General features: G+C 38.2%; 4 protein-coding genes across 4 annotated transcripts; all 4 read right to left on the reverse strand.

Annotated features, from left to right (window-relative positions):
* Positions 1-23,352: 23,352 nt before the first annotated feature.
* On the reverse strand, positions 23,353-26,192 carry LOC117425959 (osteoclast stimulatory transmembrane protein-like). The gene is made up of 3 exons (XM_034905512.2): positions 26,088-26,192; positions 24,634-25,639; positions 23,353-24,127 (listed from the first exon to the last, which is right to left on the reverse strand). The coding sequence occupies exons 1-3, from the start codon at positions 26,108-26,110 to the stop codon at positions 23,774-23,776; spliced, it is 1,383 nt and encodes a 460-aa protein (XP_034761403.2). The 5' UTR covers positions 26,111-26,192; the 3' UTR covers positions 23,353-23,773.
* An 8,081-nt stretch (positions 26,193-34,273) lies between these two features.
* Positions 34,274-38,538, reverse strand: LOC131698612 (osteoclast stimulatory transmembrane protein-like). The gene is made up of 3 exons (XM_058991135.1): positions 38,400-38,538; positions 35,926-36,946; positions 34,274-34,624 (listed from the first exon to the last, which is right to left on the reverse strand). The coding sequence occupies exons 1-3, from the start codon at positions 38,441-38,443 to the stop codon at positions 34,289-34,291; spliced, it is 1,401 nt and encodes a 466-aa protein (XP_058847118.1). The 5' UTR covers positions 38,444-38,538; the 3' UTR covers positions 34,274-34,288.
* Positions 38,539-42,058: 3,520 nt separating this feature from the next.
* On the reverse strand, positions 42,059-58,944 carry LOC131698613 (Na(+)/dicarboxylate cotransporter 3-like). Its single transcript, XM_058991137.1, has 13 exons — positions 58,740-58,944; positions 55,834-56,099; positions 54,413-54,576; positions 52,853-52,916; positions 52,241-52,420; positions 51,242-51,367; positions 50,637-50,729; positions 50,169-50,273; positions 48,404-48,501; positions 46,326-46,438; positions 44,563-44,724; positions 43,016-43,153; positions 42,059-42,408 (listed from the first exon to the last, which is right to left on the reverse strand). Exons 1-13 carry the CDS (start codon positions 58,848-58,850, stop codon positions 42,220-42,222), a joined length of 1,809 nt encoding a protein of 602 aa, XP_058847120.1. The 5' UTR covers positions 58,851-58,944; the 3' UTR covers positions 42,059-42,219.
* A 9,754-nt stretch (positions 58,945-68,698) lies between these two features.
* Positions 68,699-71,421, reverse strand: LOC117963951 (CXADR-like membrane protein). The gene is made up of 4 exons (XM_058992165.1): positions 71,340-71,421; positions 70,085-70,426; positions 68,917-69,256; positions 68,699-68,711 (listed from the first exon to the last, which is right to left on the reverse strand). The coding sequence occupies exons 2-4, from the start codon at positions 70,353-70,355 to the stop codon at positions 68,699-68,701; spliced, it is 624 nt and encodes a 207-aa protein (XP_058848148.1). The 5' UTR covers positions 70,356-70,426; positions 71,340-71,421.
* Positions 71,422-72,089: the final 668 nt, after the last annotated feature.

Raw genomic sequence — 72,089 nt, forward strand, 5'->3', positions numbered from 1 at the left:
ATCAAATAAGTGGTGCTTAAAATCAGTACTACTTCATGCCCGTTGTACTGTACACTGAAAGGAAAAAAATTTAAAAAATCTGCCCATGCATGCACTAATGAACACTAATGCCAGCACTAAATCAAGTCTAATTTTGTTCAGTACTGTGTGGTCGTTCATGCTTTACAGGACAACACTTTGATGTACCAAACTTGTTTTTTTTTAAAGCTGGAAGTGATTTCAGAGAATTTGATATACCGCCAGTCTCACTGTAACACCGTTTTCATTTCAAACAGATAGTAGCTGTTTACCTCACTGTACTTTCTTATTGTATTTTAATTAGGTTTGTCACCCGCTGTCTTCCATATACAATTTAAATAGTCTTCACTTCACTGATCCGTGGAGAACCAAAGCTGATACTATCCTCTGAGACCCATCAGAAGAAAACAACCAGGAAAAACAATCATTTACTTGCCAGCTTTTTCTAATGCATATTCATAAAGTCATTTCTAGGCAAATACAGGGGCATACCTCATTACATAATGGTTGTTTATCAGCATTACATGGGTGGGTGCTTATGAAATGGTTGCCCATTAGGATCTTGATAAAAGTTTCTCTTTAAAGGTTTTCAAGGACTCTTTGAACCCATCATCAATGTGCTACTTCAGAATCTCCGAGAACATCCAGTACTCACTGTTAGAGTACTTATTTATAAGAACATAAGAACATAAGAAAGTTTACAAACAAAAGGAGGCCATTCGGCCCATCTTGCTCATTTGGTTGTTAGTAGCTTATTGATCCCAGAATCTCATCAAGCAGCTTTTTGAAGGATCCCAGGGTGTTAGCTTCAACAACATTACTGAGGAGTTGGTTCCAGACCCTCACAATTCTCTGTAAAAAAGTGCCTCCTATTTTCTGTTCTGAATGCCCCTTTATCTAATCTCCATTTGTGACCCTTGGTCCTTGTTTCTTTTTTCAGGTCGAAAAAGATCCTGGGTCGACATTGTCAATACCTTTTAGAATTTTGAATGCTTGAATCAGATCAGTCTTCTTTGTTCAAGACTGAATAGATTCAATTATTTTAACCTATCTGCATACGACATGCCGTTTAAACCCGGGATAATTCTGTCGAAAGGTTGATTGTGCAACAGCTTTTAGGGTCTACTTTTAATGTATTTTTTGCTTCTGACCAGCCGCTGACCAAAAGCAGCTGGGGCAGGGATATCTAAGCTAAGGAAAATCACAGCAAACGAACAGGGTGCAGATGCTTTCCTATTGTTGACTTTGGATACTAGTATCTCTGCCCCACTCAATCACAACGTGTTGTCAGCTCAGCTGTTCAGAACAGACATAAACTGTGGAAAATCCTGTTGTATAATTAGCAGGTTTCTTGATGAAGTATAATACAATCTTTGTAGCGTACAGAACATACACTGGCAATGTAGCAGGGAGGAGGCCGGACGTGAACTGGCAACCCTGTGCACCTCAAGCAAGAAACTTAAACACAATGCAAAAGAGCCGGACTCATCTGCTTTCATGCTTTTAGAGCTTTCAGGCTCATTTCATCTCACAAACTGGACAGAATCTGTGACTGCAGTGTATCACACAACACACTGCCCGTTACACCAACGCATATTAATTCTGTATGTGTACCGTATGCCAAAACTCTTACAAGCTTTACAAGATGAATCTGAAATGGTGGATTTCAAGTTTTTACAAGACAACCCTTTTCCAAATGTTTTGGATTTGATTGCACATTTAATAGGTATTCACAAATTCAATAAAAAAAGCTTCTCCCAGTGAAATCAAACTTCCAAAGCAATGTCTTATAATATGTTTTTCTTTTTCGTCTCTACTGAAGCAGAAAGCTGATATTAGGTTAACATTACCAGTTAACAGGCATTTTACACTGCAGGGGATAAAAGACATTGGACTAAAACCCAAGGAGTATGAATGGCATCAGATCACCCGTAGAACAGCTGTGCCCAGGGGCATCATTGAAAACAACATTAGATGGCTACTGCAAGAGTCGTGTTTTGGTGGGGGATTAGCAAATGGATTTCTTGGTAATGGACATCACAAAATTTGTATACCCTTTACCACTACTGTTTAATGTATATTTTTCTTTTTATTATCATTTTTGTATCAGCATCTAGCTTGCGCAGCCTGAGGTCCCCATTGCAGGCTTGTTTTCAGTGGTTCTGAAGAGTGAAAAACAGAGAATAATGGTCCTACACATCTAAGAAGAGATTTAGAGCTGACAAACAAAGATTACAAAATAACAAATTCAGGTAGATGAATAAACATGGACATCTGGATGCCCTACTGAGGGTGAAGCAAGAGTAAGGTCCTGAATTTGTGGATGTGGTCTTATGATCGCTATTGTCTATGAAAAACCAACATAAGTGAATGCCTTTTGGGATCCCAAATCACTGCAAAAAAATTAAATAAAACATGCATTAAAAAATGTTTGAATAATCAGATATTTCTCCCAGCACTACTTCTAAGTCAATAAAGTAATTGGATTGCCTCATGTGCAGTCTGTTGTGAAATTAAATATGGCAGTTGTGTTAATGTATACAGTAGCTACGTATTAACATATAAATCATTGTTTTATTGTTCAAATTGAATGTCTAAAAACGTACATTGTATGCTACTGAAAATGTGACTTCCATCTGTAACATGTAATTTGTGAAACACTGTGGCATAGCTTGGAGAATCCATCTTTGACTTTAAGTGGTGTGTTTTCTACAGTCGCCACCACTCGCTTTGCATCTGCGAATGGTTGAGTGGGACATGCCTTTTGGTAGTGTGGAATATACACACATATGTACACTGCACGATTAAACATGTAATTATCCATGTGTGTGTGTGTGTGTGTGCATAGATACAATTATATTATTGGCAGACATGGCAAAAGTCAGTTCCTTTCAATACTAATTTGGTTGTCAGATAGGCCAGCTTTATATGATACCTGAGGTTGTATAAGCATTGTGGACAGTCAGAGCATACATTGTACGTTACTCCAGACAAAACGGAATTACAAACACACAAGGAGCATGGACTCACCTGCTCTCAAAAGCTAAGCCAAGCTGGGCAACCATCAAGGCCAATAGTACAGTTAGTAGAGGGGCATGCTGCAGTAGATGTTGTCCTTCGGATGAGATGTTAAATTGAGGCCTTAAAGATCCCATTGACATCTTTTGAGGAATATCAGTGGTATCACGGACCATTTCCAAGAGATCTCAATGGATTTCTGGTCTAGCTGAATTCCACCCCTGCAGGTCATCGCCGGAAACTGTTGGGTTTACAAAGTGACTGATTTATGCAGGACTTAATCATAAGGTAGCACTGAACTGAGCATAATCCAAACCCAGCATCTCCATGGCAACCCAAAGAACAATGACTGGAAACAATACTGTACCTTTGTTTACAGGATTCCTTTTAGATTCTAATTGTTATGCAAAGATTTACTTGCTGTGTTCTGTAACAAGTGTAGTAGCTCGGAGTGGTACTTGTGCCAAAGTACATAGCAACCTGCCTAACCTAATCATGCAACTTGAGATGTAATAAAATAAAAGGTAAGTAAAAAATTAAATAAATAAAAAAGATCAAAGGACTATTTGTATTGTATTTTTTTGTTCATGGAGAGAGTCGGTTATAGACTTCCGTAACATCAAGTAATAAAGGACGAGATGAACGCTTTGAAAATATGACCCGCCATTTCTGCACAAAAACACAAATTATCAACTGTACCCTCTTTAATTTCAGTGATTTCATTTGGATCTCCTGCACCAATGAAGTGGCAATGCTGTTTTGAATCTTTCAGAGAACGCATAGCATGTAATCAAATTACTGCTGATAAATTTGGTAGTAGATTGATGATGCAGTGTCATCAAATCATTACTTCCATCTTCAATTATTATTGAGATTCCATCAGTGTTAAATCAATAAGTAACACATCATTACAATTATAGAGATAGCAACGTGTAGTTTGACAAACCAAGACAAATTCAGCTTATGCAGAAAAGTGGTTCATAGGAAACTGATTTAATGTACTGCATGCATGAAACATGGAAAACAAATTTTTCTGCTTGTATTTCTGCTTTTTAACACCAAAAGGCTGCATCGGAAGAAATATAAACTGCAAGGTATTAAACAGATGTACTATGCTGCCTACAATGTTCCAGCGAATGATACATGTGAATATAAAAACTTGTTTTCACATAAAAAATACATATCTTTGTGTTTCATCTCAAAACTAGCATTTTTAAAATGGGTCATTAGACATTAACATAGTCCCTGCTATCTTTACAAATGTTCATCTAACCTGCCTGAAGAAACCACCCTCTGCCCCTCCCACACACACAATTAGTCTCAAGAAAATGTGCATCTGTAATTTGGTGTCTCCATTTCACAATCCAAATCAAGTGCCATTTTATTAGCATTTACTCCTGCCTGCAACTGCTCTTCAGTGACAAAACAACAAAGACGATCTTTCCTTAGGAACTGTATCAAGGAACATCATTTTAAGATGCCAAGTACTGTAGTAGCTTCACTCCACTCTAAACAACAGACATAATACTCCCTCAGTGAATAAATGCTCTTACAGAAGTGCTGTGCTTTTCATGGGTTACTCTTTGAGTGCCAGAGCGTAATGATGTAAAAATGAAATGAAGATCTAGGTAACACAGCGATTTCCCTTAAAGAAGTTTACCATGGTTAATCTGCACAGTTATGTTGCTTTCCCTACAGTTATACAAGCCATTAACTATAGTTTATCATGGTTTGTCATGTTTAATATGCTTTACCATATCTTTCTGGGCTTCACAGTGCTTAGCTAAGATTGACCAGGCTTTTACTATTTTGTATTTCAATTTGCTATGCTTTTGGGTAAGATCATTTATTATGTCCCTTTGTGTACCTGGGGTATGAAAAACAACAAAAAATATAAACATAATTAATATTGTACTATACAGTTAGACAGTATGATGTATGCAGCAGGAACAGTGAACACTGAATGGTGGCGTGGCAGAAAATGCTTGAGAGAGAGAGAGAGAGAGAGAGAGAGAGAGAGAGAGAGAGAGAGAGAGAGAGAGAGAGAGAGAGAGAGAGAGAGAGAGGGAGGGAGAGAGAGTAACCAGCATCACAATATATTTCTTTGGTTTCAGTTCATTATTCAACACCAGCATTGTCTGGTCCATTTCACTCTCTCTTACTTGCGGTTCCAAACTCCAAATGCTGCGTTCCCACTCCTGTACAGACAGACAGACAGACAGACAGGCAGGCAGGTAGGCAGACAGACAGACAGGCAGACAGACAGACAGACAGACAGACAGACAGACAGGCAGGCAGGCAGGCAGGCAGGCAGGCAGACAGACAGGCAGGCAGACAGACAGACAGGCAGGCAGGCAGGCAGGCAGGCAGACAGACAGACAGACAGACACAAACTCCAGGATGAACATCTCTTTTGCAAGAGATGTGTGCTACAGACGTGCTCAAATTTGTTGGTACCCCTCCACAAAAAACGAAGAATGCACAATTTTCTCTGAAATAACTTGAAATTGACAAAAGTAATTGGCATCCACCATTGTTTATTCCATATTTAATAGAAATCAGACTTTGCTTTTGATTTTTTATTCAACATAATATTGTAAATAAGAAAACAAATGAAAATGGCATGGACAAAAATAATGGGACCGCTAACCTAATATTTTGTTGCACAACCTTTAGGGGCAATCACTGCAATCAAACGTTTTCTGTAGCTCTCAATGAGACTTCTGCACCTGTTAACAGGTAGTTTGGCCCACTCTTCCTGAGCAAACTGCTCCAGCTGTCTCAGGTTTGATGGGTGCCTTCTCCAGACTGCAAGTTTCAGCTCTTTCCATAGATGTTTGATAGGATTCAGATCAAGGCCACTTCAGAATGGTCCAATGTTTTGTTCTTATCCATTCTTGGGTGCTTGTAGCTGTGTGTTTTGGGTCATTATCCTGTTGGAGGACCCATGACCTGCGACTGAGACAGAGCTTTCTGACACTGGGTAGTACGTTTCGCTCCAGAATGCCTTGATAGTCTTGAGATTTCATTGTGCCCTGCACAGATTCAAGGCACCCTGTGCCAGGCGCAGCAAAGCAGCCCCAAAACATAACCGAGCCTCCTCCATGTTTCACTGTAGGTATGGTGTTCTTTTCTTTGAAAGCTTCATTTTTTCGTCTGTGAACATAGAGCTGATGTGACTTGCCAAAAAGCTCCAGTTTTGACTCATCTGTCCAAAGGACATTCTCCCAGAAGGAATGTGGCTTGTCAATATGCATTTTAGCAAATTCCAGTCTGGCTTTTTTATGTTTTTCTTTCAAAAGTGGAGTCCTCCTGGGTCTTCTTCCATGGAGCCCACTTTTGCTCAAAAAGCGACAGATGGTGCGATCAGAAACTGACGTACCTTCACCGTGGAGTTCAGCTTGTATCTCTTTGGCAGTTATCCTTGGTTCTTTTTCTACCATTCGCACTATCCTTCTGTTCAATCTGGGGTCGATTTTCCTCTTGCGGCCGCGCCCAGGGAGGTTGGCTACAGTTCCATGGACCTTAAACTTCTTAATAATATTTGCAACTGTTGTCACAGGAACATCAAGTTGCTTGGAGATGGTCTTGTAGCCTTTATCTTTACCATGCTTGTCTATTATTTTCTTTCTGATCTCTTCAGACAACTCTCTCCTTTGCTTTCTCTGGTCCATGTTCAGTGTGGTGCACACAATGATACCAAACAGCACAGTGACTACTTTTCTCCATTTAAATAGGCTGAATGACGGATAACAAGATTGGAGACATGTGTGATACTAATTAAAGAAACTAATTAGTTTGAAATATCACTATAATCCAATTATTTATTATCTTTTCTAAGGGGTACCAACAAATGTGTCCAGGCCATTTTAGAATATCTTTGTAGAATAAGCAATAATTCATCTCTTTTCACAGCTTCTTTGCTTTATTCTATGACATACCAAAGGCATGCAAGTATACATGATAAAATAGCTTTTTAATGTCATCACTTTTCAGGAGGAATGAAGCATTATTTCAATGAGCTGTAAGGGTACCAACAAATTTGAGCACGTCTGTATTTATATTCAAGTGCATAAATGTATCAATGATTCAATTAGTCGGTGCCCAATAAGACAAAACAAGGAAACCGAGTGGAGAAGCCAACATAACGCGATACAAATCAATTATAAAGTGGCAGACAACATAAAACGTGCACTGATCAAATCAATGAATAACATTATGAAAATAATAATAACATAACAAGTGTAAAATAAATGTAAACAGGGCATTCTTGACCCTGTTACAAACCTACGTTTTTTCTAGTGATCTCTAATCTGGCCAGACTCAAAGCTGACATCTCTTACCCGTTATTATTTATTGGTACAGAAGCACATACAGCTGTGTACATGTGTGCAAAGCAAGCATAGTGAAGTCACTCCAGTTATCTGGAATTAGTGATTTTATAAAATCGCTTAGCATGATGCAGGGGAGAAGTCCAGGTAATTTCCTTTTGAATTGATGATAGGGTTAGCTATCTCTAATTTAATCTGAAGGTTTTACACAGACCAAGCTAATTCACTTTTTTTTCCCCCCGCAAAAAGCACATTTGACATTGAGACCACAACATTCAGATAATTCAAGGAACTTTAATGAATTACTCTAAACAATGGCATCCAGGTAATCCCCCAATAAGGCTTGTCAAACAGATCTAAAACTATCTTTTGAATGTGTTGGAAAAGCAGAGAAGGCTGCATGTTTAAGATGCCAGAATAGCTTTGAGTTCAGTAACTGGTCAACAGGCACCTCTCATACAAATTAAACTAGTCGTAACCATCTGCTAGTATGTGCACCGTTTATTAAGATTTACGGCAGGCTGCGATGTTTCATGCAGATAATATGCTCTATTCATAGTTATCCAATAATCTCCCTGCTCTTTTATTTATTTATTTTTTGTTATTGTTAACTTTTATTCTTTTTATTTAGTGGAGAGTGTGGGTCGGTCTTTATCAAATTATTTATTTATTTATTTTTGTCCCTGCACCTCCACGTGGATGCTTCCGTTAAGACAATGATGTCTAATTAATTCATCTAAACAACCATTAACATAATTAAAATACACCAAAGCTGCTGATCTGATTGATATTAGCTTGTACTTAATGAATAGAGCATGAACATAAGAACATAAGACAGTTTACTATTATGGTCCCATTTGTTTCAGCCACTAGCTGCATGTACAGCTGGTTGTTACCAATTTGTGTAGGTGATTAATAATGCAAGAAAATCAATTACCTTAAAATCCACCAAAATGTGCACAGCACTCACAGCATCACTCAACACTGGTGAAAGGCATAAGCCAAAATATCCATTTCTAACATTACAGATACATTACATCAGCCCTGCTACAGATATCTTACAGTGAAATTCAGCAAGTCAAGCATGCTGTCCCTTTGTCTGAAGTAAAATGCTTCAGGAAACGTCCACGCTTCCAGTCGTCACATAACCCGAACCCTAACCTTGAATCCCACTTCTGTTGGGGCAGCGGCTCATGAGGTTCTTCCTATGCACATGTGTTCTTGCGCTTGTCAGTTTCAACAATAAGTCACTTCATGGGGGAATGTTATGTTTGCTGGTTGATTCTAGTAGTTTGTAAGGATGCCTGTGGATACACACAGATCTATTGCATTAATCTAGACAGGTTGAATTGTACACAGTAGGCAATTAGACATCTATTGTCATCCGTTTTTTGACTGAAGGTCAATATAAGACAATCATTTATAATGAACAGCGATGGCTGCCCTAGGGGGTGTTAATCTTTTAAAAAAAATAGTTTGGCAGCTCTAATTTGATTCAGGGGAAGGTATAAATGAAGCCTCTTTAACGGCTTTAAACACATTATACTGTGAGGCTCCAGAGGTGGGCAATCACAGCCCAGGAGAGTCATTCCGTTCCAGGTTTAACAGATTAAAAGGGAACAATCAGCTTTGGCCATGCTTATGTATGTATAACACCCCCCCGCCCCTCCCCTTTTTTTTAACATTTTTACCTAAAATGCTGAGGTAAAAAAAAAAATCAAACAAAACAAGCTGACACAAAAGGAAATGATCATCCCACAAGCACAGAACTAACGGGGTGGTTGCATTCTGTGTGTGTGCTGCAGCTTAACCCTGTGCTTTTATTGTAATTTGAGCAGCGCTTTGGGTTCCAAAGCTGATTAAAGTTCCAGAAGCACTGAAATTACATTTTATTTTTCTGGGAAACACCAGGGGAAAATAATCAATTGTTTTTCTTAATAGATACAAAAAAACAACAACACATAAAAGCCACAAAAAAAAATGCCCCCAAAAAACTAAAATATATAAAAACTATTTTAAAATGAATTCAGAAAGAAACACCACAATACCTAACTCACGTCTATATCTTTACATACTCAAAATAAATATTTGAGTTCTGTTCTTTATTAGTAATCCAGTCGGCCACAAGTCTAAAAAAAAAACCCACCTTAGTAGGCAAAATGTAGCAGGCCTCCAGAAATAGGTTCAATATGTTGGATAAAATGACTTGCCTTCAAATGTGTGAATATCAGAGGCAGTGTTCAGAGCATCTGCAGTATTTCTCAGTTAGTGCTGTGGCCCTGACCTTGTTCTGAATGATATATCAGTATGGCTTTAGGGTCACACAGAAAGAGGTCAGTGCTTTCAGTAATTGAAAAGGCTTGGGCAGTGACTGGGCTGATCTATAGTCAGCACTGTACCTTCTAGAAAAGCCTTGGTGTTAGTAGGTCGTTTCTTATCACTAGATTTTATTTTTTACTATCTTTTCTCTCCCAAGTAAATGGGAAACATGTTAGCTGTCTGTACCATATGTACATGTGTGTATAGATAAAATCATATAATCATTTTGCCTTTCATTTTCACCCTAAATGACATATTTCCATTAGCTAGCTATTTATTCAATTACTTTACTCAAAAGGTAAACCTAAAAGGTCAAATACCCACACAAAATAGTCAATAAACAATTTATACACACTCCCGTAAGTAATATGTTTCAATGGATGAAGTGGACCTTCAAGTAAGTACACTGTACAAGATACCTTATAGGTGTATAGTCTGCTAAATTGTTAAAGTACTAGCTTGTTAAAATAAATACATTTTTGTTATGTTTAATTCGTATCACATTTCCGCACTGCTTACAATGAATTATTATCTTTATATAATGATAATTTACAAAGGAATGTATTATTTTTATTCACATTACTTTTATCCGAGCCCCAACTTAAACATAATAATTACCAACTACAACTGTGTCATAATTGCAGATAATGCCCTTATTAATTACACTGTAATCGCTTGTCCAGTTATTATAAAGCATATGTCTCTAAATTATGTTAAAAGTAAATCTTTTCCCATTAAACTCAGTCATGAACGTTTATGGAAAGCAAGTGCATAATTACATTCAGTATGCATTTCAGCTAATTATAATAATAAAAAAATACGCAGTGTTATAAAAGCTCATTCGGAGTTGCACAATTATCTATGTTTCTTTTAATTATTTAGAGACATGTGAGATGTCTCTCTCCTCTGCAGGAATCTTCTTTCGCTATCAATCACTTTAACCAGCATATAGGTCAATAAATTAGTCTTTTGGTGCATTTGCCACTGCTTAAAGACACTGGGCTAGATTCTCAAAGCTATTTACTAATAAACAGCTTAGATACTATATTCAATTTAGGGTCCTGTGAGTAGTCTTAAGTAGTTTCATTTTGAATTGTTAATGACAATTTGGAGTAGACAGCTTTGAGAAACTGTCCCATTCATATCCTTGTTGAAGTTTGGGCTTGAAATACACTCTGAATCTTTGGGATCCACCTAATGTAACCCTTTCAAACTGATACATTTTGGTTCTAACCACAGCAAACCGCTCTAAGCTGTATGTACTGCATGGTCGCCTGGGACACAGCTTTCAAGCGGTATGTAAAGCAACGCAGTGAGAGGGAAAACAAAGTCGTGCCTAATGTACGTAAATCCCAATGTTACAGAATGAGTGTCTGCAAGCTGCGGGCAGATATCTTACAGGAGCAGCCCATTTCATTGTTTCTGGGAGATTGGGGAGCAGTATTCTAGCTGGTTTGCTGCAAACCTGTTACATTTTGCCATAGAAAGAAATAAAATCAATTGGAATACAACACAAAGGTAACTGATACTAGAAAAAAAAAAAAGCATGCTCGGAGATATGTCTCTTCTATTTAATGCCAAGCCTTATTAACTAAACCGGGTAATGAAATTTCACAGGGCAAGAAAGATTAGAAGTGTCTGGAAAAGGTAAAAGGGTAATTATTGCCATTTTACATGTCTAAATTGCACAGATAATGGTAATTAGGCTTCACTGGGATGAGAAGTGAACAGATTTGGTGCTTGCTGGTGTCTCTAAGAGGGTTCATTGTTTGCATAATGTTTTGGCATCCTTGCATTGGCTGCCTGTCTAGTCTAGGATTGATTTTAAAATTCTGCTGATTACCTATAAAGCTCTAAATGGATTTTCGCCATGTTATATAAAAGATTTAGTACACAGCTATATTCCTTCACTGAATTTGCAGTCAGTGGACTGGTCTTTTAATTATTCCAAAAACAAGGCTACATTCAACGGGTGACAGAGCATTCTGCAGTTCTGCACCAAGATTGTGGAAAGCTCTTTCTGGAGCGATCAAGGGCTCTGAGACTTTGGGTATTTTTAAATCACGTCTTAAAATATGCTTTTATACACTAGCATTTCCTAATTTACATATCTCTAACTTTTAGTATCTGCTATGTTTTTTTTGTTTGTTTTATTGAACTGTACAGTGCTTTGTGATAGCTGGACATGATAGGCGCTATAGAAAATAAAGATTATTATTATCTTGGGTTAGCTAAAACCATACATTTATTTACACAGCATGCAAATGTCAGAAGGTTCCTTTAAATTTTACTTATGCGGGGGACAGAACGATCTTTTGATGGTTTAGTTGACAAATCTTTTGGCTAATGCCTTTACTCTAAAATGTTTATCATATAGCTTTAGTGGTTTAATGATCGTCTATGGCATTTTGCAAAGATATTTTGAATGAATACCAGATAAATCAGTGGGTTAAACAACTCAAAGTGTTGAATCCATGTTCAATAATCTTGTTTTATATGCCTAAAAGTGTATACCTTATTGAAGTGTTTTTTGGGTTTTTTTTATCCACTAAACGGAAGTAACACGGATGCACCAGTTGAAATGTTTGAGTGTTTTCACTTACACTAATAAAAACCACAACATGCTACCTGTAAATATCCACCTGATGAAGCACACATACATACATCCTGTGGTGTACAAGGAGTTAATACTGAGTAACAAGCAAATCCATGGAGAAGATATCACAGAGCCTGGAGAAAATGCTGTCGGACAACCTCCCTGTTTACTTAGCAGACTTTATGTGTTGACTGAAGCATGAAATTCGTGGGCTGGTTAGATTGCCATTTATTCTTCACAAGGTCACAGTAAAAGTTTGTAGAGAGTAGGTTTTAATTAGCATCAAACTGTTAGGTTTACTTGAGACAAACTTATGGACGACTGGATTACTAATAAAGAATAGGACTCACAAATATGTGTTTTATTTCCCTGTAAAGGTTGTTGTTTGGTTGTTGACAATGCATTTTGAAAGTTTAATCCCATACTATCTCCAATGACCTGACTGAAATTAGAATGGTAGCCACAGTACTATACATCAGTATGCATCGTCTCTTGCAGCTTTCTGCATAAAAAACAATCCCAAGGGTTGAAATTGACCTTTGCTGGATGTTGATATGAAGCTCTTAGAATCGTGAAGAAAACTAAAATCGATACTGCTGGAAGGTCAATGGTTTGCAAACACGCGCTTTATCTTGTGTGGAATACAGTATAACATTTTAAATATGTGACCACTAACTGTTTGCAAATCCCCTACGTTTTATTCTCAATGGCATTTCCAGCTCCTGTGCAAAACTGTATCGCACTTTATTTTAAGCTGCACTTTTATTTAGTTGTTTTACCTGCTAAAGATCACTGACACGATAACACATTAACATTACATGTTGCCCAGTTTTGATTTTTAGGTAATAAGTAGTAACCAACTTAAAAACAAAATACAAAAGTATATAAATTTTATAAACTACTTTCTATTGACCAGCTGTAATAAAGTATAGAGTGCAGGCACCAGAATCATTTCTGTTGTGTTGGAGGAGTTTAAAATGGTTTAAAATGGGTGTTTGCTTTACATTTATTTACAGCTGTAGGATCTTCCTGTCAGTCTATGAGCTTGCTTTACTTTTGTGACAGACCCCCACCCCCACCCTCCCTCATTGTATAAGCATAGAAGGATTTAAGTGGACCAACCCTGGGCTGTCCAACTTTTTGTCTAAAAGAGTCTGATCACCAGGAAGTCCTTTAAAGAACCACACTGTAAAGACAAAACAAAAACACAAAAAAACACCAAACAATCACATGAAATGTATGTTCAATAAGTAAGTTTTATACACACTCCTCGTTTATTCTTACTTGCTTCTACCAAACATTCCGGAACCTCCAGCCTCCAACTCTAAATGAAGTTCAGTCCATTGAGCCATACATTGGACAGCCTTAACCGAAAGCCCTGTGTATTTCTTGGTTTGATTAATGCTGAACGACCTTTTGCAATAATGCAGAACAAACGACGGAGGTACTGTTAGAGAGGCTTGGTCCTTCTAGTCCATGGTCTTTTTGAAATGGTTTTTATCTTCAATTATTTTAACAAAGCATGGAACAGAAATTTAGAATAATACCGTGCCTTTCCATAAAGCGAGAAAGGAAATATCATTTATTATTATTATTATTATTATTATTATTATTATTATTATTATTATTGTTTTTCTTTAAAAAGAAAAACATATTTAACTTAAATGTTTTACTCTTACTATTAAGTGCCCTTAAAACCATTTAAATGTTAATGTCATGTTGAGCGAGGCCACTGCCTTATAATGGAGTCTATTTCTGTTTGTCCTTCAAATGCAGAGTTCTGAGTTAGTAAATTTCATTATAAGAGTTTGTAAAAGCTATAAAACAAATACAATATGAAACTGTAGGAGGTATTCCCGGTAAACTGATTAATTATTGTCAACCTGACTAATTAATAAGTAGAAATAAGTATAAACACACTATATTGGAATAATTGTGAAAGTGTTATAGCTCCAAGGAACGAGAGACCCAGGAGAGCACAGCAACTGTCAGGAAACAGAGATTGAGATTCCTGTGCTTTAATATTTCTGTAGTCAATAAACTGATATATTAATTGAACTTTACAGTACAATGCAATACAATAATTAAATAAATGAATAAGGTTAAAAAATATATATAGGAATGTAAAAGAGTCCATTAAACACACGCCAGCACCCCATTCCAAACACCTCCTTCCTTCAGCCCCTTCCCAACACCACTAACTGCACAGCCCAGCCTAGCAGGACTAAACTCTGCTAGTGCATGCTGGGAATGCTTCTAGGCCCATTTCCTCCTTTAGGCCTAAATGTTTATATTGTCTTTTTTATACTTTTCTGTGCTCAAATGCAGGTATGGCATGGAACTGCTGATGCAAACATTCAAGGGAGCTGAGGAATTTAAAAAAAAACATTTGAATTAAATCAACAGGGCAGGGTGACTTAAAGAACTTATTTAACATGTTATGCTCCATCCATGGCTGTTTGTTTGGTTGGAAGCAGTCAGTTTTCCGAAACAATCAGGATCACTTTCATTTGTTCACCCACAGTTAGAGCTAAAAGATCGATAATAGCAAGTATTTTGGGAAGTCATTGAAATGTGGAACAGTAGCTTCACTGTTACAATATAGTTCCTCATAAAATCCCCTGGATCAGCTTTGAGCACAAACAGATCTGTATTGCAATATGTTGCAAGCATCTTTGATTATGAAATCATTATTGGCTGTCACTTCTGTGATGTGTATTCATTTTTATTGGCATCTTGGGAAGTGAATAATCTGGATTACATAGTTGAGGAATATCATAACATTCACATTTAATTAAAATCTGCCAGAAAAATCGATAAGTGACTAATGCTGTATAACGCAGCAATTTTCAATCAGCAGATTCTGAGAGACAAAACTCCTGCAGAGTCCATAAACTCACTGTCATTTACCGTATAGTAAAGCCTAATAAATCAGAATTAAAGTATGGTAAAGCGAAGGCAAGCACAGGGATGAACAGTTAGCTCGCTAAAAACATAAAGCTAGAACAATCAACAGAATATTTAAAATCCACAGTGGACTTTTTATATGGCGCCATATAGAGGAGACAGAGAGGATCGTTCTAAAGTCAATAGGTAATGGAAGTCCTTAGATTATATTTTGAGCCACCATGTTTTGTATAAGTCAAAGAACAATACTGTAACTTAACCACCACCAGATGTACTTGAAAATAATAATAAAAAAGGACATCATGAATCAAGGAGGCTGCCGTAGTACTCACAGACCTGCTGTGTAGTGCCTCTCCCTGGGCACTTTTATTAGAGACACAAGTCCAGAAACAACAGTCAGAGCATAGACCTGATTCCCCACTCTTTCCTATGGTGGAGAGCTTGACCAGAGTTAATACAGACACACTCCCTTTAGCCTTAATGCATTAATTAGTCGCAGTTAGTTTATTACATTTTTGGAATCTCAAACCAGAGCTTTGTTTGTTATAAAGAGTGTTGTCCTCACTCTTAAACATGCTGTATTTTGTAGGAAATGCCTTGCTAAAGCCTTGGTGTACATTGAATCTGTTTTGAGGCATGTACTGGCTCATCTGCCTGTCCTAAACAAAATATGATTGTACAACTTCTTATGAAATACCGTATCCTTTTCTAAATACAGGGTATCTTCACAAAGTAGTGTTCCAACCCCCGTGCTTTTAATTAGCTAGTGTGCCTTCTGTACCATACGCTATAAAAACAAATACTTAGCTGTGTCTTTCCAGGCAATATGACAAGGTCAAAAAGTGTCATTGTACTTCAGGTGATGCATGCTGATGTTGCCTCTCTACTCCTTATGAGTGTTGCTGTGCATGGGCAGTGATCTTGTTGGTCAATCTCATTTTGTTTTTGATGTTCTGTAGAACCGATGCATCTGACAGCGACATCTCAACAGCTTACTTCGGTCCTATAACGTCTTTTGATGAAGAGCAAGTCATATTTTATTTCAGCTTTGTCAAGTTTATAGAAAGCAAACAGTGCAAGTTCATTCTCACAAGCTCGGATCTATACCAGTCAGTTTCAATCATTTCTTTTTGTTTTTCAGACAGATGGAGTGGGGTATTGGTTAACTTGCTGTGATAATTGGTGCAGTTGTGAATGGGAAATAAAGCCAGACTGGAATCTGACTGCTGCCTACGTTGTATTTGTTTGGGGAACTGACTGGGAGGAGAAGTTGGCTTCTGACTAGCTGTTTGCCTCACAGATTTAAAAAGGGGGCCTATTTGGGAAATTGTATCTACATAATCATTTGCATTTGGATAATCATTTGCAATTTTTCAGTACCATTAGGCTCAGTTTAAAATGGCCTCAAAGACACGTACATGTAAACTGTATAAATAAGCTGTTCAGATCCTTTTCAAGTGGAGGCTCATCTGCATTTTGCTTCGAATGGCAGTATTAAATGTTGTTATGATGCAAATAACTGCCCACCACCAGCAGAATTGTACTGTTTCTCATTACTTTTTCATATGTCTTAAAATGTTACACTGTTGGAAAATATGATCTGACCCAAAATATTTTTTTTTCCAGAGCATCAGGCTGTGCTTGCATATTTATATGGGCAGCAGTGTGGAGTAGTGGTTAGGGCTCTGGACTCCTGACCAGAGGGTTGTGGGTTCAATCCCCGGTGGGGACACTGCTGCTGTGCCCTTGAGCAAGGTACTTTACCTAGATTGCTCCAGTAAAAACCCAACTGTATAAATGGGTAATTGTATGTAAAAATAATGTGATATCTTGTAAGTCGCCCTGGATAAGGGCGTCTGCTAAGAAATAAATAATAATAATAATTTACAAAAGAATTACAGGACTGTTTTAAAAATTAATTTTATAGCTCTTAGTAATATAATTACCTAATCCAAAACTGTGACAAAAAACGAATAAATCAGCTGAAAAGTTATTTTCAATGACCCTGTCTGAGGGTCAAACACAATAACCTGTGTTTGTATTTGAATAGCATTTTGCAGTATTTACAGTAGCAGCAGTCTTTTTCTAGGTAGCCTCACCTTTAGTGACATTAATGCATAACCAGCCCAGCACATTCAATCAGGAGGGAAACATTCACAGGGGCTGAACAGTACTTTCATTACTATATGGGAAGGGAACAACCTGTACTCTGCAATGTACAACAGAAAGCCACACAGTTCAAGCACACTACAGTTCAAATCAAACCCTGATAGATAACCAGCAAGTGATTCGGTTCGTCAGCACCTAACAGCTCAAGTGGGCTTAGCCACAGAACCAGAAATTCACAAGGACAGTCTAACTACATAGTATTGGTCTCAATTTGCAACACCTGCAGCTGCAATCTCAAAGAAGCTACTCTACTTCATACTTATTTTTAAGTCGCTTTTTCTGAATCCTTGGCCATTCTTGACTATTTTTTGTTGCTATTTTTTACCCGCTCCCCCCCTGCACAGAGATCCTGGCACAATATTATACTGTATGTTCATGCGTCATTTGCAGGGTGCCATCTTGTGCATTTTGGGTAGGGTGGACTGCAAAGCTAAACTATCCGAGACCACAGATAACCGGTGTGTATTGGCTCCTATCAGTATAATACCATGGATTACCAGTATGTTGCAATATTAAAGTGGTACTACCATAGGACTGTTCTTCCATTATAACTAACCCTGTGCTCCCATTTCCCAATCCACTACTTTGCTTTGTATTTCCATTGCATTGTCATTGAAGATATTTTGGTACATTTGTTCTCATAGTGGCTTCTCATAATTTTACTTTATGAAGTACAATAAATACACATTTTAATATTAATATGCTTTTTCACTGTATGCATTTTAGCATATCTCTATAAAGAGTTGTAACAAATATTTTTAGTATTTTGTGTCATTTGGGAGGAGAAGCTCAAAAATGTCTTTGTCATGCAGCAACGTGACAGTATGACAACCACACACTTTTTTTTTTTTTTAGCAACCCTTGAGCATTTATACAATCAGGATGCTTTTCAAAATCTCCAAGTGTAAGCCTAGAGCCCTGGTTCTCAATTGAGAGCAATTAGAAAATAAATATAATTCTTCTGAGTAATACCAAAAGACTGGAAGTCTCCAAAGCTGCAGTCTAGAAAATAGCTCTACCAGTTTGGAAAGATTACAAGAGACAGATGGACTGCAGGGATTTCTTGAACAAAACAGAAAGAGCTCTTAATGTTTGATTTCATTTGCATTTTTAGTACTCATCACCTGCTTGCTTTTCTTTTTGTGCATTCTAGTCATTAAACTGACAGGGGATCGGTATGAGCTGATCAGTGGGCAATTAACAACACGCAACTGCAATAATACCCTTTAAGATGAAAACAGAAAAGAAAATGTTGCATAATTATTGATGCTATTATTGGAATTATATTGTTTATGTTTTTTCAACAAAATTTAGCCTCATTTCACTGCAATAGGGTGCTGTGGATTGTTGAATAGCACATGAGGAAAACCCCTCTGACATAATTACTTTTCCTCTATAATATAATTATATGCCAGTTGATGCTTTAAGTAATAATTATAGGTGTCCCCCTGTGAATAATCTGTCCCTTTGCTTCACCATCCTGACAGGAGTATTATTTAATGGACCAAATTCATGCTTTAATGATAATAGAAGAGGAACTCCCATATCCGTTGTAAATGTGCAGCACGCAGAATGCAAACATCTGCACTTTCCTTTGAACCACATATAAAATACATTACTAGAGTGGCCTTCTATCATTTAAGAAACATTGCGAAAGTTAGATCATTCTTGTCCTTGGATGATGCAAAGAAATTAGTACATGCTTTTATTTTTTCTAGGTTAGATAACTGTAACGCTTTATTCTCTGGACTTACAAGTGATGCTATATCACGTCTACAGCTAGTGCAAAATGCTGCTGCTAGAATGCTAACTAGAATAAAAAAGGGCTCACATTACACCTGTGTTGTCATCATTGCATTGGCTTCCTGTGCATTACAGAATTGATTTTAAAATTCCTTATCTGCCTGAACACACTCTAAGATCTGCAAATGCCAGCCTTTTATGTATTCTGAGGGTGAATGGTAAAAGGATGGGAGAGGCTGCTTTCTGTTTTAATGCCCCCACACTCTGGAACTCCTTACCCCCTTTTATCAGAAATTCACCTTCAATTGCACTCTTCAAATCTCGATTAAAAATAGACCTTTTTAATTTAGCTTTTCCATAACATTTTTAAGTTTTATTGTTGTTTTTAATAACTTTACTCTTTTCTTACTGTTTATTATTGTATTTTTTTCTTCTGTATGTAAAGCACTTTGAATTGTATTGTAGATGAATTGTGCTATATAAATAAAGGTTTATTATTATTATTGTTATTATCTCTTGAGCCAGGCTTGTACAGTGATTCGCAAGTACAGTGATTCACTTTGAGGATACAAAATGGTGCTGTCTTGCTTTGAAATGATCTTCCTTTGTGTTTGCAGTTTGAATTAAATTATTTGGTGTGGTTTGGCAACATTAGTGTGCATTTAATACAGTATATACCAGTACTAAAACAGCCTTTTCACAAAAACTGAAGGCTGGTCTGGAAGTCATTAAAGAGCTTTAAATGACATGTTACTGTTCTGTTGCCATGTTATGATGTTTTCTATCTGTTTGCTATCATCATTGAAGATTCTCTGCACCAAGGTGAATAAGTTCAGAAGCAGCTCAAGTTGCAAGATGTTTTCACCACACAAAGATGAGACTTTTATTATTTGAGCTCATCCTGTGAAAATGGTATCACTAAAAACACCTTTTTCATAGCCATATGTAATGCAGGCTGAATCAGCAAGTGTCTGTATATTTGCCTCAAACTAGATCTCATGGTCTCAAGACACTGTTCCTGAAAAAGTGACTTTGTGTTCCCTCAGTTTAAGACATTAAGTCAAAAATATATAATTACACTTTCTTTACTTATATCTGATTCATATTGTCCCTTTATTTTCATGTCCCTTAAATGAAGGTGCATTTTCAACACAACTAAATAAGGTGAAGTGTAAAATCCAGGACATTATTTCCTATTAATATGCCCCTTTTGAGATGATCTTGTTGCATTTAAAGACCAGAAATTTTAGTTAATGACGAGAATGTTTTTTCGCCCACTCATAGCCACGAGAGTCCCTAGCAGTGACCTCCTAGACATGGACAAAGGGGAATTGCACACAGGGGAGTTCACATGCATGTCTGTTATGACAGGGGGCCTGTCGGGATCCAGCCTCCAGTGACTTGGCAGCTTTCTCCCAGATGACTGCAGGACATTTTCTAGATGACAAGGTGCCAATGCACTGGCCACAGCATGTCATGCATTAGATCAATGGACATGTGCAAGACATGCTCTGCCTCGGGAAATAAATGTGTTCCATACTCATAATAAAGGCCCTTTTAAGCGCCTAAAATATGCTTGATATTTACGTGATTTGATCTAAGGTTAAAGTGCATTCCTTGCCAGAAGGTGGTGTCATGAACTAATAATAAGTTACATTAAATTCAGGGTTCTGTGTTTTTTGCTCCCTCATGCACCAACACTGATGGTCCGACTGACTTGCAGGATCACATTCATTTAGATTTTATGCAATACCCATCAGACTGAATGAATAATAAGAATACGAATAATATAAAAGTTCCCTTATGCTTATCTGAAGTCTCAGATACTGTCATTAATCACAGCTGTACTTGTTAACATGTTTTGCATATCTGTGATACCTAAATGTCTGGGGTAGAGAATGTGTATATGTGTATTTTTTTTTATCATGAATTGCATGCTTCTCACATCGACCCTAAACTAGATTTACAGCAGACAGTAAACAGGATGTAAGAGACCTCAAAGGAAACAGTCACTTCACAGCAAAACGTTAAAAAATGAAAATAAATAGATTGTAATGCAAGCACTGGAAGTTTAGGTGAAAACAGTGCCTCGTTTCTTCACACTTATCTAAACCCATTTTGAAGAACACAACACCATGACTATGCTTTGTGTTTGCGTGTTTAGAAAGAGACATTTAAAACATTTTAAATATCACTTTTGAGAATCCTTGTGACAGAGTGAATGTCCTGTAGCTACCAAAGCTGCTGCTAAAAGTAGTTTGCTTAGAAAAACAAGTCCTTTACCAGGTCTCGAAGGATCATTCAAAAACGCTTTTCAACCACGCTGGTCACATCTTGCCAGTGAATATACAAAAGAAAACACATCGAGTGTACACATGTATCCAAAAAAACAAACAAACATGCAAGTAATACTAGAAGGAAAACGATATACTCTTGACGCTGAACTGTAGATTCCACCATTCACTATAGACCCAGGGTACGTTTAAAATCAAGCTTTATGGTACAACAGGTTGTGCTATATCAACTGAATCGACAAATCTGTCAAAAACGTATGTTAAGATATCTAAACACTTAATTTAAATGCCTTTAACCAAGTTTGAACAGTGAAAAGCATGTTCTGTATATTTGTATTGTTATTATTATTATTTTTTTTAAAAATAATCCTCTCATGTTCAGTTATAGAACACCACATAATCAAAATAAAAATTGTCTTCAAAGACAGGTCTTTAATTGGTATTTCACTTTAGTAAAGAAAATGTGTACAGCTTATCTTCAAACTGAGGCTTTTTAACAGCAGCTTATCAGTCATGCAACAGGTCTGAACTTAAGAAAAACTAACCACAGCCTGAATACAACAAACCACATGCAGTGTGAAATTACAGTTTTAAGCTTATCTAAACATGACATGCATCTACCTATTAATAACAATCATAATTAAATGAATAGTTAGTCAACTGATCTCTGTAACCTTTACACAAATAGTAATGTTGTGGACCAGAATCATCTTTTTTCATTATTGTTTATATCTTAACAGACACCCTTACCCAGGGAGACTTACAATTGTTACAAGATATCACATTATTTTTTACATACAATTACATTATTTATTTTACACATTATTTTTTTTACATACAATTACCCATTTATACAGTTGGGTTTTTACTGGAGCAATCTTGGTAAAGTACCTTGCTCAAGGGTACAGCAGCAGTGTCCCCCACCTGGGATTGAACCCACAACCCTCCAGTCAAGAGTCCAAAGCCCTAACCACTCCACACTGCTTTTCATGCTTTTGGAGTGAGTACTCAAATCAGAAAGTGTGAGTGGTACAAACATATTTAAGCAAAGTATGTCACACGTATTTGGGATTGAGCAAGTACCCTGAAAAAAAGTTTATCACAGTACATTTGCACAGTAACATGCTTATATCAGAAAGGAGAATCCACAATTGATGCAGAATGACCATTTATTGATTTCCAGAAAAGAAAACATACAGATGTATAAAAACTTTTGTCCCATGGCCTTGTCCATAGGAACTCGCTAGCTGCCCCTATGCCAGCAGAATATGTGATAACTAAAAAAAAGTATTTAACTAACTAACGAATGCCAGCGGGCAGAAGTGGCTTCGAGCCACCTTCCCCTAAACAAAGCCGCTGCAAGTTGGAGGCAAGGGAGTGGGGACCAGACAGTATAAAAAACTACAGGCGGGCGTAGACAAACAGGGCTTTTACAGGGCTGATGATTACATTATTGATTTATGCGTGGATTCTCTTATTCAGAAAGTTTCCAAAGTATGCATTTTTCCATTGTTTACAATGGTCTGCCATGTTTGTTTGTTTTTTATAAATGCTTTACCATACCTCTTTGGGCTTTACAATGCTTTCCTAAACTTTGCCATGCTTTCCATATTTTTAAATAAGGCACACCTTTATAAGGGTAATCATGCAAACTGCAGTCTCTGAAGGTACTGTATAAAAGATCTCCCTGCTCTCTCGACGCAGCTGCTTTTTCCCAGCACAAAACACACCACAGACAATATGTTTTCTAAAAGTGTCATAAAAATGTCTATATTTGTATTCCTGCTTTATGGCTTGTCTTCAGCATATAATTTTAATTTGAATGTGGTTTATTAAATAGATTTTTTTTAATTGTTAAATTCAGTGGTGTTTATTGCACATATAAATATACACAAAACACAAACAATAGCAAATGGCAACAGCCAAGTAAAATAATAATAATAATAATAATGTAACAGTGTAACCTTAATATACCAATAAAAAAAATGCTGCTTTTGTAAAAGTGCCTTAATGGTTTACATCTTTTTTTTTTTTGTTACTTCCTCAAATTATGTTACCCCTTTTGGTTCATCAGACATGTCTGGGTTTTGCATCTCATCACAGATATTTTCTTATTTGCTGCAAATAATTAAATTGATTACATTACTGTCAACTTTGAAAAGGGCTCTGGTCAGAAAGTTTAACAACCTGGTGACAGAAAACCCACAGAAAGACATTTTGTTTAAGGGAAAGAATATACTTAATTCCAGTCTCTCAGTGTGAGGCTGATCATTTTTCTAATCTATTTATAAACGGACAAACATTTTTCATCTTTGGTACTAAAAATGCATTTGACACAACAAAAACAAAAACTACATTTTGTAACAGAACTGCTGTGTTCATTCCATTTCCTTTTCTATGATCTTCTGAAACAGGTAGTTCACTCTCTCCTCTTCCCGTTGCTTGTAAAAGCTGGCTGAAATCTTTCTGCGTGCACGTCTGGCATAAACCTCCCCGACCAGCATGACAAAGGCAACAAGGTGCAGGACTCCAACCGTGACAGCTATGGAGCTGTGTGGTGGAGAGAGTTTCTTTAAGCAGTTTTCACTGAGAAGGGGGATGCCGAACTCGTAGTTTTTATCCATGTGTGTTTCTGTAGGGATTTGAGCCTTGGAACCGTCTCCTCCAAAAAAATTGACAGCATCGTTAAAAAAGTTGTTAACTTCATTCACACCTCGTACTCCAATCTTAACCTGTAAAATATATTAAGACTTTTTAGGGTTTTTTTTGTATGCTCCCAACCTTGATAAGCAATGATATCCACCCAAATAGATTTTCTTAAAAAAAAAAAAAAAAAAAAGCATAACACAAATATGTAAAATATTGAGAGTTTCTAGTTTGGTTCCAGTTTGCAGTAGACTTAATAGTTGATTGACCTCAGATCTGAACCACACCATTATGATAAAATGCAATCTGAAAACAGATAGGGAAACTGAAATAAAAAAACAGATTAATTGTAATATTATTTTATTATAGAAATTATTGTATTCTTCAAATAATGAAATTACAAAAAAATGAACATTATAATTGCCCCTATATGTTTTCCAAAGGTGTATTGCACACACACACACACACACACACACACACACACATATATGTTTAACCATACACATATTTTGGAGGCTGTCTGCATTATAAATAAAACATAAAAACACAGACAAACAAAAAATGTATATATTTCAAAATGTGCTTTACTTACTGACAGCTTGGCTGAAATAGAAAAATCTACTTCTGGAAAGTCATGTGCCCATTCTAGGATATTCCCCAGGAGGAAGAAGACAAAGTGATCAAGTCCTATTATTACTGCAGCGATCACCCCATAGACAGCTAGGATCACTATACCACGCAGGGCTCTCAAGACCTCATGACGAGACATTCTTAAACCAGTCGACTTGACTAGCTTTTTATCATAGGATAGCAGGGCATCAGTCCTCCCGTGCTCCTCAGCTAAGCTACGCAGTTTCTCTGTAACATACAAGTTGTCGTATTTTATGTCTGTCAGATAGCCTATTAAATACCACACAGACCCTGCCAGCAAATACAAGAGGAGCAATCCAGCAACAACCTTTTTTATCACCTCCAACGATGTTCTCAGAATCAATTCAACTGAGTGGAATTCTTGTTTCACTCCTTCAGAAATGACGTCGAGCTTTTTGTTAATCTCAGAAATATTAATATTTCCCTTAAAGTTCAAATTATTTTGAGCTTTTTGTATGGCAGGTATGTTTTGAAAGAACTTGTTAAAATCACTTATAGCAGAATTCAAAATGATGGTGGAATTTAAAGTTTTTTCAGTTGTTGTTTGGGTTGAACATTTTATTATGTCGAATATGGTTTTAATGTTGGTGACAATGTTTGGGATACAATGTAAGACTAGCAACATCATGGCTGTTGAAATAATCAGCTTTCGGCCTTGCTTGGTACCCAGGGAAGGTATTATCATGGTAAACATACACCGAACAGGATGCACAAGAAACAGAATGAAAAGACACACAGAAGCATACATCCCTGCCACAACACAAGATGCCTGGTATTTGTATTTTAAAGTGAGATACATCCATGTAAACAGAAGCCCTCCAGTTAACACTGCAATGAACAAGCACTGTAGGAGAAGAGCAAGACACTCCAGTGCGCTGCGGGGAGCTGGTTTGGAATAGACAGACCACAGAAACTTGAAGGTCTTCTGAGCTTTCTCAAGAAGGGACCTGAACAAGAAAAAGGAAGCGTGTATTACTCTTACTCTTATTGTATTACTTGTATTGTAACACTTGAAATGTATTTGCTTACGATTGTAAGTCGCCCTGGATAAGGGCGTCTGCTAATAAATAAATAATAATAATAATAATTACCAATTCCGTTAAAACAAAATTTGTGAGATTTGAAAAAAAAAAAAAAAAGAAATCAAAGGGAGGTTTGGATATAAATTGATGCCAAAAAAAGTTCTTAAATAAAACGAGTGAGTCCTTGACATGTCTGCATTTGATATTTTAAGGTTTAAAACTTGATTACTTATTTAGTAAACGTATAACAATCACATTGCATGATTTCAATGTTAACATAGATATTTCTATTCTGTATGTGTGCCTTGTTTCATACATCATTTTAGGTTAACTGAGCCAAACCATTTGTGTAAATAAAATGAATTGTACAAACCAGAAACTGCGAACTCGCTCCATTCCTCAGCTAGCAGAGGCAAACTTCAAGAAGAAAGGCTTTTGGTAGCTTAACGTTTTTGCAGTTCCCTGTTTGTTTTTACAGAATAACTTCAAATGTAAAAGGAGGAGCCAAAACAACCCAAATATATATTCAAAATGAGATTGGAGGGCAAGGTGGGAACTGAATGATCATGCTGTGCTGTGGTTTGAAAAGAAAAAAAAAAAACATGTTGATTTGTGCAACTCTGTGCAATATTTTTACATTGTGTTGTATTATAGTGGTATGCTATGGTATTTTCCTCTAGAATAACAGAATATGGTTCTCCACAGACACATATTCTTTTCTACTGACTTTTTTTCACTTAAAAATAGGCACACTATTACACTGTAGCTGCGCTGTATGTATTTTTTATATACATTACAGCAATATGATCAGGAAAATAACTGTGTTGTTAATGTTAAGTGTACAAAGTAAAACTTAGCAAAAGGGAACTAGCACTAAGTTATGTACCTGTATTCCATACACTTTGTATATATTTTTAATGAGAAGAGTGTGCTGGTAACGACACCAGCATGCTGGTAATAACAATAATATGATCAATTAGTATTATGTACTTTTAAAAGATTCTTGTGAATTATGCTAATTACATTTTAAATTTTAAAATACACTTGTTTAATATATTTTATATGTATTTTTTTAAATGTTATTTTAAAGGTAAATGGGACCAAAGTCATCTGCTCAAAGTCTGATCCTGTGAAATAACAGGAGCATTTTAAAAAGAAAAAGAAAGATACCTAAAGAGAAAGAAGAAGGTTAAAGAATATCGAACAGTTATCAAAAAAAAGGAACCAAAACACAAAAGACGACAATGGAATAAAGAAGTACAAAACTCCACCAGTGTCACCACAAGATGATCTGCCTGCCCATCAAGAAGCTGGGGGAAGTGAAGAAAATGTAAAAATATAAGAAGAGATGACAGAGAATGGCAGCAAGATTCAGAAACACCACTTCTCCAAAAACAAAAGCTACCCAGCAGTTTAGATCTAACCCTGACACGATCAGGAGAGTTTTTCTTTTCCACAATGCCCTTGTTTCTGAGTTACGTGAAAAAATATTGGCAAACTAAATCAGAAAAAGAAAGGCAAGTCGCTTCAAAGATCATCAGTGGGAAGATCTTGAAGAAATAAAAGCTAAGCAGCAAGCCTCAGAATAGTTTATTCTATCAATTCTGTTTTTAAAACATTAAAATGTGCATTACTAACATTATAGATAATTGTACTTTTTGTTCTTCTACAAATTCCAATTTTAGTAAAACATTTTATTTCATTTTATAAAATTTTATGTTAAAGGTGATTATATATTTTTTCAATTAATTTACAACTTGTTCTTTGAACTACAGCACCTACATACATTTGGTTGTACAAATAAACAATAAGTTTGCATAGTAGAAGTTTGTGTGTCATTACCAGAACACTCTTGTCATTACCAAAACAGCAGTGTCATTAGCAGCAGTGATTATATATATATATATATAACCGCTGGTTAGTGGATACAGAGAGCCGAGCAAGCCAAAGCAAGGCCTGGTTTTCCCCTTGAAGCTGTGGTTTCGCTTTGAAGACAAATGGGGTTTATTTGATGTTGATTAACAATAGGGAGAGCATGGGGAATTACAAAGTGTATTAACACATACAATAAAAAGCACACTGACCAGTATAACTGTGAATATTAATTCAGGCGGTCACAAAACTAATGTGTGGAAAACAACAACATATTGTGGTTTAAATTAACAGAAAATATTACTACTCTCCAACAAATAGGCATGTTGTTTTAAACAAGATAGAGGGTTTTGTTTGTCAGTGTAGGTTGGTTGAATTATTACTTTTTTTAGTAAAATAGTTATGACATAATTGCATGTACATTTCAGCAGCAATTTGATTAGCTCACATATTTTACTATTGCTACATATAAAGTACATCTACAGTTGTAAAACTGTTTTGAATGAAAGTCGTTTTTGACTATGTATGTGAGTGCACTGTAGTTGTATCTTATTTGCATGGTGGAGATGTGTTGCATTTGTATTGTAGTTATTTGTGCGTAACTTTTATTGTTAACTGATAATTGCCAGGAATGCTGTTTAAAAGTATGATTGAAGTCGGGACCATCTTGGCAGTGAGACATTGTACTCAGGTTGGCTTCAAAGAATGAATGTCTCCCTCCACACCGGACCCTTTACAAATTCATCAGATTCCTATGATTCCCCCAAAAGGCTGAACATGTCCTGGGTAAAAGATAACAATGCAATCTTCCACCACGTCTGTCTCAATCGAACTGAGCACTGTCCAACAAAACTCTACTTTCAATTGCTCTTGTAATGAATATAGTACAGAGGATACAGTGTATTCAGCTCATACAAAAGCACCTTTATCTTAAAACAACAGGCTCTCCAGGATAATAAATTAGAGTCAATGAGAAAGTGAAACTAAAAGCCAGCATCTTTCTCGTTCTTATTAATACAGGTCAGTACATCTTAATTATATGGGTCAGTTTAAATGTAAGTAAACTGCGAGATAATAATAAACTAAAGCAACTGAACTTAAAGCCTGCATCCTCCTCGTTCCTAATATACTGTTGCATGGACTTGACTGATGTGTACTCACTACTAATAAAGTGCCCAGAAAGCGCATGCACATGAGTATATAAACTGTAAGCCTCCACCATAAGGTAAACGCTAACAAGCAATTTAAAAAACACAGTGGATGTTTGAGAAGAGCCAGAAATTAAGAAAATCCACCTGACAGCCAAAGGAAAATGCTAGAAGAAAAGAAAAGACTCCTCACGCTCAGTGAAGCAGCTTTGAATCAGGTGACAGGTCATTGCAACAGATCAGATAGAAAACAGTAGGCATTAGTTATATTTTTTATCATAATTTACAATAGATTATGACAACAATAGCATCTGGTTCTTAACACAAGTGGCTATGACACCACGTGTCAACGGTAAGCACACTCAGAAAGATAAGAAGATTGCCCCTATGGTTCTATACACACCTATCACAGACATTCCCATCTATTAAAGTGCTTGTAGCTCACACTATCATTGTTCACATCCATTTGCTACATAAGTCTTAAATGTGCAGTTTGGAAAGAAACCCATGTTGTAGAAAACATATCTGGTACTTCACCTACTCAATCGTTGGAAGTCTGTAACTACACTACTCTTTTCTAACTTAAGTCTTAAGAAGTCTGATACTGCTTCACTTAACTCAGCTGGGTCTTCTGGATCGAAGAATGTTATTGGCTGAAAGCTTGTCAGTCAATAGGGGAAGCTGTTGGTTGGCTAAAGACAGCAAAGAAGGCATTAAAGGGATGGGGAGAATTTCACTCTTCACATGATAAGGCAAAGGAACATGCAATCCTGCCTGAGCATGGTATGCAAACAGACATGTCTTTTACCAAGTGTAGTACCCGATAGGTTTTAAAAAGAAAATATTTTACTATAGCACGTAGTTCTTTCAAAACTAAACTACTGTCTAAACAACCTTAATTTAATTGCATTAAATCTGTACTAGTCTCCAGTAAGGAACCATTACATTTGTGTTCCTTTTCCAGAATCACGCTGGTCACCAGTTCACCAGTAGTTGCTTGTAGTTTTAACAGAGAGTAAAAACAAACAATATATATATATATATATATATATATATATATATATATATATATATATATATATATATATATATATGCATTAAACTTTTCTAAACTCAAACCAACAACAGCTTCAAACTGTTTCAAAATGTAAAAGACCAACATGTAGTCCATAGTGCTCTCTTGTGGCAGGGAAATGCAGTTCCCACAGAGAAAGAGAAAAATCAAGCTTAAAAAGTCTTAACACACACACAGTTATTCTTATTTTGTACTTTTGAGTGTATCAGTTTCCCTCTCTGACTTGTAGAAGCTGTTACTTGTTGCATGGATTAAGAGCTCTTCAGTTTGTCTTTGCATTTTACAAGCATCTGGTTATAAGTAACACATAAAACAAATAGAGTCTCAAAAGACCAAAACCAGAACAAGCTCTCCAGACTCGACTGAAATGTCAGTCAGATTTTTATTACATGAGAGGAGCTGTTATTTACTTCATGCTAATATTGGACTCGGCGTTCGCCAAAAGAAAAGATAGTAGTACTGGGAACCAACCAAGACGTAGCTTTGCTATAAAATGAGTCTTCAGCGTTTTTCCTCCTCCAGGTAGTGTGAATTTCCTGTTGGCTTGGTGTTGACGGCTGAAGTGTAGTGCTGGCTCCAGGGATCAACCAAAGTGCGGCCTCCTTAGCGCCTCAGCATGGCACCCGTCTGGAATGGGCTGGGTGGGGCACTGCGCAGATCTGTGTTTTGTCGACCAGCACCTAAGTTGCCTCCTTTTTCTAACCAGGCGTTCAATCTCTAGCTGCCGTCTAGACTTTCCTGGAATCGCAGTTCTTCGTTGCTTCCTATCATCTACTCCAAACCTCTCACTCCCGTACGCATAGATGATAGGTATCCCCAAACGGATCCAGCTTCCTTTCTACTGCTCCACTTAGCTTCTCCAACAACAAGCACAGGTCTGTGTCAACCATGTGCCAAGCCATTTACTCAGAGGCTTTCGGCCACTTACCCTTTGGTTTGCACCCATTAAGGTTCCTTTCTCTCCTAGTCTGGCTCTTCTGACTAGGCTCACAGGATCATTGGTTTCATCACTAGCTGTGCTTCTATTGGAGCTGCTCTCATCTATAACAGGGGTGCTGATATCCTGTGAACTGTGGTGTGCATCCTGTTGCTGGATTTCACTCGCCTGAGAAGTACTGATCAATGCGCCGCCCCTGCCGCAGAAAACAATGTGTGACATGGAATGAATTGAAATATCGGGTCGTTATACACCTAGATTCGGTATGTTTCAGGATTTGGGCTTCAGTATCAAGCACGTTTAGCTTGCTTCCAAACCAAATGTAATATTACTCAATTCTAACCTTTTTATGGTGCGATTCATTTTGCAATGACACTTTGATACTTGACTGGTGTAACTTACATTATATATGTCTATGCTAGCCAACTAAAACTGAAGAACAGCTCCTTAACAAAGATTAACAATTACAATATTTATGTAATCTTTGGTTTGATCCACCCATTGAGTTAATGTATCAATATTTTAACCAAACACCAAATTAAAGTTTGTTTATACCTGCATTTAGTCACAAATTGACCCTCCTCAGTAAAATGAGGGTTAGCACTTCTGGTTCCTATTCAATAAAATACAAAGCCTTTATTTTTTAAGCAATAAAATGCTAACAGAGTCATTTTGTTGCTGCAAAACAGTCCAAGTGTAAAGTTGAGCCCTAGTCACAAAACTGTAAGCACTGTGCCATCATAGACACAGGGATCCTGCAATTCCAGCACAACCAGCAAAAAAAACCCAGCTCTGACCAGTAATATCCGTGCTTAGAATTACCATATTTTCTGTCATTCTGGTAGGTAATAACTAGTTCACATACTTTAACCGCGTCACTGATATGACTCTGAGTTGACAATAATTAAGTTAGTAGTGTCAGAATACTATGGATCCGTAAAGCAGATAAAGATAAAAGACAGAAAGTATTCTGAAAGTCTTTGAGAAAAAAAAAAGTTTTGAAATCTGAAAGGGATCCATTAAGTGTCTTTTCTTAATGCAGTAACCACTGCCACCTGGTGGCAATGTGTGGCTAATACAGTTCCCATGAAGAAAACCACTAAAGAAAGAAAGGCTCAATAGGGCAAGCTGGGCACGGGCTGCTGTGTTAGGCTTTTATCACTAGAAATATGACTGTGAAAATATTGGGATACTGTACCAGCCATCTCAAACTAATGCATCTAATAAACCTTTTCAGAGTTTGTACATATGTTGAGCAGATTTAGTGCTCGTGACATTTTAAAATGATTAAGGAACTAGAGAATTCAATACAAGAAATATCAACAAAAATCATCTGACAGCCTTTTCAATTGCACCAAAGGTTTTCCATTTTAGTTAGTAATCAAACACTGCTAGGATAGCAATGCTACCAAATTATTAAAATACCTTTATTAAAATACCTTCAAGGACTGTTTATTTTTTTGTTTGTTTTTTTTTTGTTAGATACTGCTTTGTAAAACGAGAATACACTAACAAATCACCTGTAAAACATTTGAAAATTGATTCAAGAAACTTGATAGAATTAATCAAAATGTTTTTTTAAATTACAGTCCTTAAAGTTGTGTCTCAGTATAAATTGTATTTGTATTGCAGTATCCAAATTGTCCAGCAGATGTCCCTTGGCACTTTTACCCTGAAATGCATGGGTTATCAAGTTTCTTAATACCGGGAAACATCTTGCAACATTGATATTTGAAGTAACTTGAAATTACATTTACTTTACTCACCATCTTACTAACATTTTTTTAAATGGTGTTTTCAATCATTTTGAGACATACTCACTGCAATTATACGAATGCTGTGTTTTTTCACTTTCTGATACAGCCTGTGTTTTAAGTACCTTCACTCAAATTGAGGTGCATCTCTTAATTTCTACAGTATAATCCTACAAATAGGCACATATGCTTATGAGTACAAGGGTCCTTATATGGATTATTATTATTATTATTATTATTATTATTATTATTATTATTATTATTATTATTATTATTATTATTATTATTAATTAGTCATTTAGCATACACTTTTATCCAAAGCAACTTAGAGAGACTAAGGGGTGAACTATGCATCAACAACTGCTGCTGCTGAGCCACTTCCAATAGGAACTTGTTTGTTTTACATCTCATCTGAAGGACAGAGCACAAGTGACGTTAAGTGACTTGCTCAGGGTCACACACAGTGAGTCAGTGGCTGAGCCAGGATTTTATATAACGCCTCTTGTTTGTTAAAATATATTCTACAGCTTGGTTCCAAATGTCTTTATATCCAAGAGACATCTTATTATAGTTATATAATTGTTGTTAGCCATCATTAATTTTCCATCATATGTAATGTGTTTTCTCTTTTCCAATATTGAACTATATATATGTTTTTAAATTTCAATTAGTAAAGAGGACAATATCATTCTAAATTATGCCTTATCAGTTGAAAAGACTTGACAAACTGGTAGTGGTTGCTATTTGAACTAGGACAACCACATCCCTTTAGAGCAGAGATAAGACCTGCATGATACTGCAGAGTAACACACCTTGTATATGTAACCCTTTAAATATGAATATTCAATATTTATTTTTGTGTTTGAACCAACTGCCAATAACATTTACATTATTAAAACTAATAAATGTCGGGCGGCCTTGCTAAATGAATCCCTGTAGTTTGCTTTGTGCTGCTGGGGAGGGTTTAGGATGTAACACCCCTGACAGCTGGGCCGTGACGTTGATCATTAACGTAGAGAGGATAGAAAAGGAATAGCTGAACCAAGGAGGAGGGTTGGTAAAACACTGTTATTGTTTTAGTCTTGCTCGTTTTTCAACAGTTAATATGGAGAGTAAAGATGACTGTTTAACAGGTAAGTTCGCTACAGTAAATCTTTTGACATTTCAGCTTCCAGATATACCTTAGACATAGTGCTAGAGCAGTGATTTTCAACCTCTTCATCTCAAGTACCAGTGTTTCCAGCAGACTCCACCAGGTGTACCACTAACTATGTGCAATCTTAAACGGCTGTTGTAAAACAGAGACCTACCCCATTACAACCGGTTTTCTCACTGAAAATGTGCCAGCATCATCTAATTATTTAACAAGAGTTCACCACAATCAACAACACAGTGTGGTTCCCCATCAGTAACTCTGAAAGTTCACAACAAGGTAGTATTCTGGTTGAGGAATCATACCGTCATAAAACAACTGCCAGTGCGTACCAGTTGCAGGCCTGTCACATACCAGTACTGCGTAGCACAGGTTGAAAACCACTGTGCTAGAGGGTGTTATCACCTGTTCTCCATATCTTAGGGTTTTAGTGTGGCTTGCATGCCTTTCCCATTGGAATTTGGTCAACTATTTTCTTTGATTTTAAAATCGATAGTAAAACTATTAAGACAACAGTAAAGACCTTAGACTTCTTTCTTATTTGCTTTGAAATTCTGCAGCAAGTTCATAACCAACCACAATTATTCCTTCCTTATTTCTAAAAGTTAGACCAACAGAGAGTGGTTCTAGACAATTTATTTGTTGTCTGACGTTTTTATAACATACACTGGAAGATCATTCTTGTTTCGTTCCTCTTTGGCTATTATTTTTTGATATAGAAAATGAACCCTTTTCTCTTCCTGTTTCTTGAAGAAGGAAGCGGAAATCTTTCTGCGTATGCGCGTTGCGTAGATTTCACAGATGACCATGATGTAGGCAAGAAGGTAAAGGGCTCCCACCAGGATGGCGATGTCTCTGTCAGGTTCGGATGGTTCCGTTATGCAGTGTCTGGAGGTAAGGGTGAAGTTCCAGTGATAATCCTTTTGGAAATGATATTTTTTGATGGTAATAAAACCCAATATCAATTCAACCTGTAAAAAAAATAGAGAAAACACAAATCTTAAAGGTGTTGTGCCTAATTTCTTTCTTTATTTTGTAGTTTTGCACCCTTGGGCTTAAGCAGTTCAGTCTATGTGGCCCTTTAACCCTTTGACTGCCACTCAAATAGAACGATTGGGTTCTGTTTAATCATATAACATTGCATTGTTAATATAACCCCAGAGAGTATTTTAAACCTGCATCCATTAAACACAGGTTAAGAGCTATATAGCTGACATAATTTATAATTCTTTAGCTAGTCTGAACATGCATGAGGGAAGTCTAGGGACAAATATTTAGCTTCTGGACGCACCCATCTAATCTTTCATTACCTGAAACCCCCTGGTCTTGTTGTCACTTGAAATCGCTTGCAGGTAGGGTTGCCACCTGGAAGATTTTTGTGCTGCCTTGCTGGTTGCCAGTGTAAAGAGTTACTGTAATGTGCTTTTTTTTTTTTTTTTTTACTTTAAGCACAGTGATCATACTGGGATGCATACAGTTCTGTACAATTTTTTGTCTGTATAAAGCTTACAGCAATTTAACCTATACGTGACAGTGGATGCCAGTCATCAGCATCTATCAATCAATGTGCTGTTTCACTGATTCACTACTGTGAATCCTCCCCCACACACATAAGGTTAGAAAAAAGATAAAATAACATACAAAAATACATGTGTTTTTTTTTTTAAATGGTTCGCTAAAACATTAGTAACAATTAGCTATAGTTGGCAATAAGACCCTTTGTTGGTGTTGGATTCCAATCCCAGCACTTCTTTCAGCACCTTCATTGTAGTGGTCCCTGCTGCTACAACTCAAGAAAGACACAGAATGACATCACAAATGAAATAGCCAATAACAGACCTTGTTGCCATGGACACTACAGCACATCATATATAAATAATTTGTTCTGAATTATACCTCACAAGATACCTGAAGTATCTTAAGGGAACATTGCCTGTACAGTGTTTTGCAAACGCTGCAGTTTCTGATATTGGCAAGCCTTGAAAAAAATCTAAACACATATTTTTCCTAAGGTTTCCTCAATCGTATGGGGAACTGTAAGGCTGAACCAACATTAAATAGGTTATTAGTAGTGATTATGAAATGTGCTAGTTAGGAATGAATGTTTAAAATTGCGCAATGTTTATTATGATACAGTTGGGATGTTTGGTTTTTGTCTGGGTTTTGCACAGTGCTGTTGGACAGTGTCAGTGTTATATGCAATCCATACACTGGATGGCTTTGTTCTTAAGATATGAGGTAATAAGAAGAAATTTAAAAAATAATTGCTTACCGAGTATGTGACTATAATGGTCATGGGCATCACTGGGAAGTCATAAAGCCAGGGGGCACTGGTTACAATAAAACTGAAGACAACCCGGTCTGCCACGATGACACTTATAATCAGGAGCAGATATAAAGTGATGACTGCCAGACGAACCAGACATCTAAAACTTTCACGACGTGACATTTTGAAACCTCTGGAGTTGATTAATCCTGCGGTAGGCATGATACGTCTTCCATTCTCTCTGGCTAAGTGCTCCAGTTGCTTAGTGATGTAGACGTTATCAAACTTCACATCAGTAAGGTAGCCTTTTAAATACCAGGATGAACCTATAAGCAGACATAGGACAAAAAGGCCAGCGAGAAGTCTACTGGTGACGAGTTTGGTTTCTTCAAGCACCATTTTAGCCAACAAGAAGTCATTAGCGACCTGTTGGCTGACAATGTGAAACTCCTTTCTGATTTCAGAAACATTGACGTTTGCAGCCAAGTCAAAATCTCCCAGACTGGCTTTAAACAAATTTTGCATTTCTTTATTAATTCTGAGAACTTCCTGGCCTATTTCCTTTGTGGCATTGTTCAACAACTCAGTTGAGTTGATCACATTTTCAGCTGAAGTACTCGCACTGCATTTCAAAGTGTACATTATAACATTAATGTTAGTGACCATGTTTGGAATAACCTTAAGTGCTATGAGCATCACTGATGTTGAAATTATTAATTTGCTGCCTTGCTTGGTGCCCAATGTGGGGATTATGATTGTAAACATACAACGCACAGGGTGTACAAAAAACAGGAGAAGAAAGGCCATAATACTGTAAATCCCTGCAGTCACACCAGAAGCGCAGTACTCTAACCCTAAAGTGTAAAACATCCAGTTGAACGAAAGACCCCCAGTTATGACAGCAATGCTGAAACACAGTAGAAGTAGCGTGAGAAATTCAGCAGTGTTGTTTGGAGTTGGTTTTGAATAGGCAGACCAGGTAAATTCCAGGGTCTTCTTTACTTTGAGAAAGTATTGCTTCCATGGCCTGTAAAAAGCATATGCATCAGTCAGGATTTTTCCTAGAGGAGCTGTTAAATATTTAAGTGATAATGAGGGCTGGTCAAATGTACGAGGAAATAAACTCTTGAAACAAACAAACCTCAGTGATTGCTGTTTATTCTAGCGAGGGAGGTGTTGACTTTCAAGTTCCACACAACCAGACCTAAATTTATAGCAATTATGCAACAATTGTTTTCAACCTACATCCTGTGTCAATTGTATTGATTTGGGACATGATTCAAGTCGGCACCATTCAGCAGCAGAATCTGTGACTAAACTGTTTTTAGTTTTTAAAAAATTAACCAAAGACCAGTGAAGTGAAGAGTAAATGACTAATTTTGTTTTTCAAAAAGAGAAAAACACCAGGTGTACAACAAGTATATAATTTGTCAGTTTAAGTAAGTTAGCTTTTTTGTTTTTTTCTCATTTTGTAACTTGAAAAGTAGTTTTTTACCTTTTGAAAAAGGTTTGTTTGTTTCATGTCTTAAAAGAAACACAAAGTCACAAAATCTTGTTTTTGAACAAGCATAGACGAGTATAAAATTAAAGTACGGTAAGTTACAGTTGATTAAAATGGCTGTCAGGCCCTTTGACAATACAGGTTGGTCTGTCATTTTTATTCAGTGGAGAATGGAGGCTGAGCTGTGATTTCAAACGCAAAGACGTTAGGTGTATTGGGAGACAGAGCCATTCTTTACTTTGTTGGTATAACATATGATATCATACTGTAGGATACACTGTCTTGGAATTCCTATAGAAGATTGTGGGGGAGTCAATTCCATTATATATATCATGTACAGTTTTATAGTAAAATACTATTCCCTGGTAAATGCTTACTAATTTAGTAAGAGTCAAAGCTGATGCTGATGTTGCCTAACACTTTCTAACAATTTCTAATTTAAACTATTTTCCTACCTCAACATACAATATGTTTAATAGCACATACAATCTATGGCCACACTTGAGGTGTTGATGATGATTAACATTGGTAACAGTTAACATGGTTTTTCTGCTCAGTGACAGACTTGTCTTATAAAAGCTATAACTACAGAATGCGTCAAGTCTACCTCACAAGCTAAAAAAGTCTCTGATTTTAATCACTCGGAAAAAAAAGGCTTGTTATACCTCCGTCACACGGTTACGTGTTATATCATTAACAGTCATCTCTAATTGGCAACGCATTTATGGTTGTATTATTATTTATAAAGGATCTCTAGACTAACTTGTTTTAAATAACTCTTTATATAAAAGTTGGATGAAATTATTCAATATTTTATAAACAGCACTATCATGTTTTACTCTTTACAACAGAACCATGGCTAAGTAAATTACTACAAATCAAAGTTTGTATTTAGCATAATAGAAAAAGGTATCCACTCTACACTACAGTGCATACATCACTTGTCTTTTATTTAGTATTTGATTAAAATCGTACATACCTGAAGTCACGAGCAAAACAAATATATTTATGAAGCAAGTCCATGTCTAAGATCCAGTTTCATGAAAAAGGGAACTTCAGTGTGCATTGACATAGCTAAAATCAGCTGGTGTTGTGTCAGTGTGGTTTTAAGATTTCAGTCTGGAAAAAACAACACAGGTTGCTGAAATCAATAATTTGCATATGTGATGAACATTTTGAACACACCCTTGTGGGGTCTCAATTTATCTAAACAGTGGTAGATCAAACGGCTGTCCTAAAATGAGGTCCTTTGTGCACCAAGCACCTAACTGTGACTGGGAGTTCATTTAGTATATTTATAAATATGAAGGTCCTACATCAATGATTTAATAAATGGCTCTGCCTCTATTAAGACCAATTGAATTGACCCCTTTGTCTAAATTGAAGTCACACACTCACTGTCCACTCTATCTAGACACTAGTTTCTATAGCATTATTTCCCCACTTATCTATGTATTTAGTTCATCTGAATTCTTTCGGAGGTACGTAGGATTTATTTTGCAATTAGTAACTGGTATTTCCACATTATGTATGACAAGGAAGTCTAAATATAGAAGTAATGGATATAACTCATTTTAACTTTACTCTTTCCACAGAATCCAAATGATCTGTGCTTAAAGGGACCAGCTGGTGTTTTTAGCGGTTTCAAATATGGAAGTTAAAGTAAATAGAACTAACCTATTATCGTAAATGTAACCTAATATTAAATTCCTGCAATTGTGTATGGCCCACATTAAAAATGCATACGCTGTGGTAAACATGAGCAACGTTCCCTCTTAATTTCGCTATCTGAATTAAAAAAAAAATTAAATATTGAGTGAAGGGCTTACTGTCAAAATGAATGTGAAATATCATAGGATCGCTAAATGAATGGGCTCCATGTTCTATATAACAAGTAAACACACAGAAGATGTTGGTGATGGTATCCTTAAATGGAAAAAGCTGCTCCCACAATGCTGTTCATACATCAAGTTTGGATGTTTTGTAGAATCTTTAGTTGTTCACGGTTTGCTTCTCGAATCATCTACAATCTGCGTGGTGCAACATATTTGCAATCAGTAACTTCTTTTCAAATTGAAGCAAAGATTTTAAAACCATGTTTGTGTGCCTGTTAATCATTAAGGCTGAAGTACACAACACAAGTATTCAGAGTGCATCAACTTTAACCTGTTCCCCTCTATGCCACTATACAAAATGTAATCTTTGTTTAACCAATTTCCAACCACATGAAATCTACTTCCAGGAGAGACAGCAAATCGGCAAACAAACAGTACTGCTGGAGTTTCAGAGTGCAGAAACGCTCACACTCTCTCTGGAGTCCTGAAGCTGACTGCCAGGGCTCCTTCTCACCCATTTCCAGTATACTGCAGTGTCAGCAACGTCAGTAACCAATTGAATCGTTCACATTTTCCCATGGTTTTGAAGACCTGGTAAATCCCTTCCTCTCAGGCACTTCCACTTGCCAGAGTTCTGTGCAAATTCGGAGTTTTGTAGGAGAGCGCTAAACCCTGCACAGTGTTCATGCCCCCTGCCCCTGTCACATTCAGGATATCAGCTTTGGACAATTATAGAATCTCAGTTTCAGTAACAGCACTGGCAAATCTGAACCACTTAATTTGCCGTAACATGGTTACAACTTCTTAACAAGATCAAAATGGGATCCCACGAGACCAGAAAAAGGCAGTGTAGGTAAAATGACTTTTTCATTGCCGCTGTTTCTGTTCGACCAGTTCAAGTGTTCCCTACATTGTAGTAATACACTGACATTCATTTTAGCTAACTGCGCTGCGTAACCTAATTTGATTCCAATTGCACAGTACTGTATCTTATGAAATACGTTAAAACTGATGCCATGAAAACGAGAAGACATCTAGAAAGATTTCTCATTGAAACTTTGTCTGAGGTTTTACTAAGATTTCAAAATGCAGGTATGTTGCCTAAATGAAATGACACTACCATGTATTATACCATGTACTGAACACACAACAATGTGATTGTGAGGATGGAACTCCATACATTGCTAAAATGTATTTAACATGTACATGTATGTAGTTATTTTCCCAATTAAATAATCTCTTTGTATTTACACACATGAGTCAATCAATCAAATAATGTATCAAAAGCGTCAGAAGAGTGTTGATACACGTACTTGTATTTTGTAGTCTGTTTAAGGTTTATTTTTTTTTTGTTATTTTATTTTAGATCCATACTTTTCAACAATTGTGCAAACAAAAAAAAAGCTGCTTCACGGCCATGACTTGTACAAATATTAAAACCGGCTTCTTTGCTTGTACTGTAAGTTCATGAAAGATTGCTTGCTATCTTTGTTTAATTTTTCTTTTTCAGTGCGTAAAATACACAATTTGGTCGTCAAACCTGGGTTTTGATAAGATGCTGTGTAACCTTAATGAGTAACCTAAGCTTTTCAAACAGTGTTTGAGGGTTAAGCACATCTACATTATTTCTATCAGTAAACCATTACAGGTTTCAAGTCCAACTGCCGTTAACTGAAAGGTCTGTTTAACATAGAAACATGTTATCAGCTGTATGCAATCATTCAATACCATTCTTGGGACATACTTTGAGGATAATAAAATCGGCTTCCAGACAATGCTCCTAATATATGGATTGAAATATCAAACAAATTCTGCAATGTAACATGTACTGTACATATTCAGCCAATAAAATGTAGCACCAAAGAAAAAACTTTGTTGTACTTTGAAATATATTGAAATTTGGTTGAAAGCGCTTATCTCAAATGTTCATGTTTAACTTTCAGCCATGTCTTATGATAAAGCATTTTAAAAAAAAGATTGTGGAAGACTGCAGCTTTAAGCTACAGAGTAGGTCAGAGGGTTACTGAGGTATTTAAGGAGACTTAAATGCCAGACAGGTTTACATTTCTTAGACCTACGTGGAAGGGATTGTACAAAGACTGCAGAGTTGCACAGTGTTCTTTATTTTATTTTAGATTGTATTTCCCTCTGGAAAATGAATTAAGAAAGTAAACCTAAGTCACTTAACTGGTAAATGTATCTGTACAGTCTGGTCTTAATTTTACCAGAGCTGATATTAAAATTAACATTAATTTAACCACAAATCTGAAAACTGGGGTGAAAACATATGCTTTTACATTTTATGACAAGCTTTCTTAATAATACACACACACACTTTTTGACAGTATATGGTAATACTCATAATTTAGGTTGTATCTAGCACTTTTATCTTTCAGTTTTACTATCTGTTAAAATGACTGTCCAGAAAAACAACAAATTCATTCTTTGATTTATTATATTTAATACAATTTTATACACATACAAACATACTGTACATACACATAAATATATCAACATATTTATATCAATATAAAAACTAACAATGTGACATGAACCAGTTATCCTGATCAGGCGCTAACACTGAAGTCACTTTAAATTACAATTGAGTGTTCTTAAAAAAAGTGTTCTTAATTGTGAAGCTGTTTATACTGAGGAGGCCTATAAAGAGAGAGTTTACTGTTCTTTAAAACAGCGGGCCTTTTGCCTATCCATACAGAGGAGCTGTGTGAGGGGCATATATATATATATATATATATATATATATATATATATATATATATATATATATATATATATATATACATACTGTTTTGGTCCTTCCTCAAATGCATATGTCACTGTAAAATAATATGATTTGTTCAGATTTGAGTGTAAGCAATCTTTAAAATGTACCTTCAGATTTGTCTTTTGATTCACTTATTCCATTGTTAATGCATACTATTGCTCAATACATTTCTGTGCAAGCTATAACGTAAAATTGAGAGGTTTCACGGTGTGGTCGTATATGTCTGGCAGAGCTCTGGTTGCGTTGGCGCTGTGTACAATAGCCCAGTCCGGGTACGTGGAAAGATCAAAGATGTACTGACCCCAAGTGTTCATCGCCAGGGACAGAACAAGGACCCCTATAATGTTCATCACCACTCCCGTTCTCACCTGCAGAACGAAGACACAGTTCAGTATACCTGGCTGCACGCTTCACCTGCTCAAACTGCTGCTCTATGTACCACACACCCTCATATGCACGGAGATTCCTGCACAGCACACCGCAGGAAAACCACCAAACGATCCTGTGTCATTTCCTTATGTAGCACCAAGACACAAAGCACTTGTAATGCAGCAGAGGCCTTCCATGAAAAGTATGCAGACAGGCCAAATAGTAATAATGCTTGAATCACCCTGTGTTTTTCACGTAGCCACTAATGAATTGGGAGGACAACATGCAGTGTGGCACAGACCTACTCTTATCCTAATATGTAATGGCCTTAATGAGCTCTATAATCCTATAAGCCAGCACGTTATTATTATTGAGTTCAATTGGACCCCCACATAACTGGAGTGATTGAGAATGAATATGCAGAATACTTTGTTCATGTAATTTGGATACAAACTGTAATTCTACTGCTTCTGTGACCTTACATACCTCTACAGTATACCAGAGACCCCTCACATGGCAAAAATGGTAAAAATGCTCTTAGAAACAAAGCATGGATAGGAAAGTTTAATACATGGACATTCTTTTTATAATTTAAAGGCTACATACCATATCTTTAACCACTAGATGCCCCGAAGCAAAAGCAATGGCGTTGGGTGGTGTGGAAACCGGTAGCATAAAGGCATATGAGCAGCTCACCGTCCCAGGGATCATTAAATACAAAGGGTTTACTTGTAGACGCATTGCCTGCAGAGTAAAAACACAAAACAATTACTCAATTATTTTTCCATTTTTTTGTGCTACATAATTCTAAATCACGTATGAAAAATCCACCAATTAACGTTAAGGATTTGCTGTGATTTCAGTCCATCTGATCTTGTGTACAGATGTCATCCAGTGCATAGAAAAAGCTGCAAAATTCAGAAGTTATGAAACAGAAACTCTAATTTTATGCTTAGTACTAGTTCCCGAGTACAATTATTTTTTTTGTGATTATTGCTGGCTTTCTTTGTTGTCTTATTTCCTGCAAGAGGAAGAACAAATCAAAGGATCAAATGTGTTGGTGCCGCTCTACTAGCTTTTTCAGCAGTTAAAGATTTCCATTCAGGAGATGAAGCCCTTGTTAATACTTTGTGAGACAGATGTCTTTCAAAAATAAGACATAATTTTGCAGTTTGAACTGCACAAGGTGACATCTTATGCAATCAGAGACACACACAACCTGTTAATTTATAGTATTTAATTCAGCTCAAGAAAAGGTATTATTCTGACCACAGTTCTCATTTTGATGGGTCTAAACTAATGTGCATTCAGCGTGAGGAACAGTCCCTAGTAATACAATTGTGAAATGTGTGTTCATTTTACAGAAGTGGTGGATTCAGTATGGATGGCTGAATGACATAGCAGATACATTTCCTTGATTGTGTTTCACAAAAACCCAGTAATAATGTCTCTAAATCATTGAATCCCTCAGCCAAGAAAAACACCCTGTCCCGGACATCAATTCACTGTAAGTTGTGCATGCATAGCAATCAACTGACATATATTCTGCTGATTGACTCCACTTGACAGTATCATTTAAATAGAATAACATATGTTTCCTCTGCTGTTTGGTTAACAAATATCATTTATTATAAGTCAACACAATATAGTATGTACAATCATTCCTAATATAAGATCATATTCTTGGGTTACGATGACGGAAAAGCAGTTTTTAAAGATAAAGGGTACATTTTAATAATTGTTTTTTTTATTTATTTAGTAGCCGCCATTTCTTTTTTTTTAAAATTATTTTCGCCCAATTTTGAATATACAACTATTATTTAAGCTCTGCTCACCGCTACCACCCCTGCGGTGACTGGGGAGTGGTGAAGACGAACACACGCTGTCCTCTGAAGCGTGTGCCGTCAGCTGACCACTTCTTGTCACACTGCAGACTCACCATGCAGCCACCTCAGAGCTACAGTGTTGGAGGACAACGCAGCTCCGGGTAGCTTACAGGCAAGCCCGCAGGCACCCGGCCAGACTACAGGGGTCGCTGGTGTGCGGTGAGCCGAGGACACCCTGGCTGACCTTTAACCCATCTTCCAAGTAAGCTTTTGTTTGTTTTAAACAGTGACGGGTTTCCGTCACATATGGGAACAAGTTAAGCTTACCAGTTCTGCTAAAATGGGCAGGAATATTATAATCGTGGCTGTGTTGCTGGCGAGTTCAGTGAAGGAGGCCACAACCACTGTGATGAGCAGGACCGCCACTACAGGGGGCACACTCTCCAGAGGCTGCAGCTGGCCTCCAATCCAGCTGGACAATCCCGACTCCTGCAGGACAGCGAGCAATGGAACAGGACACACAAACACAATGGTCATCCATAATGCTTCTAGCTAACAAAATACTTTCATAAATTATACCTCACTTCTATTCACTATATGGGTCACAAATGTGCTGTTTAAAAATATATATATGATATTGCTAACATATATTTACTGTAGTTAAAGAAAGTTATCAGTTTGCTTGTCTTGACCTACAGGAAATCTATTACACTTGCACTTCCTAGGTCATTTCACCTCATTAGTGTTGGGTCAAGCATCTTACTGGCTGCAAAGCTTGACAGCCATTAGGGGAAGCAGATGGCTGGTAACTGACAGGAAATAAAGGGATGGGGACACTGAAATGAAAGTGCAAGATTATCTTAAAGCAAGGCCTGCAGAAACAGATTTCTTTAATCTAGTGTAGTACCAAATACAATGTTGTGAATACATAGATGTCTTCAAAACTACATAGGAAAGGGATGTGCAACAATTTATTAAATTGAAGGAATTACTTATTTGTTTGTTTTTTCCTTGCATTGATTTTTACATTTTTTCAATAAGGTCATATAGTATGTTGATGCATTATAAACCACACCAAATGTAAACGTTTAAGAAATCAAACAGAACTGACCACCCCTCATCGTAATTAAATAATTGTTCTTTACTGCAAAGAAATGCAGTGCTTTTGTAATGCGACTCTAGGGGCACACTGTGTGTGTACCTGCATGGTGAGACTTATTTAAGATGTGTATTCTAGTCACATGGACATCCTCGGTGTTGTCCTATATGACGTTATGTTTGACCTCACTTGTTTTTAGTGGTCTTTTGCAGGTCTTGCAGGCCGGGTAATCCAGCACTGTCCTTGGGCATGTAAATAGAGGGTGCTTTAGTAAACTGACCAAAGCCTTCAGTAATTAGACTAAAGGCAGTAAAAAAATGTGGCTCTAACCTATAGTTAAGACTTCTAACAGTTGATACTGGGTGATAGAACATAATTAGGGCTTCTGATTTTTCCCTACCTTTTCTACTAAAATCAATTGATACCTGTTAAGTCTTTCGTGTATCTCAATCACAACTGTTAATAGTAAATTTGATTTAATTTAACTAAATGGGCTTCTAAAGGGTATATAAGGACCTTTTTATTTTATTGTGTTACATGTTCCCATGTGTTGCTAACTTTTTTTAAAACTTTTAAATTGCATTCCCTGCCTCAAGATGGCTTCCCATGTACCCGCATGGACCTCTCAGAACTACATTTCCCATCATCCTCCTGCTCACATATGTAACTGAGATGGATTTACCAGTGAGCAAAAGGATGATGGGAAATGTAGTTCTGAGAGCTATAGTTAAACTAGATTTTACAGTCTTAACCACAAACCTTAATAGAAATGCATTACAGTTCTGTTAGCAATCATATTCTTTACAATAATGGAATGGCCGTTTATTTTTTTTCCAGATTTTACAAATGTTCTTAAATGGGTCTAAATAAAGTGTAAGTTATTGTATTTCTTAACTATTTTGTGAGTATATGAAGATACTACATCTTTTAAACCTTCCCAACATCATTATTAGTTAAAGAGTTTATTATTTATGCATTTTTAATAGAATACCTCACAGCCCTTAGCCATTGCAAAACCTCCTCCGAGCAACAAGATTATGTTCCAAGGCACACTTTCTTGGGCTTTCTTCCAAGACAACAGCGGTGGACTCAGAGTATTTGGTGCTGAGAAAACACGATTTAAAAGAAAATGTGAAATTTACAATGGCACCAAATAAAAGACCACAGTTCAGATTTCACAACACAGACTCATTATTGAACTATTACAAACTGCAGTGTTTGCAGGGCAGTTATGGTCCCCTCCCTGTTAAAATCCAGGTAGTGGCCACAGTTTGTAAACTATTTCTAACTGATATAGCCGGCACTACGGTAGATCTTATATAACAGGCACAAGGACTTAATCTCCTGACTGGAAATCTTTAACTGCTGAGAGCTCTAAGTAAAGGGCTATGAACAAATGTTGTTTTTTCTCTCATACACACTTGAATAATGTTTTCCTACAACACAAAATGTGTGTCCTTTGATCTCTGCTGCGTATTACAGGAAAACAGCCAGCAATTTGTTTTTTCAACATGCTGCTAAGAGCTCATGACACTGATAGCTATTTTTTTGTTTGCAGAAAAAGTGTTGCAATGTGGCAATCAGCATGCTTTTGAACGATTAGTATAATCCTATAAACCAAGAGAGTGCAGAGCTACTGTTCCATAGGAAACTCACAAACTGATGCTCTTTAATCTCAACACATACCGGTAACCCTGAATATTTCAACTGCTTAGAATCATTGGGCTCGAACAAATCCCACTTCAACACGGTAACTTGTAAGATCATCAAACCAAAAAAAATACATACTGTATACAGTACATACAGCTGTGCCCAAATGTTTTGCATCACCTAGTATTTTAGTATTGAGACAAAACATCTTTTATTTAACATTAATCAAATAAACAACAAAATGATATCGTAAAAGTCTACCGGAAGCCATAATAGTAGTACAATATTTCATGTCACATTTTTCAATTTTTGTCAGTTTATACCTGAAAGCGGAATGTAATTCATTATGTTAACGTAACATTATTCAGCATGTTTAATTTGACTTTATGAAGCTAAATTTGTTAATTCCATAGGGTGATGCAAAACTTTTGGCCACAGCTGTAGATTGTATATTGTGCATTTTGAAAAGGTTTTAGGGTTACAATCTGTGATGAATCGTATAATATACTACTGTTACCCTGTGGCAGAGTGTCCCGTCCCTATTTATTATTATTTGTATTATTGTTTGTGGCGTGGATAACAGCGCCGCGTATTTCTTATTATTTATAATTTAAAACCCGTGAGGATGCGTGACTGATCAGCTTCTGATTATTCAACTAGCTGACAGTCACACATCCTTACAAAACGCGTGCAGACTGTGGCCGAGGGGTAATAAGATAATTAACAGCTCCTCAGCCAGAGTATAAGAACCTGCAGCTGTCCGTGCTGTGGGGTTGAGTGTAGAGAGGAGAGTACAGGAGAGAGAGAGCGAGGAGAATATAAAAAGAACAATTGCTATATTTAAAAATATACTTGTTTCTGTTTGTTTAGCCATCGCACCTTTTTGTTTTGTGTTTTGTTATTGTTTAAATCTTTTGTTTTTGGTTTTATTTAATAAATCCAGCTGAGTGCCGTAGCATTCAGCTTCACCCGCCCATCCATTGTTTTGATTCAGTTACTTCCTGTTCCGTGACGTCACCACACCTCACCACTGCAAGCCATCCTGCCACATACCCCTTTAATAGTTACTTAACTACATGCCTGTTGTATATTACTGCTGCCCCGTTAAGTGACTGTTGACCCCAAAGCTCTATGGGATCTCTGTATACAGTAACTGGCAGATAACTTGCAGGCACCCGGAGAGAAGACTTGACCCTGAACATGTTAGGATGTTCTGTACCTTTGCATCTTGACAATAAACCGTTTCATTTTGTGAGTGACTGTTTATTGGGCTGGCTTACCCAGAAGACTGTTATAAGCTGGGCATTCAAAATCAATTATTGAGGTAAGTGATTAAATATAATAATTAAATATAATAATTCTGAAAGAAAAATGTTTTGGTTTTTTTTCTCACTTCAAGACAGATAAATATGTACTTACCCCGCTTATCAAACCACCATTTAATTGAAGGTTTTTGTGACGGGAAGAAGAACAATATTGTTACTATGGTAACACCAGTAACAGCATCTGAGAGAAACCTACAAAGAGATCAATAATGTAAAGAGGGAAGCTATTCAAATTCTTTTCAAGTAAATACTAACAGTGAAATCATTGTACACTAAGCCAGAAACCCAAAGGCAAAACAATGTATGAAATTGCAAAACCACACTTGTTTCATATGCCATTGGAAATAGCATTAATTTACCATTTGTTAAGTGCTTACATCAGTCTTTAATTTCACTAACCCGTACCCTTTGAAAGGAGAACATTCCATATTAATGTGACAGAATGAGAAACTAGCAACCTGCCATTGTTTCAGTGTCCTTGAATTACAATGTATTACTTGGGCGTTTTGATTCTGACACTGTACAAATGACTGTCGTTTTCCTCCTTTTAAAAAAATAGAATAATAAACGTGTTGAAAATACTGAATGCCATGTTGGTTCCATTCTACAAAAAAAGAAAAAAAACTGGAATGGAAATCTTTGCTTAAAAACAGTGATTGAAAAAAGGTGTATTGCCCTCTGTTGATTAATCATCAGTGATGCTCAATGGTAAAGCAATGTGAGGAATGTTAGCATTCAACAAGACTACCTCTGCTATTTTGATTGTATTTACACACTGTCCTACTCTTTCAATGGGATGGTGGCCAAAATAACCACGATGTATCACATGAAACAGACAGTTGATTACAGAGGATGGTGACATATACTCGATCTGTATAATTTCGATCTGTATAAATTAGTGTACACAAACACATCTCCCACCTTAATTTCCTTCAAAATGCAGCAGCCAACAACATTATGTGACATATTAGAAAGCAATGAAGCCTTCAAGTGATCTGAAAATAAACCCCCATACACATTCTCAGATATACCTTGGCATACACTCACAATCATTCTAGGCATGCTGTTAAAAGTGACATCTCCTGGACATACTGAAACAGCAAAAAAACATCTGAAGATAAACATACATTTGCAGGGAAGCTGTGAAGATTGCCAGCTAACTGTCTTGACTTTTTAATTTAAAATGCTCATCGGATCTTTGCAGTGTTAATGGTCTGTTACAAGTGTGTAACTGCAGGCTCATTGGCAAGTTGCCTCCAGGTTGCAATCTTCACTGGCTTTTCAAGTGTTCCAGATGCAGATCTATCCTGACTGAGACATTCATCACCGCAGGTCTCTTTCATTACCAAGTAATCCAATAGTGTCTTTCAGGTGTGTGCTGCATAAAATAACCTTCTTGTGTTTCATACTTTAAGGAGAGGCTTGGTTGTCAGCATCCTTTAAAAACATCAAGTCATCCCCATAGGCATTGTTTTCAGGTATGCAGTCTATACATGTGCTATGATAATATAGCATGTATGTATATTGTATGTAAGTACTGAATTCTGAGAATACAATACACTATTAGGATCTGTCTACCTGATTGGATTAGGTACTATATAGTATGCTGTATTACTGATGTAATACAGCCATCTGAAACGTCTTTGTGACAGCTAGTTTGTATCAGATGGCTTGTATAAGGTTAGATAGAAATTACATCACATTACGATCATCAATACAATCAATACTGTTTCATTTTCAGCCCCCTCAAGGTCAGAGTAGCCAAGTGGACAGCAATCCCACCCACACTGAAGCCACACCTTGGTGGGTGGAGATCAGCATTCTCTCTGTACAGTTAAAAAAGGGGTTGATCTTCTTACCCAGCTTTAAAAAGCTTCGACCAACCAGGAAAGAATTTCGGATCTCTCGTGAAAAGAAGAGCGGCAAACAAAAAGAAAAGACATGCAATTGCTCCTTCAGCAAACCTGCAGGGCAATTGAAACCACAATTAGAAACTGTTGAATGAAGACTGCACTGATACAGCAGCAGATTTAAACACCCTCACTTTAATGTTCTTCCCACTGTCTTCAAGTAGAATTAATATGAGGGTGAAGTCATTCAAATAAGTAAACCTTGCATGTTGTAAAGGTAGCAATTTTCATTTGTATGTTTGTTGATTATTATCATTATAAGTATGATCACATTTTGATCTACTAAATCAAGCAGCACAAACAGATTCCAGTTTCTGCTACCCATAGTGACATCATGAGTACAAAGGATATATTTCTCTATTGTGCAACCAGAACAATCACATATTACGTTGTAGAAGCATTAGGGGCTGTACATACTGGATAGGCCCCAGCTTTTCATAGTCTGCCTTTATCACTGCTCGTGCTCTCGCCTCTGCCTCTGCTCTGAAATCTTTCTTCTTCAGACACAATCTTAAAAAAATAAAATATTTGTTACTACAAAAATTAAAAGTAGGTTTTACATATTAAAGACCTCACAGGTCCACATTTAACATATTAGCTATTGGTGTTTATTTTTTTATTTTGCTTCTTGGAGCCAAAACAGAGGCTACACGTGGCATTCATAACCCCCAGCTACTGAAGTTAGTAACAGGTTGATGGCTTGTTAGTTCACTCAGTGACAGAGTGGCCAGAAGGCTTCAAGGTGGGAGCCAGCAAGATGTGTGCCACAGCTAAAACTAACTTTCTGATTACGTACAGACAGATACTGTAGTCAACAAATCCCATTTGAATATCTACAGTATAAAATACCAGAGAATTAACCTGAAGGATATATATATATACACTGGAAATTAATTCCCATGCAGTAGTTTTTTAAAGACTGGACTACATCAATGTGTTGGGTTCTCTCAGTCATCTGCTGCATGTGCACAACTGTTCATAGTTTAAAAGCAGTTGAAGATGAATACAGCCCTTAGCATTACCTTGTATTGAGCCCCCCGTAAAGGAAAGATATCCATAGCCAGCCGAGCAACAGAAAAAGCAGCATTAGAGGGCAGGCGAAGACAAACCAGGACCCGAAGTTGATCAGATCACAGGCTGGAAAAAAACTTAAAACAACAGGATTGTGACTTTAATCCTGTAGACTTTGAACATTCATAGGTTGCCAAAAATATGCATGTGAACAAAAATGTTGAAGTAATTTATACATTAAAGAGGAAAGGACATCTCGTGTTTATACATGTGACTTGTTAGACAAAACCTGAACCAAGAGATTCTCAGAACTTTGGGACGGTCCATTCAATCTGATAAAGGTGTATTATATATATACTGTATATATAATACATTATTAAAAAAAAAAGTTTTTAGCCCAGGCTTATTGTGCATCTTCACATATGGGTCCATTTATGTTCAACAGCCACTACATTTTTTTACTTAAGTCATTAAGTACTGAATACATTTTTCAGTAGTGGTTAGGGCTCTGGACTCTTGACCGGAGGGTCGTGGGTTCAATCCCCGGTGGAGAACACTGCAGCTGTACCCTTGAGCAAGGTACTTTACCTAGATTGCTCCAGTAAAAACCCAACTGTATAAATGAGTAATTGTATGTAAAAAATAATGTGATATCTGTATAATGTGATATCTTGTAACAATTGTAAGTCACCCTGGATAACAGCATCTGCTAAGAAATAAATAATAATAATACCTGTGGTCATAATCCATCAGCTCTTTTTTTCAGACCCACACCAAAAAATACTGTGCTACACTTTTACCAAAAACAATAATGTCTTTAAAATGCAATATTAACACTGTAAATGGCACGACATGATTAGGCAATCGCATGAGTGATCATTATCTTCTCAATAGGAACTTGTGTAAAAATGGATTGATGTAGTTGTCTGAAATTATTCAGGGACCACCTGGGGTTTACCGCACGTTCTTACTGTATTGAAATTGAGTGCAAATATTATTCAGCAGCTTACTTTTTCAGGCTCCCCACCAGAAGCAGGTTTGGTGCTGTCCCTGTAAGGGTAGCCGTGCCTCCAATGCTAGCAGAGTAGGGGATGGCAATGAGAAAACCTTTCCACACATTCTTCTGGTATTCAGCCTCTTTCCTGATTTCTGCAGGAGTCAGGCTTTCAAACTTGTCTGGCACATCCTGCCTTTAAGCAAAGCAAGTTAGAATCTCAGAAGGTCCACAGAAAAAGCATCACAGTGCAATATTTTGTCTCAAGATATATAAGAAGTTGGCCAGCATTTTGTTCCTGGCAGCTTTTCCATTCGTAGTTTAGTTTACCAGGGTGTAGCTGTGCATTGCTGCAGTCAACGTTTCTAAGGGATCTTATAATATTTGTCTTCTAAAATGTTTCAGTGTTTACCTGGAATAGGAAGATTCTTGCTGGTTCACACAAGAGAAATAAACCACAAAGGTCTACTCTTTAGGTGAGAAATGAGGTATACAGTGTTTACATAGACAAAGTTTGTCTCATAAGACTACGTTAATCACAAAGCTGTAAATTACATAGGAATGGGGTTTGATACAGAGAAGAATTGAAATCACTATGTAGAAATCATTTTGTAATTGTTTTGTGTACCTTTCTTCCAGTGTCAAGATCTGCATTTCAGCTGGAACAGTGTGCATCTTCCTCTGGGATTCACCTAATGAATGTAAAAGCATGTTGTTAAGAAATGTAATAGGGCACTGTATATTGCTTTGTTTTCCATTCTATAACTATGGGCATTGCATGCCATAGGGATGTGTGACTTTACAATGAAAGCACAAATTTAGATATTTTATTTAACATCATGTAATCAAAGGAACTAAAAAATTATGTTGCAAAAGTTTACCGGAAGCCATAATAGTAGTACAGTATTTCATGTTAGATTTTGAAATGACACATTTTTAAATTTTTGTCAGTTTTTCAATAAGTAATGTATATGGAAAACTACAAAGCGGTATGTAAGTAAATATTTTAACATAAGATTCACAGGCAGGAGGAATGTAGCTTAGTATTTCGAGGCTTAGCCTCGAGGGAATGGTGATGGTCTGCGGGCCAGGAGTGCTTGTTTTGAACTGTTAGTGGCCTGTTGGCCAGGGAAGGTTTGAGCTGTTAGTGGCCTGCGGGCCAGGGCAAAGGACGGGGTCCGAGCATTACACCGCAAGAACCTCGTACTGCAGAGGTCTGCCCCATCGGCCCCCGGGACCCCCTGAAAAACACAGAAATCCTCTGACTGCAGAGAATCCTCATGAACGGAGTCATGACCCCAGAGGACAGAAAGGTTCATAACCTGGAAAGAAGGAAGGAAAGAGAATCCCTGTCTCCAGGAGCCGGCCTCTAAGAGGTGAGGGAAGTCCTCCAAGACCAGGCACTGGAGTGCGCCTGCAGGGGTATCTGAAAGATAGAGTTAGTATTTGGACTTTAAGGATTGTAGATGACTACAGCTCTTACTTCTTCTTTCATTAAATGCCTTGCATTCAATTCAGTGAGAGAGAAATAATAGAGTCTCTGGGTGAGACAAGAAAATAGCGCATGACCTGCGAAAGAACAGTCTGGCCAGTGGTCCCCTCTGACTCGCTGTGGAGAGGACCCCCGTTTTTGAACGAAGGCATGAGTAGCTGTAAATAGATGGGAAGTGAGATTCACTAACCCCCCGTAGAGGAGACTGGCGCAGAGGCAAAGCAGCAAGTGAAATACAGAGGAGGAGGAGGAGGAAAAAAGCAAACGCAAGAGAAAGAACATAGATTGTGACGAGGTTTAAATAGGCAGGTAGGTTTGATAGGCAGGAGAAAATAGGAGGAGACATTTTTGCCTTCTCATGTGTTGTCACAAGCTTTATAATTTGAGAAGCCTGAGTTGAATAAGAAAGGTGATGGAACATCTTGGTGTCCAAAGTTTATATTTTGGTTTACATATTACAAGTAAGCATTACTGGAAAGCATGCTTCTGTTCTGTAACCGCTGTTGAACAAGAACATCCAGTTTAAAAGTCTAGGTAGATATTAACGACAGATGAGTTTGAATTCTGGAAGTGCATCAAAGGAATTGCCTGCTGTGTCTCAACCATGCCCTGTTCTTTTCACTTGGCTACACATTGCAAAACTTAACAAAGGAAGATGGGCACAGAGTAAAGTATCCTTGGTAAAACTGAACTCACCAGTTGGCTTGTCTTTTATTTTGCAGTTTTTCTTCAGCGTATCTAAGTCTCCAAAGAGACTTATGAGAATGGCATGTGCGATGGGTAGCATCATGGCCGTGGTGGCAGTGTTGCTCAGCCACATGGACAGGAATGATGTTGTTAACATAATTCCCAGGATCAGCCTAAAAATGAAATACAATGAAATAAGGAAAATGCTAAATACAAACAATTCTGAGCTTTCATTAAATGCCTTGCATTCAAATTTGCGAATGCCTTTATAGCTGCCTCTGCCTCTATCTTTAACACAAGTTCCTGAATGCAATATTTTGTAATTTATAGTAAGTTCATACATAGTGTACAGAGTGTCACTTATTATAAGAGACATCATTTCGCCCCATTTGAGCTTCACTTTCTTTCTTCTCAACCAAAACTGCATGAGATGGCACCTCTTATCCAATAGGAGACACTCTGCACACAATGTATTATCTTAAAGCATAGGGCCCCTGCCACGTATTTTTGGAACTGTGTGCACTCATTTTACCATCACTAATTTCTCAATACAACAGTTGCGTGGAATACAAAGGAATCGTGGAGAGTGAACAGTCCTGATGGCCACATTCCCTTCTCCACCACAAGCAGTGGATAGCGGAGAGGATAGCCCCACAGTGCCCTACTATACTATCCCATCTATTTCCCTATCATATAACATTCCTGTTTGTCTTAGTGTAACAACACAGTGCTGACATAACTGGAATTCCAGGGCTTCGGATTACAGATGCTCCACACGTGATGGACGTACACACTCCGTTTGGAAAGACACTCATTCTACTGTACAGAAGAGCATTTAACACTGCTTTCTTTAATAGATCATTTCATAGTGTGCCAGCGTTTGGGTTTTTTAAAAAATATATTTTACTGTAGGCATGAATTTAACTTGTTGTCCAGTTAACTTGAAATTGAACAAATATTCAAACATGAACAATTGTCCCTGACCTATTATTATTATTATTATTATTATTATTATTATTATTATTATTATTATTATTAGTGTGGAGTAGTGGTTAGGGCTCTGGACTCTTGACCGGAGGGTGGTGGGTTCAATCCCAGGTGGGGGACACTGCTGCTGTACCCTTGAGCAAGGTACTTTACCTAGATTGCTCCAGTAAAAACCCAACTGTATAAATGGGTAATTGTATGTAAAAATAATGTGATATCTTGTAACAATTGTAAGTCATCCTGGATAAGGGTGTCTGCTAAGAAATAAATAATTAATAATAATAATAATAATAATAATAATAATAATAATAATAATAATAATAATAATAATAATAATGTTTGCTCAGTTACCTAGCTCGGTTATCTTCTACACTATTCTAAGCTATATGCCAGAAGCTTGCCAACCAGTAGATGGTACTACAAACAGATAAGGATGTTCTCACCAGGCTGGCTTCACTCCCATGATCAGGAGGATCCTCAGAGCAATTCTCCGATGCAGGTTCCACTCCTCAATGGCCGACGCCATCACAAGGCCACTCAAGAAGAGGAAGTTGGTGTCCAGGAAGTACTGCGGGCAGACTTTGTTGGAGGGCAAGACTCCAAGAAGGGGGAACAGGAAGACAGGGAACAATGCCGTCACAGCAAGGGGCAGCGCTTCTGTACACCAGAATACAGCCATCATAAGAACGACGTAAAGGCATTTCCCTTCCTGGAAAGAACAAGTCCAATAATGAAACCAATGTTCATTTCAATAGGGTTTACACCCATGTTCCATAGAGCCAGGGAGTTTGTGTATCACCTGTTCAGTTATTCAGGTAGGCAGGTGGCATCAACTGTCCTGAACTCCACATGGCTCAGAGATGAAAACCATCTTTGATATTTCCATTTATAAAGATGCTTTCAGGCACTGCAGCTTCTCACAATGCATTACAAAACTAGTGCATGAAAAAAACAACCATTATATGTTCAGTAATAGTGGTGCTACAGTAATTTGCATTTTATTGTTTGCTGTATTTGTGGTTTTGTGATGTGGACTGGTTCACTAAGTCCCCTAGCTGGATTTTTGCCAAGTGGTAGAGGTGAGGTCAGGTGCCCTGAGTGGGGATATTTATTTTGTGAGGCCATGGTCAGGTAACTTGCTATAGAAATCTACAGGAATGCTGACATCGCCCTGGTTATCTTGCTAAACATGCACCACATATTATAGAGGATAATTTGTACCAAAATTAAAAAATAAATAAATAACACTGTGTAACAATTTTTTTTTTTTTGGTTCCTGGGTAGTAAGTGTTATTTCCTAATTGCTTATGCCTCAAAAGTATAGAAAATGGCTATTATTCCCCACAAACTGCTTTTGTGACCAGGACAGTGATATTTTGAAATTTATCTATTTTCCAGAACATTCCAGATAGATTCAGTGCTGAGTAAACTTGGAGTAACTTCTAGAACTTTCTAGAACTTTCCAGTAATATAAATAGTAGTATAAATACAGGGGCCTTAAGCCCACCAGTTCAGTTTAGTTCCAGCTGCCTAAGTGGATACATATCTGCATTTTTCTGAGATGGCATCAAGGTCATAGGAGACTTCAAAATGATGGCATTCCTGATGGGTCTCCAAGGTGGTTTTTACCAAGTTTCCCTGCTATCTTTGCCTTTGGGACAGCAGGGACACCAAGGCGCACTACCACAGGCGGGACTGGCCACAGCGGACCGAGTTCTCTGTGGGGAGGAACAACGTCAAGTGGGAGCCACTGGTGGACCCCCGGAAGGTGCTGATGCCACCACTGCACATCAAATTGGGCCTTATGAAACAATTTATCAGAGCTCTAGATAAGGAGTCGGCAGCCTTCAAGTACCTTCAAGACTTCTTCCCTAAGCTGTTGAGGCAAAGGTCAAAGCCGGTGTCTTCGTCGGACCACGGATAAAGAAGATCCTGGAGTGCAATGAATTCCCCAAGAAGCTCACTAGTAAGGAGAAAGCGGCTTGGAACAGCTTTGTCGCAGTGGTTCGTGGCTTCCTGGGCAATCACAAGGCCGAAAACTATGTGGAGCTGGTTGAGACTCTGGTGAAGAACTACGGCACAATGGGCTGTAGGATGTCCCTCAAAGTCCATATCCTTGATGCTCATCTTGATAAATTCAAGGAGAACATGGGAGCGTAGTCGGAGGAGCAAGGCGAGCGCTTCCACCAGGATATACTGGACTTTGAACGCCGCTACCAAGGACAGTATAACGAGAACATGATGGGAGACTACATTTGGGGGCTGATTCGTGAAAGTGATTTCCAGTATAATCGTAAATCTCGAAAAACTACTCACTTCTAAATCTTTTGTAGTCATTTTTGTATTACTTTAGTATAAATACATGTTAATTTGGATTCATATGTTGTTTTTTTCTGACTTTATGTGAACGAAAAGACACAAATTCGCCTGTTTTCTCATTGGAAATAGGTAAATTTCAAAATATCACTCCTAGTCACAAAAGCAAAGTTTGTGGGGAATAATAGCCATTTTCTATACTTTTGAGGCATAAGCAATTAGGAAATAACACTTACTACCCAGGAACAAAAATTGTGTTACACAGTGTAATGAAATACATACATAAATAAATACATAAAAAAACGAAATAAACAAATACAAATCGAAATTCATTGAATAGAAAATGTATTTATTTTGTTTGTTATGTGTTTATTTAGGCCTATTTGTGTATTTATTTCGTTTTTTATTTATTTATCGATGGATGGATGTATTTAGTTATTTTTTTTTAATGTATTTATGTATTTTTTTTTTTTTTGGTACAAATTATCCTCCAGAACATATGACCCTCATTGGTGTTTTTCAGGCACTAGACGAGTGACAAAGTACCCAGTGCAAGCAAGCAAACGCAATACAAGTATATCATAAACTGGGCTGTTTAAATTAATATGCAAGAGATTGACATTTATTTAAACTTTATAAAGTATGTCTTGCTAATAATGTAGTTAAGTGGGGTAGAGATACTGCAAAGCACTTTTTTTCTTTTCTTAGGAAAATAAACTATAAATGGTTTAAAAGCCTGATTCTTGTCTCAATCAGCATTATAAATTGTGATCTGGGTTTAACAACTGTTTCTAGAGATATAGTGAAATACACATCTAAACTAACTAACTAAATTCATAGATAGACTGATAGATAAAACAGCGCCAAAACATTATAAAATACATTAAAACCTCAAGTAGAATTTGTAAATTCAAATGCACGTTTCAGGTGTCTGTGAAACAACTTTTCTCTGTTATACACCTGAGTGCATCATAAACCCATATGAAAAAAAAAATCACAATAAATAAAAGAATACAAAATAAATAATACTCACCCTGAGTGGAAGAGCAAACAGCAGCGGAAGGAGGAGTAGGGGCGTTACAATTAAAATAATGAATCTCTTCACGCACCAAAGTTTCTTAGCAAACGATAAAACGGCTTCCATCTCAAACTTGCAACTTCCAACTAGTGAAGTCAATTCTGAACAAGCATGCGATACTGCCGGCTACAGCAGATAACGTGTGGAGCAACTTTTCCTCCCTTGTCAGTTCGTTTAAAGGCTGTGGAGAAGATTAACAAAGTGTGTGAGATGTAACTGGTTAACACTTCTGAAGAAATTAACTGAGACAATCACTGCTTTGTATTGGTTTACAGTACAAGTTGACTTACCAGAAAGGGATTAATGTGAAGTAGCCCCCGGCTCGGGTGATTTGCATAAACAAGTACGAGCCCTGGTCGTAAGATTTTTTCGATACTGTACATGAACATGTTGAAACAGCTTTAAAACACCTGTAGTGTACAAAAATAAATAATAATAAAAAAAGCGGTTTACTTAGACAAGCCGTTCTTCAGCTGTATAGAAAGAAGGGCACACAGGTGAAGAAAGGCTTGTCTGAAACGTCCCGAAATAAATACCTTTTTTATCATTTAAACCTTTTGTGTACATGGATTTTTTTTATCCATATATATGTTATAAATATGTTTAGATATGCTTTAATACAGCATTTCTTTTTCACCCATCAATCTGAAAGACTTATTGTCTGAAACGTCCTATAAATATCTGAATAATGCAGTTCAAACGATTGGTTTCGAGCTGGGACAATACACTGGAATTGCTGTTAAGTTCTGTATTGATCGTTTATTTACGTTCCCCTATTTCATTTACACAATGCACTGTTTCTTATCTGGAGTCACACCGATGTCTGCTGATAAACATCAACGCATCAATACGTTATTTTTCCCCCCAGTGTTTGTACTTTGGTGCCTAATTATATTACTCTCCGATTAATGAGGAAAGACATGTAGCACTGCTTAACAGGACAGATCAAACAGGGTGCTCTGACAAGCAGTCCTGATAATACAGATGGGCAGACAGAAAGACATAGCAGATACGGTTAGCTTTAGTATGTGCTAATAACATGTATCACACAAGTGTGTGTTGACTGACAACCCACGAGTTAATGACATTATAAATAAATACACTTATATTGAAGGCAATTCATCAATTTAACTAAAACAAACAAACAAATGAAAAACATTGGAGAGCATTTGAAAGAACTTTACCAAATCATAAAAGCAGCTGACAAACCAGGGCTAGGGACACAGCTGGAAATGAAGTGGAGATAGATCTAAGACAGAGGGTAGTAAACCGTTCTTTACACAGTGAGGGTATGACATGGATTGCCTTTAAGTCCTGACTTGACAAAGTTTTAAGATAAACCAGCTACTAGGAACCAGAGGAGCATTGATGGGCCAATGGCTCCTCTCGTTCATACATCTCCTTATCTTCCTTATGTTCTTATCTTCTACTGTAGCCTCTGTTGCTTCCAGGGTGTTGCCGGATGATATCTAATCACCTGTGCTGTAGTCAACCCAAGAAAGATGATATCTCTGAAGGAATATAGTGGCCAGGATAAGGCAGTACGCTGTAGTACGGAACAACACATGGAAACAATAAGCAACCAAGCAAGCAAAAGTTAGTATCATGGCAAAGTATGTTATAAAATAACACATTCATGGTGGTTGTACTTAAATAGGAGATGATCTGTTCCAAGGTATACCAAGATATCTGATAAGCAAGGGATGTGATTTGGGTAAAATGGATATAAAATATCCCACCCCTAGTCATTCTACATGTCCGAGGGTACCGATAGTGTGGATTTTTCAGCTTTAGTGTTCTTGATGTCAGATTGGGGTTCTAATCAATATATAAATTTCCTCATACATAGACAAGGACCACTGCACCTCCAGAGTGGTAGGCTTGGATTACACCCAGCAGATCTTTGATTATATCTGTCTCACGCTGTGCTGTCACAGAAAAGGATCACTAGCCCCCTCTTCTGGCAAACAGCATGTTGAACAGTGTAGTGCAATTACCACTTTGAGGTACAGTAAATGGAAGACCATTCAAATCAAGCCCAATCCAGTTTATATTAACAATTTCAGTAAGTATGGTACCACAAAACAGCTTGTATAATCTTAATACCGGTGTTGCACTCTGTTTTAAGCAATTGATGTGATCCTCCTTTTAACTAATTTGATATATTTATTTTTCAGAAATGACATTTCAATTGCCCATAATGAATGACTACAAATAAAGGCATGGCTTTTTACATGGTTTTTTATATAAAACCATATACAATTTTGGTTGTCAGATAGATCTATTATACTTGTTTTATATTATTTATATTATATTTGCATTTGGATCTGAACCTAATATTAACATAAATAGTTCCCGCTGTATCTCATTAATGCACTTATTTCTGATCTTAAAAGCATGACAAAACATGCGCAGGAAATCACTTAGCAATCTTTATCCAGAGTATTTTTTTTTTTTAAAAGAGATAAACAAAATGTTCCTAATGCTCCTTTACAGTTTGTTCTGAATCAGGCCTGCTATATACAGCAACACTTTTGCATGTTTATATCTGATTAATTTGTTATGCAAATGTTTTACAGTTTTACAAGTCTTTAAAGTGATGTCTCTATGGGTCATGCTTATCTGGAGAACAATGTGCAAGACTTCAAACACCAACTTCTGGCTGTCCATGGTGGCCTCACTGTTGATTGACAGTGCTATGGCAGGTATTTTTATACAGTACAACTTCAGTTGACAAGATGAAGCCTGTATGATCTCTCTTCACAGCTAGTTAAAGTGCTGTGTTCAACGATACACTTGATCACACTGCCCTGATCGTCCCTTGTCGGAGTTAGCTTCAGGAAGCTGTAAAGCGAATACCGTCCGTTGGTATCGAGAATTGATGGGGAACTAGAAACTCCATTATCTACCTGGAGGTTATTTTTCAACCATTTTACAGTGATGGTGTCAGGGCAGAAGTTATTCATGTGACAGTTTAATGTACATTCTTTCCCAACTTCTGGTTGTGCGGGGTCGGAGGTGATCCATAACACTTCAGGAGGCATTCCTAAGAACAAGGGGAAAAAATGATACAATATGTACAGTAAGGGATGCAAAATGATTGTTTTGACAGTTTAGATTGTTAAAAAGCTGCCCTTGTGCTATAAGGTTAAAAAACATTCTCAATCACAAATTTGTAGATGAAACTATAAAAATGAAATGTCCGCTAAAAGGAACACTCTTTCAGTTCTGGCAGCTCCATAGTTATTATAACCCATATTAAAAGAAGCTTACACTATTAGAAATTGACATTAATATTGATTAAGGGAGTATTCTCGTGGTATGAGGTAAAAACCACTAATATTGTTTTTCATTCTTCCTTTTTAGTTGGTGACTCATAACTCCACAGCCCACACAAATTACAAGACATACATCCCAATTAAAAATAAGTGCTGCCTATCTGGTATCTGTACACATCGTACATCATAACGTTCCAGAAAGTAAAACACCCACCGAGTTTTAGAATTCATCATGTTTTACACCAAGGAAGGTCAAAATTGATAACCTCACCAGATTCGCTTCCTAGAAATGCAGTTACTTCTGAATCTCAGAATTGCTTCCGTAAATGTGAAGACTGAACTGAGCTGATGTGCAAAAAGACGTTTGGGTAGGAAAGGGGCTGTCGAAAGTTCATGCAACACCAGGAAACTTTCAAGCAATTTTGTCTGGCAAGTCTTGAGGAAACTTTCATTAAAAGTAACATTTCCACGCAATTTTCACTATGTTCAAAGTTCAATCGAAACGGTCTTGGTGGAAATTGTTTGAAAATGTCTCCGACAATTTCCTCTTGCGGGTCATTCCAGCTTAAGTGGACCCAGAAGTTACTCCCCTCTGCATCGATGGCTTATGTGGAAACAAGCTTTTAAATCATATTACTATTATTAGTCTGCTATATCCCCCCCCCCCCCCATAAGGAGAACAATTAAGACAAGCTTCAGGCATGTTCTCACCATTTATGCATCTTTTCAAAGTTACGGAATGGAAAGTTGAACTCTACAATAATAAGGGAAGCAGTGAAAATGTCAAGTTTACACAATTTAGGAACAATTCTTGAAAGAAGAGGTACTGTGCAATTTGTGTTGCTACACTTTACCTTGCAGATTAATGCGATAGGAGAGTTCCTTAAAGCCAGTAAAGCTTTCATGGTATACTCGACAGGTGTAGACAACTTTGTGGTCATTCTTTGAAACGGTCAGCTCTATTTGATTCCAAACACTGTAGAGTCTGCCTCTGTCCTGGAAGGAACCAAACTGAGTGAACTGCTCCACCAGGAGCTCATCACGGAACCACTTCAAAGTAATGGCTCGGGGGTAAAACTGCTCTGTTCGGCAGCACAGAACCAATTGTTTTCCTGGTTCAGGAATGTGAGGCAAACTAGTTATTTGGCAATAGGATGGTCAAACTAAGGAGTAAGAAGAAAGATTATGAAATAATAATAATAATAATTTGAGCACAGAAACCTCATTGATCTAACCCTATACAAATCCTAAAATGGCCCAAATGGATGGAACAAATACCTACTGCTATATTTCTTACATCCACTAGGGGCAGCATGTTGCAGGGAGGCAGATTAATGGTTACACTCTAGTGTACCAGGTGTACTTGGAGATTAGACACAAGGACTATATTGAAGCCACAGGGGTGCTTTAAGCTTATTTTTAAAAAGTCACCAGAAAATGAATATTAAAAGGACATAAAAAAACATCACCTTTCACCCTAAGAGTTGTGCTTTTAATGACTGGTTTACTCTTTCCATGCAGCACTCTGCATCGGTATTCTCTGTTATCGTCATCTAGTGTTGGGACAATACGGAGGCAGGACACAGTGCTGTACAGTCTCCCGTGCTTTAAGGGTTTATTCACTGCCATGTCACTTAAATCTTCACCAGCCTCTTGTAAAGGAATGCGTTCTGAGCTGCTGCAGTGTTCCTTCTCTTGCAGAGACTGGTTGGACAGTCGTAACCACTTCACTTGGACTTGTTTAGGTCTGAACGCGCTGATGTTGCAGATCAGTGTAACTGTCTCATTCCCGAATATCATTTCAGAGACTAGAATTTCAGAGACCTTGGGAGGAACTGATAAAAATTCATAAGCAGCCCGTCCGTCTGCATTTCACGCTAACATCTCTACAAGTTTCTTGAGAATCGCTGATCTAATTTTGGTGTAACATAAAATTGAGCATAACTACAATCTAGGAGACACATAAAGGTGTACTGTACATCCGTTCATACATATGTCACATTATCCTGGGGATCCCTATTAAGGAAACTTTGTATTGCCATTTCATATCATAAGCTACTTAATACATGATTTATCACACCGATAGCACTTATTTTGAATGTGTAGCTGTGGTGGGTGGGATGTACATAGTAACTGACATACTTGTTATATATACAACTGTGGCAATGCGCCCCGCCCCTGTGTGCATTTGTGTGTTATGTGTTGTATGTTGCGTGTGTAAATGTTGGTGTATTGTCATTGGTACACGGGATATAAACGGGTCTGTGTTTCACGTGTATTTAAAAAGTGTAGATTTGTATTTAGGCACGAGGAGAGCACAAATCACTTCACGTGCTGGTTAAATGTAATATGTGAGCACGGGGTTTCACGTAATGAATTCACGTGCTGGGATTCAAGTGAGTAATTAATTAGTAATTGAATCCCAGCACAAACAGTATAAATAGATGCACGTTTAGTCACTCGTGGTTAGGTGTTCGGGAGTGGAGAACGGGTGTGGAGAAGGAGAGTTAAAAAGCGAAAAGATCGTAAATATAATAGTTGTTTGTACTCACCGTGTTTGTTTGTCTCCGTGCACCGTTTGTTAAGTGTTTAGTCCGTTTTGTTTATATGTTTCTTTTGGCTACCAGTGCCGTGTCCTGTTTTTGTACTGTTAAACCTTTTTATTTTGTTAATAAACGCTGAGTGCAGCCATTGCACTCAGCTCATCACAACCACCGTCTCTGTGTATTCCTTTCTGGTCTGACGCCACCCACTCTGGCCGTCTTTGTGACACGTGGTGTCATCGTGGGATACTACCAGACCAGGAGAGGGGGTTTTGTGAAAAAAAAAAAAAAAAAATAGTAAAGCGAGGATGGGAAGCTGCAGGAAGCAGCAGAAGCAGCAGCAGCAACAACAGCTGCAGCCCTCATCCTGCATGCCGGGCTGGGAGGAGGACAGCCACAACGGGGCAGTAGCCACCCCTCTACCCCCACTGCCACCGGGTTCCCCACCGTCCCGGGAAATATGGGACTGGCTGGTGCACCCCGAGGGGAACTTCGCCAGTGACCTCCCCTGGGTTATTCACGCACTGCAGATGCGAGATGGGAAACGATGGGAGGACTGGGAGCAACAGCACAACCCGGGATCCGTTCGTGACCTCACCATGGTGGTGCTGGGTTACCTAGCTGCAGACATGGGAGGGATGCCGTCCAGTGAGCAAGAGGGAGAGGAGCAGTCGCTGCCCTCTCCAGTACCTGAGCGGGAGGAGCCTGAGCGTCCACAGCCCGAGTGGGAGGAGCCTGAGCGTCCACAGCCCGAGTGGGAGGAGCCTGAGCGTCCACAGCCCGAGTGGGAGGAGCCTGAGCGTCCACAGCCCGAGTGGGAGGAGCCTGAGCGTCCACAGCCCGAGTGGGAGGAGCCTGAGCGTCCACAGCCCGAGTGGGAGGAGCCTGAGCGTCCACAGCCCGAGTGGGAGGAGCCTGAGCGTCCTACGCCTGAGTGGGAGGAGCCTGAGCGTCCTACGCCTGAGTGGGAGGAACCCGAACGTCCTACGCCTGAGTGGGAGGAACCCGAACGTCCTACGCCTGAGTGGGGGGAACCCGAGTGTCCACAGCCCAAAAGGGAGGAGTCGGGGCGTCCACAGCCCAAAAGGGAGGAGGTCGGGGATGATGGCTGGGAGGTTTTTTTAAAGAACCTCGCAGCAGAGTTATGCCCTGGCTGTGGGGCTTATGGGCACACGTTAGCCATATGCCCCACCCAGTATGAAGAGGAGGAACCAGCGCCCAGACGGGGGGACCGCGAGCATCCAGCGCCCAGACGGGGGGGACCGCGAGCGTCCAGCGCCCAGACGGGGGGACCGCGGGAATCCGAAGCCTGAGAGGCAGCTGTTCCCACCTTCACCAGCAGAGCAAGAATGCCTGCTGGTTTCCCCATCACAACCAGCAGAGGTAGAATGCCTGCTGGTTTCCCCAGCACAACCAGCAGAGGTAGAATGCCTGCTGGTTTCCCCAGCACAACCAGCAGAGGAAGAATGCCTGCTGGTTTCCCCAGCCTAACCAGCAGAGGAAGAATGCCTGCTGGTTTCCCCAGCCCAACCAGCAGAGGAAGAATGCCTGCTGGTTTCCCCAGCCCAACCAGCAGAGGAAGAATGCCTGCTGGTTTCCCCAGCACAACCAGCAGAGGAAGAATGCCTGCTGGTTTCCCCTTCAGAAGCAGAGCCGCACCAGTCCGCTGCAAGAGAGGCAGAGCAGCACCAGTCCCCTGAAAAAGGGGGAGACTACACGCTGCTCCCACCTCCATCGGCAGGAGACTACACGCTGCTCCCACCTTCACCGGCAGGAGCAGAGCAGCCGGAGCTGCCTCTGCCTCCGCCACCTCCACCGGAAGGAGCAGAGCAGCAGGAGCTGCCTCTGCCACTTCCAGGAGCAGAGCAGCAGGAGCTGCCTCTGCCACTTCCAGGAGCAGAGGAGCAGGAGCTGCCTCTGCCTCCGCCACCTACATCGGCAGGAGCAGAGCAGCCGGAGCTGCCTCTGCCTCCGCCACCTACACCGGCAGGAGCAAAGGAGCAGGAGCTGCCTCTGCCACTTCCAGGAGCAGAGGAGCAGGAGCTGCCTCTGCCACTTCCAGGAGCAGAGCAGCAGGAGCTGCCTCTGCCACTTCCAGGAGCAGAGGAGCAGGAGCTGCCTCTGCCTCCGCCACCTACATCGGCAGGAGCAGAGCAGCCGGAGCTGCCTCTGCCTCCGCCACCTACACCGGCAGGAGCAAAGGAGCAGGAGCTGCCTCTGCCACTTCCAGGAGCAGAGGAGCAGGAGCTGCCTCTGCCACTTCCAGGAGCAGAGGAGCTGCCTCTGCCTCTGCCACTGCCAGAAGCAGAACAGCAGGAGCTGTCTCTGCTTCCCATACCTCCACCACGGGGAGTACGGTGGCCGGAGCCCCAGAAAGGGGAGCTGTCGGCCACGAAGAAGGGGGAGGAGGTCTGGAGACCACCAACCCCAGCAGCAGTTTCGCTGCCGGAGATCGTGGGGGAGGTCCGGAGACCTGCTCCCACTGCAGCAGTTTCGCTGCCGGAGATCGTGGGGGAGGTCCGGAGACCTGCTCCCACTGCAGCAGTTTCGCTGCCGGAGATCGTGAGGGAGGTCCGGAGACCTGCTCCCACTGCAGCAGTTTCGCTGCCGGAGATCGTGGGGGAGGTCCGGAGACCTGCTCCCACTGCAGCTTCTTCACTGCCGGCAGTACTGTGGTCGGAGCCCCACCAAAGGGAGCTACCGGCTACAAAGACAGGGGGAGAGGTCAGGAGACCACTTTCCCCAGCAGCAGTTTCGCTGCAGGAGTGGACCAACAGGCTGTCAGCTGTGCCACTACCGGCAGGGGTGCTGACAGCATGGCCAGCCATGGGCCCACTGAAGCCTCCCTTCCCAGCCCGAGACTTTGTCCTGGACTGCTGGATTTTTAAGGGGGGAGGTGGCCGTTGAGGCCATGTGTGCTGCGCACAAGGGGGGGTATATGTGGCAATGCGCCCCGCCCCTGTGTGCATTTGTGTGTTATGTGTTGTATGTTGCGTGTGTAAATGTTGGTGTATAGTCATTGGTACACGGGATATAAACGGGTCTGTGTTTCACGTGTATTTAAAAAGTGTAGATTTGTATTTAGGCACGAGGAGAGCACAAATCACTTCACGTGCTGGTTAAATGTAATATGTGAGCACGGGGTTGCACGTAATGAATTCACGTGCTGGGATTCAAGTGAATAATTAATTAGTAATTGAATCCCAGCACAAACAGTATAAATAGATGCACGTTTAGTCACTCGTGGTTAGGTGTTCGGGAGTGGAGAACGGGTGTGGAGAAGGAGAGTTAAAAAGCGAAAAGATCGTAAATATAATAGTTGTTTGTACTCACCGTGTTTGTTTGTCTCCGTGCACCGTTTGTTAAGTGTTTAGTCCGTTTTGTTTATATGTTTCTTTTGGCTACCAGTGCCGTGTCCTGTTTTTGTACTGTTAATCCTTTTTATTTTGTTAATAAACGCTGAGTGCAGCCATTGCACTCAGCTCATCACAACCACCATCTCTGTGTATTCCTTTCTGGTCTGACGCCACCCACTCTGGCCGTCTTTGTGACAACAACATATACAGACATTGTATTATATAAAATATGTTTTCACTACTTTGGAAAATATTGTATTCCCAAGAATACGCTTTGCCTTGACATTCAGTTTAGAAAAGAATAAGACTTTTATAACACAAATAACGAATGTCATGACCAATCTATACGAGAATGAGTCATAATCAAACTTTAAACATCTTTCTTCATCTTTGACAAATCCCTACAGTTTAAAATGTTACTCAATAGTTAAAAATGATTTCACAATATTGTTTCTGTGTATTTACCTATGGGATATTTATAGATAAATGTATAGCAATTGTAATGGCATGAATAGTCCGGCTTACCTTTCTGTAGATATTTGAAATGTATAAACACAGCTCCCAGCACAGCTACAGTGACAAGGATACTAGCGGCAGCAGTCCCCGCTATCACTGTGGGACTTCTGTAAGCAGGTTCTGGTTCTGGTAAATAAGCAGGTCACATTGGCAATGAATTGATGTACAAGTTAACTTTCCTGTTTCAACTGAAACTAACTTGCAGCAGGGAGATACAGCTTTTATGTAATGCGACTGCAACAAAAAATAAACATGACAATCAATTTACACAAGTGTGCACAATTAAAAATGCATGAGTCACAATAAATGTATGCATTTGCCCTTTTTTAAATATGTTTTTGTATAGTTTTAGGTTTTTTTTTAAAATTGCTGGCACTAGTTTTGTGATTTTATGATTGAATGTACTGATAAATGATTGTTATCTCTAAAAAAATAAAACAGAACTGGCGTATCTATGACTGTTAATGTGGTATTTGTTCTGAAAGCCGTTTTGTAAGACTTATGCCTTACTTGACAGGTGTACACAGCATCGCTTTCTTTAGCAGTAGCCCACAGTGTGATACGGCTTTGAACACTGAATGTCTCATCTCCATTTGGAAGCGGGATTCCTGTACAGATGTCTCGCGAGACAGCTTCTTGCTCTGGGTTGAAGTCTTTCTTAATGAACCACACAACATCTATTGGCTTTGGGTAAAACCTGTTTATTTCACACAACAGCGTCCTCTCTTCCCCGACTGTAATGGTTGGAAGTTCAGGCAGCAAAGTTACGGAAGGCTGGACTGTTGAGAAAAAAAAAAAAAAAGTACAAGGTTTTTCTTTTTACACACTGCCTGGTCACTTTATTAGGAACACTGCTCAAGTTCATCCCAGACATGCTCAATTCATTGCCATGCTTCTCAAACCATTCACGCACAATTCTCAAACGAGAAATGCATTAATGTCTTGAAAGTAGTCATCTCCACCAGGGTACAGGCGCAGCATTGTGGGGTGGACCTGCAACGATGCTGAAATAAACCATGAAATTCACCCGTCCTTTCAGAGTAATCAAGAGAGCAAGAGTATATATATATATAAATCCTACACTGAACTATACTAACAATATATCACTCTGAGTTTACTAAAGATCAACTTAGAAGAGCTAAAGCTCACTTATCAATAAGAGCAGAAAATCTGAACTGGCTGCATTTAAATACAAACACCAGTGTTTTGAATTATTTTACTGAAACCTGAGATGTTTGAAGCCTTGAAAGCTGTAACAGCGAATCTTATAAACACTATTAACTCTTCAATGCAGTTATCCCAATATAAATGTGAGATAGTTATTACAAACTATGTTGTGCTTGACAAATAGGCTACTGTACTAATTGCATTCTTAATTCAAAGGCATTTTTGTAAATGGCTTCTAATGTTTCTAATTATGTGTCCAACCCCTGAACTTGATGCAGCAATTCATGCATGACACTTATTTCCAAGCCATGCAATTTATGACCACCTATTGCTGCAATTATCAGTTGGAGCATTCAGGTAGCTACAGAGGTAAGAAGGTTTCTTGTAACCCTTATCCTGTATATCAAGCCCATATATATATACTGTTTGATTTGCATTACCTGACACATCCAGCTGAGTTGTGCCAAACGCCATTTCTGGAGTTATCAAGACTGTACAGGTATAGAGTCCCTCGTCGCCAACTGTCACGTTTCTTAAATGTAATGATGCGTCTCCCAGAACGAGTCTCCTCTGACTTACTTCAGACCCGTTTCGATTGTATACTTCTTTCTTCCCATCAAAGGAGTACACCATCATCTGCCCATCCCGAGTGTCTGCTTTCCATTCCACTGCTATGTCTGTCAGCTGAGGAGTCAGGGAGCTTGAAAACATGCAGGTTAACTCAACATCTGATCCAGCCAGGCTATGCACTGGGAAGGTACTGCTCGTCAGCTTCAGTGTGCCTTCAGGGTCAAACAACACAGTGGGGACTATAGTATTAATCTAAGACACTGGCAGATCCAAAAAGATATTCACTTTCACAACTCCTTCCAGAATACTTTTCACTGCATTTTGCTATCACCGGGGGTTACCAGTAGGATATGGAGCTAAAGGGTGGAAAGATTTAAAATCACCACTGTTTAGATCATTTCAAACAGAACCATTTGCAGCCTTACATATGAATACTTCAAATGAGCCTGGCTGGTAGCTCTAATCTATAGTTTAAACTAAATACGTTGAGCTTCTTGGGTTACAGTGCAGTTTTCACAGCATATTTTTTTTAAAATCCATTCTGTCCTATACGCCCATTAGCTCTGCAACACCATGACAGCGTTCTGGTGTTTTTTGAGGAGTTTTTGTTTTTTGTACAGATACTAAAACAAATGGAACCCTTTTTGAGAGCTCTTGACAGCCGTGCGCAACTACCATTCAGTGTTAAGAAAAATATCCACAGCCTTTAGTTTAGAGGTATATAATTGCAAAAAACTGCAAAGTAGGGTCAAGGGGAAAAGTGTTAGGGTTAGCTATAAAGTTAAAACAGGATTGGAAAAGAAAGCAGTTTTAACAGACCTTGAAATAGTTTCAAAAGGACTCTCATTATAACTCACTGCACAGTTTATTTCCATGTAGTATTTTCTTTTCACTGATTTGAATAGCATTTATTTTATGCCCAGCATTTCGAAGATCAATTGAATTGACCCCAATATGCACATAAAAAGACTTACCACAAACCTTTCAAACAAAATCATTTCAAACTAGTTACAATCTACAGTACATTTGTAAAGCTTGACCTTTGTACCTTTGATGTCGTGACTTTGCCACGCAAAGTATATGAAACAGAGATCCATGCAAAAATATAAATTAAAATCCCCATACCTCCATAGACTATGAATTGCAGGCCTATGTATAGTAACTGAATTAAGCCTTTGCCATGCAGAAAAAATGTTCTCGTTCTGCAATTCTTTGGGTTGCGAAGGAAGTGAAAGTATTAACGTCTTACTCATACAGTTCAGTAGGCTTAGATACTGTATGACACCCCCCCTTGCAGTTCCAGTCACACTCTTGGCCATAAGGGTACTCTTAAAGCTGCAGTGTCCCACAACCATGTTCAATTTTACACAGCAATATGCATTGATTTCTATTTACTACATCCCCCCCCTCCCCTCCCCCCCCCCCCTCCCCTCCCCTCCCCTCCCTTTAAACTCATGAAACACTAAGAATACTAAGAAGCTTTAAACTCATGAAACACTAAGAATATTTCAGGGAACTTTTGTTCTGGCAACCGCATATTTAAATCAAGCCCAACTACGGGCAGTCCAGGTTGTTTGTAGATATTAGCTGTAGACAAATCATCTTCACCCAGCTAACCAACGACTGCATGTTATACAACTAGTATAAGTTAAATAGCTATACTCTGGCAACTACTACTACGACTAGAAATAGGGTGTTATAGATGACGTCCCGGTACTTATAGATCAGTAAGAAACTAAAGCACAATAATAATAATAATAATAATAATAATAATAATAATAATAATAATAAATGTTGCGCCAAAACGGTGTTATTTTTAAAATTGTATTTAACAGAAGAGATCATTTTACATTTAAAAGTTATGTATTTATTTAA

This window comes from Acipenser ruthenus, chromosome 18 (assembly GCF_902713425.1).
Source record: "Acipenser ruthenus chromosome 18, fAciRut3.2 maternal haplotype, whole genome shotgun sequence".
In the NCBI taxonomy this organism is placed as follows: domain Eukaryota; kingdom Metazoa; phylum Chordata; class Actinopteri; order Acipenseriformes; family Acipenseridae; genus Acipenser; species Acipenser ruthenus.

Excerpts from the sequence above, each read along its gene's own strand:
- LOC131698613 (XM_058991137.1), bottom strand. The coding sequence starts at position 58,850 with ATGGAAGCCGTTTTATCGTTTGCTAAGAAACTTTGGTGCGTGAAGAGA. Across the intron at positions 50,730-51,241 it reads TACGGGGGGCTCAATACAAG|ATTGTGTCTGAAGAAGAAAG; the intron begins GTAATGCTAAGG and ends TATTTTTTTAAG. Across the intron at positions 42,409-43,015 it reads ATCTAGTGGTTAAAGATATG|GTGAGAACGGGAGTGGTGAT; the intron begins GTATGTAGCCTT and ends TTCGTTCTGCAG.
- LOC117963951 (XM_058992165.1), bottom strand. The coding sequence starts at position 70,355 with ATGTTTTCAAGCTCCCTGACTCCTCAGCTGACAGACATAGCAGTGGAA. Across the intron at positions 69,257-70,084 it reads AACTCAGCTGGATGTGTCAG|TCCAGCCTTCCGTAACTTTG; the intron begins GTAATGCAAATC and ends TTTTCTCAACAG.
- LOC117425959 (XM_034905512.2), bottom strand. The coding sequence starts at position 26,110 with ATGGAGCGAGTTCGCAGTTTCTG. Across the intron at positions 25,640-26,087 it reads GAGCGAGTTCGCAGTTTCTG|GTCCCTTCTTGAGAAAGCTC; the intron begins GTTTGTACAATT and ends TTTCTTGTTCAG. Across the intron at positions 24,128-24,633 it reads CTATTTCAGCCAAGCTGTCA|GTTAAGATTGGAGTACGAGG; the intron begins GTAAGTAAAGCA and ends TATATTTTACAG.
- LOC131698612 (XM_058991135.1), bottom strand. The coding sequence starts at position 38,443 with ATGGACTTGCTTCATAAATATATTTGTTTTGCTCGTGACTTCAG. Across the intron at positions 36,947-38,399 it reads TGTTTTGCTCGTGACTTCAG|GCCATGGAAGCAATACTTTC; the intron begins GTATGTACGATT and ends TGCTTTTTACAG. Across the intron at positions 34,625-35,925 it reads CCATTATAGTCACATACTCG|GTTGAATTGATATTGGGTTT; the intron begins GTAAGCAATTAT and ends TTTTTTTTACAG.